The sequence below is a fragment of the Nyctereutes procyonoides genome, unplaced genomic scaffold (assembly GCF_905146905.1).
Source record: "Nyctereutes procyonoides isolate TBG_1078 unplaced genomic scaffold, NYPRO_anot_genome, whole genome shotgun sequence".
In the NCBI taxonomy this organism is placed as follows: domain Eukaryota; kingdom Metazoa; phylum Chordata; class Mammalia; order Carnivora; family Canidae; genus Nyctereutes; species Nyctereutes procyonoides.
The window spans coordinates 620,339-692,427 of record NW_026575124.1 but is presented as its reverse complement, the minus strand read 5'-3'; the positions used below and the strand labels follow the sequence as shown (position 1 = coordinate 692,427).

The following is a 72,089-nucleotide window of genomic DNA, read 5'->3' as shown; positions in this document are numbered from 1 at the left end:
CTGGATATGAGTCTGGATCTCAAAGGAGAGAGATCTGGGTAGAGATAGACATCTAAATGCCATCCTCAGTCATGACGTTGTGTGAGATGTGACCAGAGTGACTACAGAAACACAAGAGAAGAGGACCAAGTATCGAGCTCTGGGAAAAGACAAAGAACCAGTAAAGGACGCCAAAAAGGAGCAGCCAGTGAGTTAGGAGGAAACCCAAGAGTGTGAGGTCCTGGAAACAAGGAAAAAGAGATGATTAGCAGAGTCAAATGCCACTGATAAGAAAGCAAAGAACTCCAAAATGACTATTAGATTTAGTCACATGGAGGTCATTCATAACCCTAATGAGAATAGTTCACTATGGCAATTTAAAAACAATAGGCAGGGCAGCCTGGGTGGCTCAGCGGTTTGGTGCCACCTTTATTTTTTTTTTTAATTTTTTTATGATAGTCACAGAGAGAGAGAGAGAGAGAGAGAGGCAGAGACACAGGCAGAGGGAGAAGCAGGCTCCATACACTGGAAGCCCGATGTGGGATTCGATCCCGGGTCTCCAGGATCGCGCCCTGGGCCAAAGGCAGGCGCCAAACCGCTGCGCCACCCAGGGATCCCTGGTGCCACCTTTAGTCCAAGGCCTGATCCTGGAGCCCTGGCATCAAGTCCTGGGTCCGGCTCCCTGCATGGAGCCTGCTTCTCCCTCTGCCTGTGTCTCTGCCTCTCTCTCTCTTTCTGTCTCTCATGAATAAATAAATAAAATCTGAAAAATAAAATAAAAACAATAGGCATTTTATTTTTAGATTGTTTCTCATATGATTCATTAACAAAATACCTTCATTTTTCTTCTCACTCTCGACTACCTCATATTTAAGCAGATAGCCTCTGAGGAACTTCACTATGTTTAAAGGCTTTGCAGTCCTGATTACCTTGATTTGGATTCTGGTTTTTTTTTTGTTTTCTAGCTGTGGGTCCTCAAGCAAATTTCATAATCTAAATTTCCTCCCATATAAAATGGCAATAATGCATAACTTAAAGGTAGATACACTGTTGGGAGGACTAAATGAGATAAATAATACATAGCATATATGCATAGTAAAGCAATAAATCTGTAGCTGTTATTGTTGGAGGTGATGGTGGTATGGAGGACAAAATTAGAGATGAAGATGCATCCTCTTGCATTTTAAAATCATTTTCAGCATTGGGATCCATATTTAAGTTTGTTGCCCCCTGCTGGATTGTTTTGGAGGGAAAAAAAAAATCTCTTCCCTGAGTGGACAGTTAAAATTTTAACCTTTATGTAAACAGGTCTTTATGGGTCTAAAAATTACTGAATGAGAAGAGGCAGAAGCAAGTCTTACTTTCTAGTTGAAATTTTCTAGAATTCACCATAAACATGTTGAATTATTAACAGAGAGCCAGGGGATGCCTGGGTGGTTCAGCAATTGAGTGTCTGCCTTCAGCTCAGGGTGTGATCGAGTCCCGGAATTGAGTTCTGCATCGGGCTCCCTGCATGGAGCCTGCTTCTCCCTCTGCCTGTGTCTCTGTGTCTCTTATGAATAGATAAATAAATTCTTAAAAAAACAAAACAAACAACAAAACAAAACAAAACAAAAAAACAAAACAGAGAGCTAATGCTCTGCTACTCTAGGCAATATAACTTTGGACGGGGATTTCTCCTCTGTTGGGCCCCAGAATCCCATGTAGGATATGAGGAGATTGGACAGGTTCATCTCTAAGGCCTCTTCCAGCCCTGACATTCCGTGATACTGTGACCTAAGCTTCTGCTGTACATATGAACTGTTCCAAAATGAGCCAAGTTGAAAAAAAAAGTTTCATTCAAGTCAGGTCCTTCTAACAATCACCAGTACATTAGATCAATACTTACAGATGGGGCTTTTGCTGGAGTTTTACACTGCATTAGAGAAATAGTGGCATACCTCCTCTGGCTCACCGTCCTACAACATGTCCACAAGATATTAGTAAAGCAGAAAGAATTCAGAGAAAACTGAACCTTATCTTTTTTCAGTCTAACTCCCACTTTCCAAGCTAGGATACCACTAACGCTAAATAATTTATTTGTGTTCAGTTACAAATGACATATTACAATAATAATGGTATGTGAATATTTTGTGCCCTATAGCAATTTATAATAAAGTATTTTCCACTCCAATAGTGCCTTGGAGTTTTCAAAGATAAGTTTTAACAAAAGGTATTTATTATAGAACTGTGGGAAATAAGGTCCTGAGATTGAAATAATTTACCTTAAACCACAAGAACTTGGAATAGGGATCCCTGGGTGGCGCAGCGGTTTGGCGCTTGCCTTTGGCCCAGGGCGCGATCCTGGGGACCCGGGATCGAATCCCACGTCGGGCTCCCGGTGCGTGGGGCCTGCTTCTCCCTCTGCCTGTGTCTCTGCCTCTCTCTCTCTCACTGTGTGACTATCATAAATAAATAAAAATTAAAAAAAAAAGAACTTGGAATAAATGCTTCAAATGACAGTTGCCTCTTTTATTTCTAGGCCTCTGTCAGCCTGTTACTGGCACTAGTTCATAAGGAAAGGAAGTCCTAGAAAAGTCACTTATTGAATTTATTGTCTTAAGACAACGCTACTACTAAAATAGCAAGAAAAAGGAGAATTTGTCCTACTTTTAGGATCTCCAAAGGACAGGGGTGCCTGGGTGGCTCAGTTGGTTAAGCGTCTGCCCTGCATGAGCCCCACATTGGGGCTCAGCAGGGAATCTACTCTCCACCCTCCCACCCCGGGTTATGCTCATGCACCCACTCTCTCAAATAAATAACATCTTAAAAAAAAAGAAAAAAGAAAAAGAAAAGGCCTTCAGAGGCATCTGGGTGGCTCAGCAGCTGAATGTCTGTCTTGGGGGGATCCCTGGGTGGCTCAGTGGTTTAGCGCCTGCCTTCAGCCCAGGGCGTGATCCTGGAGTCCCGGGATTGAGTCCCATGTGGGGCTCCTTGCACGGAGCCTACTTCTCCCTCTGCTTGTGTCTCTGCCTCTCTCTCTCTGTGTCTCTCATGAATAAATAAATAAAATCTTTAAAAAAAGAAAAAAAAAAAAAGAATGTCTTGGGCTCAGGTCATGATCCCAGGGTTCTGGGATGGAGTCCTGCATTGGGCCCCAGCAGGGAGCCTGCTTCTCCCTCTGCCTATGTCTCTGCCTCTCTCTTTCTATGTCTTTCATGAATAAAAAAAAAAAAAAAAAAAAAAAAGAAAGACCTCCAAAGGAGAGCTAGGACTCCATGCAGTTAGGTTCAACTACCTTCTTTACAAGCATGTTTTATCTTAAAAAAACAAAAAACAAAAAGAAAAAAAACTGTATTTTGAGATTTTTTTTTTGCACCCTCTTGTAAATACAGAAGAGCAGATTATCTTCTAGGGAATACGTTTTTTTTTTTTTTAAGATTTTATTTATTTATTCATGAGAGACACAGAGAGAGAGAGGCAGAGAGACACAGGCACAGAGAGAAGCAGGCCCCATGCAGGGAGCCCGACGTGGGTCTCGATCCCAGGACTCCAGGATCACTACCTGGGCCAAAATCAGATGCTTAACTGCTGAGCCACCCAGGCATCCCTCTAGGCAATAGGTTATTTTCTTTCATGGGGAAAGTAATTCCTAGATTTTTAGGCTGCACTTCCTATTCTTTATTCTGAAAATATTTGCAACCTTTATAATTTTCTTACACATGCTTTCAAAGCTTTCCTGCCCTGTGGTCACAGCAGTGTTTTGCACCTCTCCCCCTTTATCAGGACTCTATGCTCATTCCATTCCGGAGATTACCAGGGAAGACTGGCTTTCATTTCTGAAATTTCACATCTTATTTCCACAGACATGTCATTGGGCTTATTCTAATCTGCTTTACATTCCCTAAAAATACAGTACTTCACACTTGTCTCCTCACTGTGACTAACTGAAACAACCCAGTAGGTTGTACCTCCCCAATATTTCCACTCTGTGGACAACAGCCAAGCCTTCTTACCTCAAGCTCTGGAATCTTTCCTGTAATTAGTAACCATTCCTCTGTTCCCTGCCCTGCCCCCATCCCTTTAGGACAGACAGGCTAAATTCTCCTGCAGAAGATTAAAAGGAGCTACCATACTCAAATTCAATTATTGACATTATTATTCTAAGTGGACCATATGCTGGAGTCTGGAAATCTTCCCTATTTATAGCAATGTTTATTTAATAACTGTATTTATTCATGTACCTAAAAAGCACCCAGGCAGCCCAAAGTGGAAGGCCCCTGAGAGTTTTCTTTCCTTGTGAATGTAACTTCTTGCCAGCAGTTGAGGAAGTAGGGGATTTACTTAGAGACGGTGACTCTCGGGATAATCTTTCCCCTTTCACTTCTCCAAGTATCTCTCCACCTGCCCCCTCCCCCTACCGCACCACCCCAGGACACAAAGCCAACCATTGTTAGGTACGCTAATTATTTGGTTTTTTCTCCCCCGCATAATTGGTATAGTAGTACCTCAATACTAGGGAATATCAGTGCATCAAGTATACATAGTTGGAAAATTTAAAGCTGAATCAGTCTCATGTTATCCCATGTTATTCAGGTAATTTAACTTGGCTGAAAGCATTTGGCCTCTTAAAGTCAGCGAGCTCCTCCCTAATCTGAACCCCTTATGCTTTTGGGCTAGTCCCCCTACTCACTGGTCTGCTAGAGACCATCATTGGTCTGCTAGAGCCAATCATTAAGCCAATCATCAGGACTTTTGTGAACCAGTTGGACATCATGTGGGAAGCCTGAAATCAGCAATGGTGGCTATATTTACATCACAGAAATAAACCAGTGAATACTACAAATTAGGCTCTCACCCCACTCTCAGCCAATTGTTAAACATGTACCAGCACACCACTTGTACCACTGCCCCTCCCAAGGCCACTTCTCTTAGTTCATTTACTCCTGGCAAAAAAAAAAAAAAAGAAAAAAAGAAAAAAAAGCCTTTTTGTGTTTTGTTTGTTTGTTTGTTTTGGTTTGGTTTTGGTCTCCTAGCTGGGTTCATTCTCTGGCCTTAGGCTGAACCCTCTCCCCACAGCCAACCAAAGCCCAAAAGCCCAGCCTGGCTTCTCTTCCCAATTTAGCCTTTCAGGGCTATGAAAGGGTTATCTCCTAGCCCTCCAATCCCAATCAATTCATTCTTTCACAATCCTTTTATTTCTTGGCTTATAAAAGTCCCCAGCTCCTTTACCATCCCCCTCTCCCAGCATCTCCACCACTGGTACTAGTGTCATTATTCTGTGCTTTCATCTCCAGAGGGAGAAGTTTACAGCTTTACTTTGTTCTTCACAACACTCCTGTGAGGTAGGAGTGCTTGGTACCTCCATTTTACAGAAGAAGACATTGAGATTCATGGGGTTAAATAACTTATCTAAAATCACACCTTGGGGGATCCCTGGGTGACTCAGCGGTTTGGTGCCTGCCTTCGGCTCAGGGCGTGATCCTGGAGTCCAGGGATTGGGTCCCACGTCTGGCTCCTGCATGGAGCCTGCTTCTCCCTCTGCCTGTGTCTCTGCCTCTCTCTCTCTCTCTCTCTCTCTCTCTCTCTCTCTCTCTCTCTCTCTGTGTCTCTCATGCATAAATAAAATCTTTAAAAAATAAAATAAAATCACACATTGGCCCATGCTGCCTCTAGTCCGGCCTTCCTCTCTGGGATCCTCACTCCTTTCCTCAGGTTTTAAGACCCTCATTTCTGATCCACTGTTTTCTCCCCAAAAAACAATAAAGAACCACTTTTATATCTACAACCTTAATTACATGTTGAAATCCCCAAACCTTTCAATTATAAGACACCAAGGAAGGCTGGTGCAGAGTTCTAACATATGCGGGCCTGTACTCACAGGCACTTTGCTATTTTGACCCTCTAGTCCATGTACTTTTTTCCTTACCCTCCAGCATATTTTGTTCCAATAGAGTCAGGAATATAAGCTATTTTAGAAACCCCAAAAGGTTTTTTTGCTTTTTTCTTACAGATCAAGAGCTCCTCATTTTAGATTACATACTTCTTTGTTTTGGTAAGTTGTGGTCTCTGCTGACCTTGTAAATGGATTATGTGGAACAGCCTGTACTACAAAAATCAACTTGCTTACCCTGTTCCTTCAGCAGCTTGGTTTATTTGTACCAAACCCAAGGGACAGAGCCCAGTTCCTGTATTGTGGGAAAAGAAAAAGAGAAGGAAGGAATCCTTTGTGCTCAAAACAAAGACATTTTACATTCAGAATGCCCTTCCGCTTTACTATGCCTGAAATGACTGATAGTAAAACAAAGTTGCTCCAAAGGAAAAAAAAAAAACTAACCTGGAATGTAGGTCACCTAACAAGCTATGAAACCTGTTTCCTTGATGCTAGTTCAGTCATTGGATTGGGGGTTCAGTGGGTGGTCAAGGCCTTTTGAAGACCCAGACTGCCTGCAGTGGATTTAATGCGTGCCCGCAAATTCATATACTGAAATTCCAACCTCCACTATGATAGAAATAGGAGGTGGGGCTTCTAAAGGTAATTAGGTCATGAGGTGGAGTCCTCGTGAATGGGATTAGTGCCCTTATTAAAGGACCCTTGAGAGCTCTCTTATGTGAGGATATAATAAAATGATAGTCTGCACCCTAGAAAAGGGTCCTCACTGGAACTCAGCCATGCTGACATGGAGAACTCAGACTTTCGGTCTCAGGAGCTGTGAAATAAATTTCTGTTGTTAGCCATTCAGTTTATGGTATTTTGCTATAGCAGCCTGAGCAAAGATGCAGCCTAGCCCCAAGCGCATTGTTAAGGAAGCCAAAGAAGACGAAGTCCAGATGTCAGGAAAAGTAGTGGTTGGTTATTTACTTAGTAAGCAAAAAGAGTCGGAGACGAGGACAGAATAAAACACACAAGGAAAGACGTGGTTGGGGGTGGGGAGTGGTAAGGGAAAGTAAAGATTAGGAATAACAAATATTGAAGTTAAGACTTTATTGACTCCTCAATGACAAGAGTGTAAACTCTCAGAGCCATTATAACTACTAGGAACTGGGAATTCTGGTTTCTAGTGTGATTAAGCAGCACAACCTTTGGCAAGGTCCCTAGCTGTATTGTGTCTGACTTTCCCCATCAGCAGTGTGAGGACAATACCTGCTTTAAAACAGCCCTCTAAATAGATCACTGGATTGGGATTTGGGAGATCTGGATACTAGTTATAGCACAACTGACCGAGTGGATGGCCTCTAAAGATTCCTTATTGTAATGCATTAATTTTATATAGTGCTCTGAAAACATAAAGATCATCTACCTCCTTCTTCTTCTTCTTCTTCTTCTTCTTCTTCTTCTTCTTCTTCTTCTTCTTCTTCTTCTTCTTCTTCTTCCTTTTTTTTAAAGATCTTGGGACACCTGGGTGGCTCCCAGGGTGGTTGAGCATCTGCCTTTGTTTTGGCTCAGGGTGTGATCCTGGGGTCCTGCATCCGGCTCCCAACAGGGAGCCTGCTTCTCCCTCTGCCTATGTCTTTGCCTCTCCCTCTGTGTCTCTTGTGAATAAATAAATAAAATCTTTTTTAAAAAAAATAAAAAATAAAACAAGGCTCTGAGTATTAATGTGGGACCACAGGTTGTGCTCCTGCATAAACTGGAACTGGAGCCCAGGAGCCCAGCAGAGCCTAGTCATCCAGGAGCATGTGTGAATTTGACCTGGGAGAGAACTGGTTCCCTCTCTGCTGGGAGTGGGAAGTGACCACTCTGCCTCACTCTCCCACGTCTCAGTTTGGAATCTGTAAATCTCCTAAGATTTTGGACAGTTGCAAGCAAACCTAATAGGAGGAGGAGCAAGCTTCGAGGGTTGTCCACAGTGTAGAATTGGTGTCTAATTGGATCGGGGAATGAGGGACATGAAAAGGCTTTGAATTTTCTATCTCTGGAGTCTAAGCTGGTAATCATGATAGGAAATAGCAGAGGAGATGGGGGGGGGGTTACTCTGTTTATTTTTTTGAGGTAAGGTTGAAGTAAGATTGTTTTTGGCTTTCCCGTAGAGAGTTCTGGATACCTTCAGAACACACAAATAGCAAGGGCTAGTTGAGTAAGGAGTAAGTAGTAAGTATGGGGTTCCGGAGCTCAAGAGGAACTTACAGGCACCACTGTTGTAGTGCTTGCCGTGGCAAACACTAGTAAAATTTCAACCTTGTAATCCATGTAAATTATATACATTAACCCATATAAGTAGCTTACTGTGTTTTCCACATTTACAGAGACATAGGAAATTAAGATAATCTCTCAACTTCCTCAAGGACTTCAACTTCTCACATCCTTCTCTGCCCCACATGCTGTATGATTTCTTTGACTCATCTCTTTTACTCATTTCCCAAGGCATGGCATACCAGCTGCTCCCAATCTCTTCTATATCATTTAAACCCCTGATCTACTCTTACCTGTTCACTCATAGCAGATAACCTAGATTCCTAATTTAGAGATAGGATTAAGGGATCTAACCTGAGCTCCAACAGCTTTGATCCCATCCTTCAAAAAATGTCTCTATTTCTTTCTTGTTCCTGATATTATCCTCCCTCTTATCTCATTAGGGCCCCCTCCAATTTTATTAATACTAATCCCATGCACTTGTGCCCTAGTTTTTATTCTTGCTCACAGTCCCCTAGATCTTGGTTTACAAATTACCCCCTTTTCTTGACCCTTCACTGTTTATTTACACAAATTAGCACTAAACCACCGTATTGTCATTTCCTGCTTGAGTTACTACCATAAATCTCCTTTATTCACACTCGTACTTTTCTTTGCATCCTCCCATTCACTTCTTAGTTCTAATAAGGATCCCCACCCCATACACTGCCCACCCGCGGCATCACAATTTCAATTTTAAGCATCCCAGTATCCAACCACCATCTCCACTTTTCCAGCAAGAGAAAGCCAATTCCACCAATGCTTCTTTAGCAGGATTGACAAGCCATTGACCCTTCCACCTTTTTACTGTCCTTTACCCCCTTGTGTCTTCCTGTCTTTCTTTTCATAGTCCATCACTATAATTGTACTCTTGCTTACACCTGCAACTCCCTTGCTCCAGTTTCTTTGTTGTGCTCACTTAGCAAAACCTCAAACCTGATTAAATCTAACCTGCCTACCCCATGCCTGCAGGCATGGCTGTGGCATGCTGACAGCCATTTAAAATTCATGACTATGAACCAGTGGGCCTTACATTGCTCAGCAGTCATAGTGTAATTTCCTTAGTCTCTACACCTTCCCACTCTCCTAAAAGTCTTTTTTTTTCCTAAAAGTCTTTTGATATCTTCTTCACAACCCTCAACCCCCCCAAATTTTCTCTCCATTTCCACTCCCAGTTCATATCTTTGCATCCTGCGAAAATAGATGCAATCAGAAGAGATTGTCCACAAGCCCCCACCAATTGTTAAAATCTAATTTTCAAAAAGTTAAAATTAGACTCATACAAATATAGAATAAGCATATAGTTATGGTTTATTAACTAAGGAAAAAGACAAAGTGGTACAAAGAACACTTGAGGAACAGGAGCGATATTTCATCAAGATATGTATATATAAATATTAGAATAAGACTGCTAGGTTAGATTAAAAAATGCCCTACGAGGCGAAAAACAAACTCCCATACCCTGTGAGGTTCTTTTTTTCTACAGGATAGGAGTAATTTGCATTTCTGTCACACAAGAACGGTTTGCATTGCTGTAAGTTTTCTATAGAAATAGAATTGCAAAATATCCTCAAAAATAGTAAATAGAAAGTGAAGCAAAGATACCTGCCCCAGCAAAATCAGGTAATCCCCAGATGGCCTGCTGGCCAGAGCACAGTTCCTCACTAAAAAGAGACCTCTTGATCCTGTTCACCTTTTTCCAAATTTGGGATGACTTTTCTTAACAATCTACCTATTTGTGACTTAACCCATGTCTTCTTGCCTGTCTTCTAGCTGCTCACCTGTCCATGCTCTTATTCAAGGCCAGCCTTTCCACTTGGATTATATCCCACCTTTGCTTACTCAAGGATATTAGTTTAGTGATTCTCTTTTCTGTTTCCTACATCAATTTTCCCCCTCTATTCAATGTTTTTTCTTTTAAAAAAATATTTTATTTATTTATTCATGAGAGACACACACAGAGAGAGGCAGAGACACAGGCAGAGGGAGAAGCAGGCTCCCTGTGGGGAGCCTGATGCAGGATTCGATCCCAGGACCCCAGGATGACAACCTGAGCCGAAGGCTGACACTCAACTACTGAGCCACCCAGGTGCCCCTCAATGTTTTCTTTTAGTATAAAGACATATTCCTCCATCTCCAAAACAGCCTCCCTTGATTTCACTTCTGCCCGTGGCTACTATCTCATTTTTCTCATCTTGAAAGCAAAGAAATGTCTACAATCCCTGCCATCCCTGCCTCTAGATTCTCTCCCCCATTCCTCGAACCCACTGGAAACAGCCTGTAGCCCCCACCCCTTCTGCAACACTGCTCTTGGCAGGGTTGTCCATGATCTCCACATCATCAAATCCAATGGTCAAGTCTCAATTCTCAGGTTTGAGAATAGGTTTATCAGCATCATTTGACACTACTGACCACTGTGAAGCACTTCAGTTGAAGCACTTTCTTCACTAGGTTTCCAGGATTCTTCTGGTTGTCTTCCTGGTGGCCCTTTCTCAGTCTCCATTGTTGTTTCGTCTCGGTTCTCCTAAATTTTTAACGTCAAGGGCTGAAGGCCTCATTCCTACCCACCCTCCTTTGTTGATCTCATCCAGACTCTTAGCTTTTATATACTCCATAAACTGATACATACATATGTCTTCAACTTGGAATGCTTTCTAGAATTTCAGACCTGTATATCCAATTCCCTGTGGGACTTCTCTGCTTCCATATCTAATAGATTCCTAAACCTAAGCTCTTAATCTTTCTGCCTAAACATACTCCTCCCCTTTCCCATCTCAGTTAATGGCAACTCCATTCTTCCAGCAACCTGGGAGTTGTCATTGGCTCTTGTTTTTTTCTATCATTCCCATCGGTCTATCAGCAAATCCTAACTGCTCTACCTTTATTTTTTTTTTTTAAAGATTTTATTTATTTATTCACGAGAGATAGAGAGAGAGAGGCAGAGACTCAGGCAGAGGGAGAAGCAGGCTCCATGCACCGGGAGCCCGACGTGGGATTCGATCCCGGGTCTCCAGGATCGCGCCCTGGGCCAAAGGCAGGCGCCAAACCGCGGCGCCACCCAGGGATCCCTACCTTTAAAATATATCTATGGAATGACCACTTTTCACTACCTCCATTATAGCCACTCTGGGCCAATGCCACTGTCCCTGCCTCTTCTATTCCTCCTGCCTATTTGCTGTCTTTTCCTGGCACAGCAGCCAGAATGAACCTGTTAAAAAGTCAGATCATAACGTTTCTCTACTTAAAGCCTTCTAATGGCTTCCCATCTGTGGTTGGTAGCTGTCTCCAGGATGGCTGCCGTCATTTCCTTCATCAACAGCCAGAGCATCATGCACATACAGCCTAGTCAAGCTTGCTCTCTACCCAATGTAACCACTGATCTGTTTTCCATCTCAATAAATTTGACTTTTCTGGATATTTCATATCAAAAGAATCATTATTTATATATATAAATAATAATTATAATAGTTATAATTATCATATAATTATTATAATTATATTATTATAATGATATATAAATTATATATATATATATATATCATCTGGCTTCTTTCCCTTAGCATGTATTTGAGGTTAATTCATGTTGCAGATGTATCAGAATTATATTCTTTCTTATGCTGAACAATATTCCACTATATGAATATAGCATATTTTGTTTAGCCATGCATCAGCTGATGGACACAGGATATTAACTGTGGGTTTTTGGTAGATGTCCTTTATCAAGTTGAGGAGGCTCCCTTCTATTCCTCATTTGTTGAGTTTTTGTCATGAATGAGTTGGATTTTGTCAAATATTTTTTCTTCATTTATTTATTTATTTTTCTTCATTTATTAAGATGATCATGTGGGTTTTGTCCTTTATCCTATTAATATGATGTATTACTTTAATTGATTTTAGGATTTTATTTTATTTTTAAAAGATTTTATTCATTTATTCATGAGTGACACAGAGAGAGAGAGGCAGACACAGGCAGAGGAAGAAGCAGGCCCCATGCAGGGAGCCCAACGTGGGACTTGATCCCCAGACTCCAGGATCACGCCCTGGGCCGAAGGCAGGCGCCAAACTGCTGAGCCACCCCGGGCTGCCCTCTAATTTAATTCTATTGTAGTCAGAGAACATAGTTTGCATGATTTGAATTCCTTTTTTAATTTGAATTATTTTAAATTTATTTTAAATTTATTGAACACATATTTTATGTCCTAACATATGAGCTACTCTGGAGAATGTTCCATATGTGCTTGAAAAGGATATCTATTCTGCAGTAGTCGATCAGAGTTCTATAGATAACAATCAGGCCAAGTTCGTTGATAATTCTGTTCAATTCTCCTAGACCTTCAGTGATTTTCTATGTAGCTGTTCCATCCATTATTGAGTGTGTGGTATTGAAGTCCCCTGTTTTTCTTTCATGTATTTTGTAGATCTGTTATTGTGTACATATGTGTAATTATTATATCTTCCTGATGAGTTGATGTCTTAATCATTACTAAATGTCCCTTTTTGTCTTTAGTACCAGTTTTTTTTGGGGGGGGGGTCTCAAGTCTATTTTGTCTGATTTTAATATAGTCACCCTGGCTTTCCTATGGTTATTATATCCATAGTAATATTTTTTCAACCTTTTACTTTTAATTTATTGATATCATGGAATCTAGGGTGTCTCTTGTAGACATCTTACAGTTGGATTTTACTTTTTTATTCAGTCAGCCAATTTCTACTTTTGATTAGGATGTTTACACCTTTCACAATTAATGTAATTATTGATCTGACTTGATTTATATTTACTGTTTTAGTATTCATTTTCTAGATGTTTCTTTTTGGTTCCTCTCTTCCTCCTTGACTGCCACTTTTTGTGTTAAATAAGTATTTTTAATGTGCCACTTAATTCTTATGTAGACTTTTTAACATTTTTTTAATTTTTTTAAAAATTTTTTTATTTATTTATGACAGAGAGAGAGAGAGAGGCAGAGACACAGGCAGAGGGAGAAGCAGGCTCCATGCACCGGGAGCCCGATGTGGGATTCGATCCCGGGTCTCCAGGATCGCGCCCTGGGCCAAAGGCAGGCGCCAAACCGCTGTGCCACCCAGGGATCCCGACTTTTTAACATATTTTTAAGCTATTTTCTTAATGGTTAATATAGCGATTATACTATTCCTCTTAATATTATCTACTACAGATTAATACAAACTTAATTTCAGTAAAATATACACTGTCCCAATATAACTCTCTCTCTCCCCTCCTTTGTGCTATTATATATCTCACATATGTCTTTTAATAACTAATATCATTATATTTGTTATATAAAATGTTCATTATTATCATATATATCACATGCATATGTTATAACCCATCAATATAGTGTTCTAATTATTGCTTTATACAATTTCATATGTTTAAAAGAAGTGTTGTGAATAAGAAAATATATATTTATAGAGTCCTATTCTAACCCAGAAATTTACCATTTCCAGTGCTTTTCATTTCCTCCTGTGGATTTGAGTTACTATCTGGTGTCCTTTCCTATCACCCTGAAGGACCCCTTTAGCATTTCTTGTAGGGCAGCTCTACTAGGGACAAACTCCCTCAGATTTGTTTATCTGGGAACGTTTTAATTTCTCCTTCATTTTTAAAGAATAATTTTGTGAGATACTGAATTCTTGGGTGATAGCTTTTTCTTCACACTTTGATTATGCAATTCCACTGCCTTCCAGCCTCCATTGTTTCAAATGAGAAATTATATCTCTCTATCTATCTATCTATCTATCATCTATCATCCATTGTACATGATGGTGGTTTTTCTCTTGATGCTTTTTAAGATTTTCATTTTGTTTTGGCTTTCAACAGTTTGTATATTGTATTTAGGTGTGGATCTCTTTGTAGTTATCCTGGTTGGGTGTGTTGAGCTACTTGGATATGTAGATAAATGTTAATCTGTCCTTGACAGATTAATTTGTCCTTGACAAATTTGAGGACATGATTTCTTCAAAATTTTTTCTGACCTCTTCTCTCTTCTCCCATTACACATGTTGTTTTCTTTTTAATGATTTATTTATTTATGAGAGAGAGAAAGAGAGAGAAAGAGAGACAGTTTGCATGTGTGAGGGGAAGGGGCAAAAAGAAAAGGAGAGTCTTAAGCAAACTCCCCATTGAGGGCAGAGCCCAAGGTGGGCTCAGTTTCACAACCCTGAGATCACAACCTGAGCCAAAATCAAGAGGTAGACACTTAACTGAGTGTGCCCCCTAGATGTTCCTCAATATACATGTTAGTATGCAAGATGTCCCACAAGTCTCTGAGGCTCTGTTCATTTTTCTTCAGTTTTTATTTTCTCTATTCTTCAATGGATAATTTCTGTTGATCTCCCTCCCAGTTTACTGATTTTCTTCTGCCATCTTGAATTTGCTTTTGAGCCCCTCTAGTGAATTTTTCACTTCAGTTATTGCTTATTTTCTCTTCTAGAAATTACATTTTAAAAATTCTTAATACTTTCCTTTTTTAAAAATATTTTATTTATTCATGAGAGACACCGAGAGATACAGAGAGAGAGGCAGAGACACAGGCAGAGGGAGAAGCAGGCTCCATGCAGGGAGCCTGACATGGGACTCGATCCTGGGTCTCCAGGATCAGGCCCTGGGCTGAAGGTGGCACTAAACCACTGAGCCACCTGGGCTGCCCAATACTTTCTTTTCTAAGCATCTTTATTGATTCATTATTGTCCTATTTCTTTTGAGTCTTTAAATATGACATTTTAGTTCTTTGAACATATTTATAATAACTGCTTTGATGTCTTTGCCTGCTAATTGCAACTTTTGGGGACACTCAGAGATGGTTTCTATTGACTTTTGCTTTTCCTGAGAATGAGTCATACTTCCCTATCTCTATGCATATTTTATTGATAACTGGATTTTTATTTATTTTTTAAAATATTTTATTTGAGATAGAGAGAGCAAGTAGAAGTTGGGGGCAGTGGCAGAGGGAGAAGCAGGCTCTGTGCTGCGCAGGGAGCCCAATGTGGAGCTCCAACCCAGGACCCTGGATCATGATCTGAGCCGAAGGCAGACCCTTAACCAACTGAACAACCCAGGAGCCCTGAAAACTTGATTTTTAAAATAATATATTGTAGCAACTCTGGATTCTGATTTTCTCTCTTGAGGCTGTCTTTTGTGTCATACGTTTAGAAATTTGCCTAAGTTCAGCCTATGCAATATGTCTCTCTGAAGTGTGTGGCTGCTCCTATCTCTGCTTTTTCATTTTTATTTTTGTCTGGCTTTATAGGGTCACCCCTGTCCCTGTACCTAATTAGCCCCATGGTCAGCCAATCATGGGATGGAAATTATGCTCACACACCTCAAGCCAATAAAGCTTCTGTCCTCTGAATTTGTTTGGGGGCACAGGAGCACATTCAAAGTTTAGGCTTTTACTTTTTCTTTCCATTGGGCCTTTTCATAGCTTCTCTATGCACGAATCCTCTAGGTCAGCTAGGAGTCCGTAGTGATCTTAGGCCCTCTGTTCTCAGCTGTAAATGTGTGCAGTCTCATACAAGAGTACATTCACCCCACCACAACAGTAACCTCAGGTTAGTAGAATCACTGGCCTGCTCCTGCTCCAAATCAAGTGAGCCCTCTTTGGCTGTGGCAGCAAAGATGCTGGTCCTATGGCATCTCCCCATCTTGGTAAAAGTTCCAGATGAGTGGGCTGGAGGGAAGAGGGCTGGAAAATGGGAGCATCCCCAGGCAAGAGGGCCACAGATTCCTGCTGTTAGTACAGAATTTTAGCAGTTGTTCAAGCATAAACAGTCCTCATATTGTTATATACCTTTAAACTATCTCCAAAGTGCTAAAAATGGTTGTTTTCATCAATTTTTTCCAGCTCTGTAATGGCTTTTTAAGGGAGAGGATTTGCTCACCTGTTCACTCTGCCATAACTGGAAGTCCCACCCTTCTCAACAAAAATTTCATGAATAATAAGTGACTAAACGCTGTGTAATCCACTTTCTAACTCTACCCCTCTACTGAAACTGTGTCATCTAAAATGATCAGTTGCCTTCCAGGCACTAAAACAGGTTCTGAGTAAGACAGACCTGGGTTGAATTCCAGTTCTGCCACATAGTAATTGTGTACTTGGCAAGTTGTACTTACGTTCTCAAAGGTTTGTTTTTTCTTTTGCTCAATGGCTAAAACAATGCCTATGGTGTTATTGGGAGGAGAGTGGGGTCTGAGTAAGCATCTAGGTGAACACTTCAGGATTCTTTCCAAAAGTGTTTGTCAGGAGCCCTGAGCTCCTGTGAAGAGGTGAGTCTGGGATGCTTCTTGACCTTTTCATAGCCCTTACACTCTATGGGAATGCAAGGATAAGATCATGAAAATCCTTGGACACTGGATCTATTAGACACAATTATAAGGTATTATTATGTCTTATTATGATGTTCTTCGGGAACTTTTTAAAATCCCTCTCTCTGGGAAATTCTGGGTATAGGAAAATTTCTAAAAAAAAAATAGGGAAGCTACTGAAATTACTTCTCTGACTTCTTTTATCCTGACATTTTCACCATTATATTGTTGATATTTTCTGAAAGATCAGGACTACAGATGTAATCCTTCTTAATAAGAAACTCTCACATTTTTAGGTGTTTATTCTTCTAAGAACTGAAGGACATGGCCCCCCAAATCAAAATAAAACATCAATTTAGTGGTTAAAGATGAAGAAGGAGGAACATGACCAAATAGAATGCTTGGAATTTGAAATAAAAATAGTGTAGTGAGTCCATCACCATTTAGGGCTTTGCTGAAAGTTCAGTTCTTTCTGCAGGAAATGCATGTTTAAAAACAGAATAAAAAACAATTTCTCTTTTCATATTCTTTAAAATTTCATCCTTATTTGCCTCCCTTTAATTAGCGATGCACTATTTATTATTCACTATTGTTATTTGTTTTTTCACGTGTCAGTCAGGCTGCCAGTTCTTCAACAAAGGCAGGGATGGTCCTTTTGTGTATCTTCCTCCATGCTTGGTATTGTCTCTTACTGTCACCTACAACCAATGCTTATGCTCATTTCTACTCCTTTACTCAGAAACCTTCAGTGATTTTCCACTTTACCTAAAAGTGGTTCTCAGATTTTTTTTGATTGCATGTGCTTATCAGTAAACTAATGGTTAGGTATCCTCTGACAGACACATATGTAATTTACTTTATTTTTTTTTAATTTTTTATTTATTTATGATAGTCACAGAGAGAGAGAGAGAGAGAGAGAGAGAGAGAGAGACAGAGACATAAGCAGAGGGAGAAGCAGGCTCCATGCACCGGGAGCCCGATGTGGGATTCGATCCCGGGTCTCCAGGATCGCGCCCTGGGCCAAAGGCAGGCGCTAAACCGCTGTGCCACTCAGGGATCCCTGTAATTTACTTTAAAACTGCACGTCTATCGTATATAAATTTTTTTTTAGTTTTTATTTATTCATGATAGTCACACACAGAGAGAGAGAGAGAGGCAGAGACACAGGCTGAGGGAGAAGCAGGTTCCATGCACCGGGAGCCGATGTGGGACTCGATCCCGGGTCTCCAGGATCGCGCCCTGGGCCAAAGGCAGGCACCAAACCGCTGTGCCATCCAGGGATCCCATATCGTATATAAATTATAAACATCTACTAATATAAGAAGTTTAAGAGGAGGACATTTTTAAAAAGTATAAATAGGGGCACCCGGGTGGCTCAGTTGGTTAAGCATCTGCCTTCGGCTCAGGTCATGGTCCTTAGGGTTCTGGGATCGAGCCTCATGTTGGGTTTCCTACTCAGTAGGGAGTCAGCTTCTCCCTCTCCCTCTGTAGCTCCTCTTGCTCGTGTTCTGTCTCTGTCAAATAAATTTTAAAAACCTTTAAAAGATTATAAATAAATTTTAAATAAATATTTATTTATTTATTTATTTATTTATTTATTTATTTATTTATTCATGAGAGACACAGAGAGAGACAGAGACATAGGCAGAGGGAGAAGCAGGCTCCATGCAAGGAGCCTGATGCAGGACTCGATCCTGGAACCCCAGGGCGGAAGGCACATGCTCAACCGCTGAGCCACCCAAGCGCCCCTATAAATAAAATTTATATGCAGGGAGCCTGACATGGGACTCGATCCCAGGTCTCCCAGGATCCCACCCTGGGCTGAAGGTGGCGTTAAACCGCTGGGCCGCCAGAGCTGCCCTAAATATAGGTTCTTGAAAACCACACCTTTCAAACTGGGGTTTGTTGATCCTTGAATAACACGGGTTTAAATTGCACAGATCAACTTATACGGTAATTTTGTCTCAGTACAGTACTGTAAATGCATTTGTTCTCCCTTCTTTATGGTTTTCTTAATAACTTTTCTCTATTCATCGTAAGAATAATCCATATAACATGTAAAATATATGTCAATCAATGCTTTACATTATTAGTGAGGCTTCTGGTCAACAGTAGGCTATAAGTAAAGTTTGGGGGAAGCTAAAAATCATACATGGATTTTCAATGGCATGGGGTTGTTGGTGCTCATATCCCTGCCTTGTTCAAGGGCCAGCTGTTTATACTGTACATAGCATAGTATTAGGGGGCTCAATTTCGATTCTTAACTACAAAATGTACCCTTCTCCTGAAAGCGACTTGCCTGGGAATGGCTGGCATTGAGCTCATTTCTTTTCTCTACCTACCCTTTGCCAATTGCTCTGGCTCTTTACAACAGAAAACCATCCCTGAGCCATCTGAACTGTGCTTTGTCCCCAAACGAAGGGATAATCTGAGAATGCACTATACTTGACGAGGAATTTCTTGAGAGCCAAGTAAGACACAGTGACAGGGCAGCGCTTTATCTCATTCCCTGGAAAATACTGGCAAGCCTCTGTGCTGTGGACAACGGCTTTCTTAGAAGTAACATATGAGGTGGTGGATGACCTTGTAGGAATATAGTGATTTTTTTAAAAAAATTTTTTTGGTAAGATTTATTTATGTATGGGGTGGGGGGAAGAAGGGGAGGGAGAGAGAATCCCAAGCCAACTCCGTGCTGAGTGCAGACCCTGATACGAGACTCGAGACTCGATCCCACAAACCCGAATCACAATCTGAGCTGAAACCAAGAGTCGGCTGCTGAACCAACTATACCACCCAGGCGCCCTGGGATATAGTGTTTTTAATTAGAAAATGAAGCTAAACTTTTTCTGACAGAAAGTAAGTCTGTTTAACTGACTGGTTTAGCCATGTAGGTTGGTTTTGCCAATTAAGTGATATTCCACAAGTGGAATGGGCGAGATCTATGGCTCCATGTTTTTGATGAAAATATATGCAAACACTTATCCAATACAGAATACATCAGAAATTACAACATGTGTAACTCTTTCAACTTTGGTGACCACTGCCTTGAACTAACATTCACAATTTCCACAACCACCCAGATGCTTTCCTGTCTTCTCTCCTGTTAGTCCCCCTAAGCTTTAGCCAAACCACATCATGCTCCCATATAGGCACTCTTCTGGACCTATACCTGTGTATGTGTCCATATCGGTTCCTCCCTTGGGAAGACCCTTCCCTCCCATCTCCATGTGTTGCATTCCTACCTAACAGCTGCTTGGTCTGAGGCACTGATTAGGTATTGAGGATGGAAAATTAACATAATGATAATGATGGCCCTGTTTTCACAGGAAGTAAGAGATTAGTATGGGAGACAGAGAGAAGCAGTGACAAGTTTTATAGAGCCATGATGGGGAACTGTGAGGTTCTGGGAACTCAGCAGGGGCACCCTCTCTTCACCTGGGGAGTCAAGGAAGTCTCAGAGGAAGTGACTAGAAAGCCAAGGCCCACTGGTTGAGCAGGAGTTAGCCTGACATTTTGCAGGAATGGGAGAGAAGAGAACTGATCTATGTTGAGAGAACGAAAGAGAGCTTAATTGACAGTGTCAGGCAACTCCTCTGTGAAGTTAGGATTTTGACCAGGAGAGACACACTTACCTAACTGTAGGGTCTAGACAGAAATTTCTACCAAGCTCAATCTGTTTCTATTCAATTCTAGAGCGATTAGTCACATTCTCTCAAAAGCCCAATTTAGAATAGGCTGGAAGTCAAGGGAGAGGTCATCTCTATAAAAATTTTCCCTTGCTTTTTTCCAAAAAAGCAAAATATTTGAACCCGGGCTCAATTGCTAGGGGAATGGGCAGCCTTTTTATATTAGGTCCACCAGAAATAGTGCTAAATGAATACTCTTGGGAAGTCTGGCTCTGTTCTAAGGGTGGAGGCACCCTCTAAACAAATTCATTAAATAAATAAGGAGAAGCACAGAAAATAAAACATTCAGTTTTCAGGGATTGCCTTGTGCCACAACAGAGGAAAGACTGTGAAGGCTTAAGATATCTGGCTCTTCACTGTTCCACCTCTGATCCTCTCCTTCACGGTCCTGGGACAGAGGCCATGAGATGATCTTCACTGAGGAATGTTCAAGTCTCCGTTTCATGCCACTATTCACAGTGTTGGTTTGTTATCAAGCAATTTATGTCTATGAAAGACTCTCCTCTACAAATACATTAGTAGAAGAGAGGTATGATAGATGTAGCCATCAACCATCAAATCTTTCCTATACTGGTCACAATTTGGTACCTTTTGTTCATTCAAAACAGAAAATATATTTTTTAAAAAGAAAAAAAACCCAGAAAATATACTCGGCCTTCTAGTTCTCTGATACAGACCGCCCACACATCATTGCAATGGATTTTTACTTTATTTCTCATCTGTTTTCTTAGTTGCGTACCTTCCTCAAGCGACCATGTGGAGGGTTAACATTTTCTCTATGAAACTATTCACTGTGGCCGTAGAATCAGGTAAGCCTCAACCAGGAGGATGTAGTTATTGAAGCACCAAAGGACATCATTATAAAACACTGACTGTATGTGGAAGTCACATGACGTGGAACCCCAAGGACTACACAACCAGTTACGTTCCTATAGATTGTATTGTTGGTAAAGCTACTTCATCTTTTAGCTATAAACTAAACTGTAACTGTAAACTGTAAACTCATCCCAGAACACAAAAATTCATTTTTTGCTAGAAAGCTATTATCAAGCTCTGGAGGGTCAAAACTACGTTTGCTAACATTTTTCCATTAGAAGCGTTTCCTATCAGTGATACCATATTTTTCCAGATGGGTGGGCCCACTGTAATCCTGCTCTAAAACTCTGCTTTCTATCAGTCCCCAAAGCATTTTCTGATTATGGCTTTTAATAAAGTCTGCAACGATGGTGAATGCAGGTTTGTGCTGCGGTACGTATACAGATGCATTTGCAAATGGATTTAGACCTCTGTGTGAAAAGAGCCTGAAGTCTCCCAAATAGAAAAATCTTCAAGTAAATCAGAACTGACTCAAGAGTTTGGAAAAAGGCACCGGGCTTAGTGACCTTACATCAAACCACAGCCAAGGCCGCATTTTAACACGTCCCCACTCCCAGATTAATTTTATTTCTGTCACCCCTTTAAACCTTTGAAATTCCTTCCATCCAGCAAAATTCAGGAGAACAAATACATTCTGACTTCTGCCCCTGATACGTCCCCGTGTGCCTTGATGAAAAACCCAGTTTCAGTTTTCAGCCCTGCCCCTGAGAGAGGCGCAGGTGTAATGAAATGAATCATGCCTCCTCTTTTCCCTCGAAGCCCCAGGTTTTCTGAGAACACCTGCAGAGCGCTTGCCAGTACATTTAGGCCTGAGGGCTCCTCCAAACCAGCCCATTTTCTTGCAGAGGATCAATTTACTCTCTCTTTAGATAAGTAGAGCTGCATGGGAACGCGAGCTGGGCGCCAGAGCCTCCCCCTGCAGCCCACACCTGTCCCTGCCGGGCGGGGCCTGCAGCGGCGCGGCGCGGCCAGCAGATGGCGCCGCAGCTGAATGTTCGCGAGCCGCTCTCTACCCTGTAGAAGAGTCTGGAATAAACAGGAAGGGGAATTTTTTTGTTTGTTTGTTTGTTTAAGCATTCTATTTTTTTTAAACATATATCGCCTTCTTGTCGGGTCAGAGGCTCTTTTTATTTAAGTCGACATGCATTTGAAGTTTAAAAAAAAATCAGCACGCAGTCCCAAATACACGGTGGTGGTTGTTGTTTTTTAGTATTTCCATTCTTTCAAGGGACCCAAGAAGTAACTTTTTTAAAGTAGGAGAAACCGCCACAAGGGCATCGTGGTTCAGGGACGTTAGCGGGCACCGCTGGATAAAGACCAAAACACAAAACACAACCCCCAGCAGAGAGCAAGGACGCCAGCAGCGCGGCCTCCCCAGGCCGCGGCGGAAGTGACCTCAGCGAGGGGCGGGGCGGGGCGGGGCGGGGCGTGGGCCGCGGGCGCCGCGAGAGACAGCGCCGCCTGCTGGCGGGAAGGGGGAAAGCGCGGATCTCGCCCGAGGCTGCGGCGTCGCCTCCCGGGACCGCTGGGGCTGAGCCCACGTTCCAAAGTCGCCTGCGCTCGGGATGCTGCACGATATGCGCCACGACCCCGCGGGCCCGAAAGCGAGGGGTACAACCCGAGCAGCCCTTCTGTCCAGAAGGGAGACCTTATGGTTTGGAGACCCAATGCTGAAAAGGGCTTGACTGTTTTTAAAGCTTCCTAAAGCTAAAAAAAGGATCATTGTTATTTGAGACGATCCTAAAGCAGAGGGAAGATAGAACCCGATAGGAAGTCTCTTTCATTTATCTTATCCTGCTGTAAGTTATTTACAAAATATCATAAGTGCTTATCATAATGGGGGGGGGGAACAACGGGCAAGGGACTGAGTTTCGCGGTGACCGCGCTTATCATTTCCCATAACGGCCCCTCATTTTTATTCCAGGATTGTTGCGGTGGGGTTTCTGGAGTCCCTCCTCCTCTCCCCACTTCCTCTTTCTCTTCACTCATTTGACAGGAGCCTCCGCAATCATCTGCCTAGAACACGTCATCATCATCCACTGGGAGAGAGTTGTGGCACCACCTTTCTCCCCCTATGGCTGAGGCCCACAGAAAGAAGACGAGGGGTTTGCGCTTCTGCTCCTGAGCCGGCGTGGTTGCCGGGAATTGTAACCTGCAAGATGATGCCAGACGGCAGCTTCCACGTTAAAAAAGGAAGGAAGGAACTTTATGTTGCCCTTCATTAGCTGATGCTTTCTCCGGTAGAGCCCTGTCCTTCAAGTGCCCAAATGATGCTCTATGTCCCTCCCGCTTGCAGAGCTTCAGTGCATTTAAGTGTAAAAATCGCACATCTCTGTTTTTCTTCTAGTAAGGGAGTAAAGGCCTATAGGTGGACGTTTTCGTTTGGATTAGTCATGCTGTTGATCAGCTCCCTGTTCTCTGAAATGAAAATCCCCATCTCCCATCAGGGTATAGCTGTAGGCATAAATTACAGGCTCTGGTTCAGAACAGGGGCCTCTCTTTTGTCTAGTAGCACCAGAAACACACTAATTAGGGATCTAACTGGAACACAAGGCTTCTTGAGGGTCCTGGAGGAGGAAAGGTTGGGCCTCCCAAGTTCTGTACTGATTATTTATTTATTTCTTTTTAAAAATATTTTATTTATTTATTCGTGAGAGACAGAGACAGAGAGAGAGGCAGAGACACAGGCAGAGGGAGAAGCAGGCTCCATGCAGGAAGCCTGATGTGGGACTTGATCCCAGGTCTCCAGGATCACACCCTGGGCCGAAGGCAGGTGCTAAACCGCTGAGCCACCCGGGCTGCCCTGTACTGATTATTTGGGCTGTAGCCTCACAATCTGGATCCACCCAGATGAGTACTGAGAGCTCAGTGTTTGGAACACGAAGAAGAGCAATAAATATATAGTAACTTAGAGAATCAGGAACATGATCCAAAAGGAAGCTTGGCATTTGCTTTATCAGCAGAGAAATGGAGGTAAAGGAGGGAGTGTCTCCCTAAGGGTTACTGTGTTATAAGAGTGTCCTCCAGGGAGAGGATACATGAACAGGGCAGTTGATAACATTAATACAGTGCAGGTAGGCTCATGTTTCCCTGCATCCCAGGACTGCTGGACCTAGTGTTACTAAATTAATGGACAAGGACACACCTCTGAGCCTTTCCTGCAGTGATCCTCAGAGGGAGTCGGCTCAGACAAAGCAAAGCAGCTTCTCTCTCCATTCTCTTTGTTCTTCCTTGGAAAATGGCCTCTCTGTAAAGTCTCATACACTGGCTGCTTTCACCTCTTGTACGAGGGCAAAATAATCACCAATAATGATTTGGAGGCATATTTTTGGAGCCCTGAACTCTGCAAAATGTGGGATCAAATTATTTTTAGAATTCTAATACACTGTAAATTTTTATTCTGGGTGTCTAGGCAAAAAATTTCAGGGAGGTGCCCCGCTTTAGCAAATAAAAATAAGAATATCATCTCCAGAAAGGGGTAATGGAGACAGAGTGTTTTGAATCCCACTTAACCTAATAATGACATGTCCTGTACCTTATGCTTTCTCACAGGGGTTATGATTTAATGACCACATTCTTTGTCTGCTGAGAAATCCCTTCAGCAGTAAAACGGTTCTCTGAGAAATCACACTTTTTTTATACTATACGTGACTTTTTTTCTAATAAGAATGATCTAACACAGCTCCTTTAAAAGTAAAGACATTCAGAATTTTCTATCCCAGATTTTAAGTGTGGAATTAAGACAAAGGGTGCTTGTTCTTGTATCAGGAAGAGGCATGCCACTCTCCGAGCACTCAGAGCATCTGCTGCCTGGACTGATTCTTAAACCAAAAGCCACACATGGCTTCTGTGCTTGACAGCTGAGGTGGCTTTTTATGGCCAGTATGAGCCAGCTGGAATGGGTTCACATGCACAACAGAAGATGGGCTCTGTGGGTCAAGAGAAAGCTTACTAGGCTGAGACGGACGAGGGTGACAGTTGAGAAATACTCTAGGTTTACTCCTTGGGAATGCTCCCTCCCCCAAAGTAAGGACTTTCAGTTCCTTTATGGGGCATCCTCAGGCTCTTTATGACAGTTCTTCCTTTGGGGGGATTTTATCTGCTTACTAAATATTGGCTATTTTGTCCAGAATAATGGAACATCTGCATGTTTTTATTCAATCAAGACTTAGGCTGAACAGAGAGCAGCTCCTTTGCACCAGCTTCTGGTGACTTCATTCTTTCTAGCACTCTCTGGAGAGGGAATGAGAGCAGCCCCCAGCCAGAAAACCAGCCCCGGTTAGCAGCTAATTTAATGTCTCAAGTTCCACAACTGAGGCCCAGATGAGCTTCTAAAATAATTCTGAGGCTAGATATAAGGAACGCATAAGCAGATGTTAAGGGAGTATATATATACATATATCTTTGTAATTAACAGAAAATTTTTTGATAAAGTAGCCACTGGACATGTATATTCATACTACCGTGCTGTGTTTATGTTACTATGTTACCCCGATGGCATAGTACAGAATGCCTTTCATCCACAGGTTCTTTCCTGTGTTAATGTGGTATATCAAGGCACTTCAATTTAATAGCCATAGCACTTGGAGGGCAAGAGCCCTGTCGTGCACTTTCTTTATGTTTCACACAGTAGCCAGCAGAGTATTAGATGTGTAGTATATATATATGGACTAAAGGAACAAGGAGTGACTGTGCTTTAATCCTGAGATTCGGCCTGCCTTTATTGTCATGCCTGAGGAAACTGGACAGTGATGCTTCATAGCAGAAAACCGGAGTGGAGACATCGCAGCTTCTCTGGCTGACAGCAGCTGGCTTGCCTATATGCCAGAAACCGTATAAGTACTTTACATACATTATCTCAGGTATACTTCACCCCAGACTAAGTTAACCATTATTTTACGTATGACAAAACATTCCCTAAGCCACACAACTAATAAATAGCCTATTCGGGACTGGAGTCCAGAGCTAAGTCAGTCTCTTTCTAAAATGCATGCCTGTAGGCACATTCATGCTCCAGGATATCTAATAACAATGTCTGTAGCTCCATTTGCTAACTACCCTTCTCTGCAGAACTGCCTCACGACCTAATATCTGGGGTGGGAGGGAAAGAGAGGAAAGAGGACAATAAGCAAACACAATTCATAACTTACTAGGCTTGGGTCTTCACGGTTGTGATGTTCTTTCATGTGTGTTATTTCATCCTCACAGCACTCTGTCAGGTATGTTACTGTGATCTCTTAAAAATAAGGAATGTATCTCTGGAGAACAGGTGCATTTAAAACAACAACAACAATGTGCTAAAATTCAGAGGCTGGGAGGTAACAAATCTGCTGACAGGTGACACCACACCTGCCTCAGCCTCTCATCTCAACCCAGAGGGCTGGGGTCGGTGCTTCCCACACTCCCTTCCCTTCTTATTAATGCTCCATGAGCCATAAAGCTTATGCCTGTCTCTACCCGCACCATAAATTCAAATATATTAGTGTTGACTTGATGTGCCCCTAAGTCATTTCAAAAGCAGAGGAGAGGTAGAGAGGAAGCAGTAAAAGTGACAACGCATGGAATGCTCTGTAATGATTAAAAAGAATGAATTCCATTTAAACGTACTGCCATGAAGTGATGTTCATGGGCATGGCAAGCTGACTAAAACAGTAAGAACAAATTGCAGAATAAAAAATAGCATGTTACCATGTGTGTTTTTTAAAGACACAAAACTGTGTGATACACACAGCTGTGCAAACACACACAGAAAACAGTTGGGTTATACCCCAAATTGATAACTGATTTCCCTGGGGAGAGGACGAGGTCTGGGGTGAGGTAGGTAGCATTAGCCTACTTTATCTTTTTACAAGATTGTTTTTTCAAATAACGTGCATGTAAAAGAAAAAAAGGAAGGAAAGAGCAGAAAAGAAACAAGTGGTGCTGCTGGAAAAGAAAAGATGAGTAACACGCAGCACAGTACCATAAGCAGTACGACATATGCCAGATGAAAATCCAATGCCTCATTCATGTCCATAAGGGACCAGTGAATTAGCAGAGAGTTCTCATGTTGGCATTGTTATTATGAATTGGGCGATTTTTTTTTGAATTGGGCGATTTTTAAACTATAATGTCTCCTAACTCTAGCAGAATACAGTGCTGAGAAGTACATTGGACCTGAAACCAGACAGCCTAAGTTCAAGGCCTTACTTTGCAGTTCTCTAATCTTGCACGAAATTCTCAGGGCCTTAGTTTCCTTATCTGCAGAGTGAAGATAATAGTAACATACTTCATAGGGTGCTTCAAGGATTAAGTGAGCTAACACACAGGAAAGAATAGCAAAATCATGCAGACTGAGACTTGGAACTTATAAAGACTGTTTACTGTCTTCCCACTCTTCCTCTCCCACTTTAAAGAATTACGTTTTCTCACACCTTCAAGATGTCTCACATCTTCAAGTATGTCCCCCACACCGAGGCAGAGCTAAATGAACAAACCATCAGTCTTCAGTATAACATTTGCTGATCACAGGCCTCCATTATTTGAGGCTTTAGAGTATGAACATGCATAGCTTTTAAGCTTCAATCACCTGCATTCATGTATTTTAAGGAATGTATTCATTTGATTCATTTATAAATACACTCTTTTCCTATGAAAACTACTTTTGATGCAAGAACTAAAATATCCAAATCAGAGAGGCCATTTAAAGTACAAGCCAAAAATATAATTTAAAAAGATTTTTTTTTGCATCTTAAATGTGCCTTATTTGTGGTCCTACTAAAATTTCAAGCTGTTTCTGAAATTTCCAGAATTGCAAGCCTTATAATAAAAAGGATTTCAAAAATAATAAAAGAAACACTAATACCAGCAATATAACCAGACACAAAGGAGAAACATGAGAAGATTAATAAATATCAGTTGCATGCACACAGCACCATGCCGACACCGCATGATGTAACTATGGTCAGTTACAGCCTCACCTCTGAAACACAGCCAGGTTCTCTACTTTTGCTGGTTGTGCCTGTGTTAAAAAGCGCAGGGACCTGAAGGTTTCTGGTGAAGTAAAGAAGAATCCAGTTTAAGTGGTTTTGCAGTTTGGGTTCGGAAAGGATCCATTTGAAGGAACCAATTCCAAGCGCGCAAAGCACACATCTCTCCCAAGCTCCTCCACCCCATTAAACTGGGCTGTCAATTTAGAGCTGGGCGCCCATTGTTCACTTTGTTCTACTCTAATTAGACTTGACAGATTGCTCTTTCTAGCTACACTGGCTATCGCCAAGAACAGAGACAAGAGGCGAGGCTGACCTTGTCGCTCTGCCCTTGGAATCTCCCCTACCCACCCCATCCTAGTCCACCAACACCGAAATGTATCCCCAGCAGCTCAGATCCGTTCCCCATCTCCCACAGCCCCCCTGGCAGTCTCTGTGCCACGGGCTAGTCTTTCAGTTCCGTGAGATTTCAACCCTCATTGTCTGTGGGAGCAGAATAAGTGTGCTCTAATATTTTTCGTATTAATACTCTGGCCCTTGTTTTTTTTTTTTTTTTTTTTTTTCCTTCAAGCCTGGTGGGAAAAAACAGACCAGCTTTTTTGAAGGGAAAGATACTGCAGTTCCGCCCAGGAGCCAGGAAATATTGATTGCTTAATGAAACAGAGCTCCGGAAGGATTCAGGCCCTGACCTGCATGCATCTGAAGCAAATCCCTGGCCCCACTGCCCTCAGAGTCCCTATCTGTAAAATGATATCAAACTTCTTGAACGTTCATCATGCCAAAAACATGTTACACAAAAATTAGATCATAAAATGGTAGAGCTGGAAATGATCTTAGAGATCATCTAGTCCAATATCTTCATTTGGAAGATTAAAACACAGAGGCCAACAGAGGGAGGTGACATGCACAGGGTCATGAAATTAGTTCTTAAACTTTAAACACCTGGCACTGAACAACAGCTTGCTAATTAGCTTTGTCACTAATCTGTCATTTCCCAGTTTATCCTATGCTTGATAATAAATCATATTGGCCAGGAAAGCAACTTTCTTTCTCTGAGGAAGGAATTCTCCTCACCCAAGGACTATGTTTTCAGAAATGCATCTCTTTGCTGAGAATCCGATGGTCTTGTAATAAATAGATCCTGACTCACCCAATGCCACATGCCTCTTACAGGGGCACAGGATGGAACTCAATGGACTTCAGGCCTGGGACCCTGCTCTCAAATAGGAGTGACCCTCTCCTTGACCTAAGTCTGGCTCTGCCCATTGCCTCAAGAGCTGTGAGCAGGAGAAACTGTTAGAAATTTCTCCTTGGGGACTCCAGAGTGGCTCAGTGGTTGAGCCTCTGCCTTTGGCTCAGGGTGTGATCCCGGGGTCCTAGGATCGAGTCTCATATCGGACTCCCTGTGAGAGCCTGCTTCTCCCTCTGCCTATGTCTCTGCCTCTCTCTGTGTCTTTCATGAATAAATAAATAAACCCTTAAAAAAAAAAAAAGCCTGTCCTTTAGTACAGTCTAACTTACCTGAGACTTCAATAGGCCCTTTCAGAAGAAATAAGTTCTATGTGCTATCTATATGGCTAAGCCTCAACTGTAAAGAGAAAATGTGGAAGACAAATAGAGTCTTAGATAATATTCAGGTATTCTTGTGCATTTTGTTACGTGTGATACTGTTACTCTGGCATAATAAAGCAGTGTACCGAAGAGTTTAATGGGTGAGATGTCATGATGTCTAGATTTGCTCTAAAACACTGTAGAAATAATAGATGAAGTAACTCTGACCGAAAGTTAATAATTATTGAATCCAGATGATATATCAGGGTTCATTATACTCTATGTATATTTGAAAATTATCAAAATGAAAAGCTAATATGTTAGGCAAAGGAAAATGAAATTTCAAATTAGAGAAATTAGAGTGAAAATGGAGAGAAGAGAGGTATAAGAGATAACAAAAAGAATTAACAATGCTCAGTGACTGGTTAAAAAGTGGTTATTGAAATTGAAGGGTTGACATGATTTTCAGGCTTTTGCTTGGGTGCCAGGAAAGAACCTACTCTTTCAGGCATGTGGAATTGGAGTTTCAGGGAAACACTGAGTTAGTGATGTCCAACTGCCTGTTGGACACACACACAGATTTAAAGGTCAGGAGAGAGCCTGGTGGTGTGGATCTGTGAGTTGTCAGGTCACTGACACATGGGTGGTAGTGATTCAAATCATTGGGAGAGCAAGGCAGACGAGAAGGTAAGATGGCTGAGGAAGAAGCCCGAGGCATATTCATATTTAAGAAATGGGGAGAGGAAGAACTTTCAAGAAAGAATGGCCAGACAGGTATGAGAAGACACAGAAAAAAATAATTTCTGGAGAATCTGTCAAGAAACAAGGGGTCAACAGAATCCCCCAAGTTAAAATAGGAAACCTTTTGGATTTAGCATCTAAGTGACAATTGCCAAAGAACTTTCAGTAGTAATGTGTTGCAAAGTGAATCAGGGGAGAGTAAGGACGTTAAAAAGATGGGGGAGAGCTGGATAGTATGGTCCTCAGAGGGGGGATTCCTAGAAATGATTTGCAAATTGGTGAGCTCTGGGTCCAATCAATAACTTCTGCTCAAGGGAGCTCAGTAGAAGTGGATTCCTGGGAGAAAAAAACAAAAAGAACAAGTTTCAGTTAAAGCAAGGAGGAGGAGGATGCATTCTATAAAGAGATTAAGAATATAGGGGACAGTTCAATGAAACAAAGACCCCAGAGGGCACTGTGAAGAAAGTTTACGAGGTCAGCAGTGTATGAGAGTCAGGAGGGCAGAAGCAGATTCTTTTGACCTCTGGTTGGCGTGTCTTAGCAACCTCTTCAATGATTCCCCAAATACAATTCTCTCCACTCAACATCATCTTGCAGGTATTAAATTTGGAAAATGTTTATAAAGCATGACCTTGATCATGTAAAATCCTTGCCCCCAAACTTTTATTAGCTCCAATATCTACTGCATTAGGCATTAGGTATAATACAGCCCTTCCATAATCTGATTCCAACCTGTTTTTTTCGGCTTGATCTTTTTGGGTTTGCTTATTTTTATTTGCTTTGTTTTGTGTTCCTTTTCATGAACGTTTCTTCCAGAATGCCAAGCTATTATTCACTATTCTCTGAACATATTAATTACATAAAATATTATACAAAAAAGGCTGAGAAGTGTCTAGCATATAATAGCATCCAGCAGACATTAGTTTTGGTATACTAAACTATTTATAACTCCCCTTTAACTATTTCATGCAGTTCTCTTTTCCCTAAAGTGTCTTTCTACCTCCCCTTATGTTACAGAGCAAGATTCAGCTCAGGTGTCATCTCTTCTAGGAAACCTTTCCTGGGTCTGCAGCATACCACTTCTTTACCTCTCTGACACTCAGCCTATTAGATCTGCGTATATATCTATTTCCCTCATTAAAATGTTTCCAGAAGGCCAAAGCCAGTGCATGGCACTAAACATACTAAAAAAAAGTGGGGGGATCCCGTGGCTCAAGTTTAGCGCCTGCCTTCGGCCCAGGGCGTGATCCTGGAGTCCTGGGATTGAGTCCCACGTCAGGCTCCCTGCATGGAGCCTGCTTCTCCCTCTGCCTGTGTCTCTGCCTCTCTCTCACTCTGTGTCTGTCATGAATAAATAAATAAAATCTTTTAAACATTTTTGGAAAAAACTTTGCTCCCTTTCCTCTTTTTTTTTCTTTCCTCTTTTTTTAAACTGCATTTTTACATGCTATATGGCATGCTTTGTTATATGATACCCTCACGAGACAGAACATAAAGACTCCTAACTCTGGGAAACGAACTAGGGGTGATGGAAGGGGAGGAGGGCGGGGGGTGGGGATGAATGGGTGACGGGCACTGAGGGGGGATTCCTAGAAATGGAATTGACGGGATGAGCACTGGGTGTTATTCTGTATGTTGGTAAATTGAACACCAATAAAAAATAAATTTATTATTAAAAAAAATTTAAAAAATATGATACCCTCACTCTATTTCGGAATGGCCGTGGACATTGTTTTTGCCACCCCAGTGTCCTTTCCAGTTCTTTTGGCAACAAGGTTGATTTTCTTTGTGACTTCTCTGCTTTTGGTCTTTGTGATTCAAATGGGGTTCCTCTAACCCCTGGGATCAGGGTGGAGGATGTGTCAAAGATCTAAATTAGCCAGTTACTGTCCCATTCCTATAGCCTTCCTGATTGGTTTGAGTGAGCATATGCTCTAAATCTTCCAGTCAAAGTAGATCTCAGGACTTTAATCTTCAGAGTTACTAGAAGAGGAGTTCTTTTGCTCTCTCTGTTGGACATGGAGTCAATAGGGTGCTTGGCTGTTGTAGTCATTTTGATACCACAAAGGACAAGCCTGCTTGAAAATGAAGATATGGAAAGAACATAAGCAAGAGAAAGACAGAGAGAAAGTGAGTCCTGGTGACAGGAGCAGAACTGATTTCAGCCATGCTTGGAAAGAAAACTATTGCTTGTCAGTTGGTGTTGGGTTTTGTTATTTGCAACAAAACCATATTTTTAAAAAATATTTTATTTACTTGATAGAGAGCAAGTGAGCATGGCAGGAAGAGGGGGAGAGGAGGAGGGAGAAGCAGACTTCCCGCTGAGCAGGGAGCCTTATGTGGCACTGGATCCCAGGACCTTGGGATCATGACCAAAGTGGAAGGCAGATGCTTAGCTGACTGAGCCACCCAGGCGCCCTGCAACAAAACCATCTTAACTGATATAATATTTATGAGTATCTAGTACATTGCCTGACACACGAGACTATTCAATAAATGAGTGTTTAACAGATAAATAAGTTGTTGTGAGGTACTGTAGTTACTTATTTCTATAGGGCAACTTGGTAATATGTATTTACAACCTTAGAAAAGATCACCCTTTTGAAGATGGATGGTATTGATAGATGCACAACAATGTGAATATACTTAATGCCACTGAACTGTACACTTAAAGATGGTTAAAATGGCAAACTTTATGTTATATATTTTACCACAACAAAAAATAAATAAAAGACAAAAAAAATCATTAAACTAGAAATAAAGGCTTATAGACCTGTGAAAACAGGGACAGGAAAGCTTGTTGTATTGTACTAGTAAAACTAGTAATTATTCTATACTTTTAGAAAATGTATCATAGGGATCCCTGGGTGGCACAGTGGTTTGGCGCCTGCCTTTGGCCCAGGGCGCGATCCTGAAGACCCGGGATCGAATCCCACGTCGGGCTCCCGGTGCATGGAGCCTGCTTCTCCCTCTGCCTGTGTCTCTGCCTCTCTCTCTCTCTCTCTCTCTCTCTCTCTGACTATCATAAATAAATAAATAAAAATTAAAAAAAAAGAAAATATATCATAGGGAAATAGATAAGTATATAAAGTTGGTTTATGTGAGCATTACTGATAACACCAATAGGGACTGGGTAATAAAATCATGATATATTCAAATAATGGAATATTACACAGTCATTAAATTGATAAAGGAGATTCATTTGCTCCTTAGGAACATATATATATCAGAATGCTAGAAATAATGGAATTATATATATATATATATATATATATATTTTTTAAATTTTTATTTATTTATGATAGTCACAGAGAGAGAGAGAGAGAGAGAGAGAGAGAGAGAGAGAGAGAGAGGCAGAGACATAGGCAGAGGGAGAAGCAGGCTCCATGCACCAGGAGCCCGACGTGGGATTCGATCCCGGGTCTTCAGGATCGCGCTCTGGGCCAAAGGCAGGCGCCAAACCCCTGCGCCACCCAGGGATCCCTGGAATTATATTAATATCAAGTAGTTTCTCAAAAATAAGGCAAGACTTTTTTTTTAAAATAGATTTTATTTATTTATTCATGAGAGACACACAGAGAGAGAGGCAGAGACAGAAGAAGGCTCCATCAGGGAGCCTGACATGGGACTGGAACCCTGGACTCCAGGATGGGGCCCTGGGCTGAAGGTGGCGCTAAACGGCTGAGCCCACCGGGGCTGCCCAAGGCAAGACTTCTTATAAGATTTATGAATTGGAGCCAAAGGATTGATGGAAGAACATCATTCAGTATGTTGTGGGAAGTAAACTGCTCACTCAGAAAGAACTTACTGTACTTCACTGAATTTCAGATACCATTAGTCGTAACATTCCTGACTTCAGAGATGTTAAAATGTGAAAAAGTATGGATCTAGAATTGACCAAACATAATATGCTTAGGGGCAGAAAATCGTACCTGTTGATGACTGGGATGAGGGGAAATGGGACATGAAAATCATTAGATAAAGTGAACTAAAAAGGGGAAGTGTTTTCAAGTTTATAGAATAAAATTATTCTACACCGAGTGAAAAGTGAGTGAAAGGCTTTGCAGAGACATATAAGATGGCTACAAAAGCATGCACTGAAGATTAATGTTGTAACTAAACTAAAGGAAGCAAGCAAGTAGCCCTGCTAATTTAAATACTGTACAATAATAGGTAACAATGAGTGTTAACTCATTTATATTTGTGAGGTTTCTTTCTCTACTTTGCCTTAGGTAGAGGCCAGACTTGAACTTTTTTTTTTTTTCAGATTTTATTTTGGGGGCGCCTGGGTGGCTCAGTTGGTTAAATGTCTCTTAGTTTGGCTTCAGGTCCTGATCTCATGGGATTGAGCTCCTCGCGGGGATTCTGTCTAAAGATTTTCTCTCTCTTCCCCTCCCCCAACTCACTTCTGCACATGTGCACTCTCTCTCTCTCTCTCTCTCAAATAAATAAATCTTTTTTAAAAAAATATTTTATTTTTAAGTAATCCCTACACCCAACATGGGACTTAAACTCAAGAGTCACATGTTCGACCTACTGAGCCAGCCAGGTGCCCCCGCCAGGCCTGTAATTTTAGCTTCCCCTTCCCCTGTTTAAGAAGGGGTTTGGCAGCTGAAGAGAGAGAAAAAGGCATGGAAATAAAGAAATGCTAGCACTTGAGGAGAAGGATCAAAAGTCTACATTTTTTTATATAAACAGAATATAGGGAAATCAAGACTTCCCATAAAGAGTGTTCTAGATCTCTTCCCATGTTGTTAAAAACTTTTGGTAAGCATTATTCTGTCATTATACTCAACTACTTCTATCCAAGCAGCCTCACAAGTTAGGAATTTGACCAGCTGTCCATGGGGAAGTGGATTTAAAAAAATGTCAAGCATCTTCTCTCTCTCTCTCTCTGTCTCTCTCACACACACACACATGCACGCACGCACGCACACACACACACACACACACACACACTCCACACACATTTACAGTAGCAATACACCACATATATACCATTTACTCACATAGCTTGTTCCTTATTTTCAGTTATTGCTGTCCTCTGTAAAGTGGGAAGCACTGGGGACGGCAAATTATTAGTTTTACTATGAGTCACATTGAGTTCAAGTGGCACCCAGGATCACTGCCACGAGCAACTGCTGCATCCTTAGCCTCATCACAGAGTTGCCCAATTTGATGTAATTATTTACTTACTTGTAATCATAATACTTTCTAAAGGTGAGTTGTATGGTATCTGAATTGTTTCTCAACAAAGCTATTTAAAATCTAGCTCTGGGATCCCTGGGTGGCGCAGCGGTTTGGTGCCTGCCTTTGGCCCAGGGCGCGATCCTGGAGACCCAGGATCGAATCCCACATCGGGCCCCCGGTGCATGGAGCCTGCTTCTCCCTCTGCCTGTGTCTCTGCCTCTCTCTCTGTGTGTGTGTGACTATCATAAATAAATAAATAAAAAATTAAAAAAAAATAAAATCTAGCTCTAACTTCTCACTGAATTCTGAAAACTTAAAATTTTTTACTTATTTCATTCATCAACATTTCTCTAAAATTACAAGCAGTCTCCAGATGGGTTTTTTTCCCCTTAAATTTGAGTTATCTCAACTTAGGCCCATTTCCCAGCGTGCGGTACCTCCAACAACGGATTAATCTTCTTAGAGCTTGTATGGTATTCAAGATCCTTGTCCTTCAAACTATCAGACTCTGTGCCTTTGCCAAGATCATTCCCTCCACTGAGAAGGTCAATTTGTGTGTTCAAGGCCTACCTCACTAATATGCCACCTCCTCAAGGGTCTTCCACCTCCCCACCCCACCCCCGGAGGTGGTCGGCCTTTAAGGGTATAAAATTCTGACTAAATGTTCTGAGATCTTGTAACAAAGCTCAGCCTTTCAGCCTAGACTCTGGACCCTCACCACCTGCTGGTGGTCCTTCACTAAGTCAATGCCACATTTCGTTTTCCTTACTGGAGCACCCCAGGTTTAGCGCCAAATTATGTGTCAGTTGTCCTGTTGCTTTCTTTTTAATTTAAATTCAATTTGCTAACATATATTATAACATTCAGTGCTCATCATATCACATACCCTCTCTCTCTTTTTTTTTAATATTTTATTTATTTATACATGAGAGACACACAGAGAGAGGGAGAGGCAGAGACATAAGCAGAAGATATAGGAGAAGCAGGCTTCACGCAGGGAGTATGATGTGGGACTCTATCCTGGGACTCAATCCAGGGACTCAATCTGGGGACTCCAGGATCATGCCCTGGGCTGAAGGGAGGCTCTAAACTGCTGAGCCACCCAGGCATCCCCATCGCATACTCTCCTTAATGCTGGTCATGCAGTTACCCCATCCTCCCACCAACCTCCCCTTCTACAACCCTTTGTTTGCTTCCCAGAGTTGAGAGTCTCTTATGGTTTGTTTTCCTCTCTCATTTTTCCCCACTCAGTTTCCCCCCTTTCCCTTATGGTCCCTAGCACTATTTCTTGTATTCCACGTTTGTTGCTTTCTTCTACCCATTATGCTATCTTTCCCCTGATCTTTTTCCTACCTCCTCATTCCCACCTCCTTTCTACCTCTGTTCTCATTCCTAGCTAACTCTCGTCAAATATTCAGGACTCTGGAAACATGTCTTCTCTTCCAGAAAGGCCTCTGACACCTCCCCTCCCCCTTAGGATGGTGGCCAAACTAATGGCAAGGAAATGTAGGAAAATGGACAAATTTGAAAAGTATTAAGGAGGTAGAACTTGCTAATGTAAAAGAAATGCAAAAATAAATGAGAAAGATCAAACAGAAGGAACACCTGGGTGGCTCAGCAGTTGAGCATCTGCCTTTGGCCCTGGGCGTGATCCTGGGGTTCTGGGATCGAGTCCCACACCGGGCTCCCTGCATGGAGCCTGCTTCTCCCTCTGCCTATGTCTCTGCCTCTTTCTGTGTGTCTCTCATGAATAAATAAATAAAATCTTAAAAAAAATAAAGATCAAACCAGAATCAAAGATTCTGAATTGGAGAATAGAGACTGGTAACAATTTAGAGTAATTTCATATATGTTTTTCCAAGCTATATGCCATCTGCAGTTTTAATGAGACAGCTTCTCTCTGCCCTGCCAACCATATCTTCCTTTTAAACATCTCTTTTCTAATATTGGTTTATTGATCCAGAGCCTTTAATGACTCTCTCCTCGCTAATGCACCAAGCCTAAACTCTGCTTGCTTTAAAGGTTTCATGGCCTATCCAGCCCTCCTCATCAGCTCCACCCAGCTGTGGTCAGGCTGGCTGTCTCATCCTCCCGCACAGGTCTTGCTTACTCCTGCTTTTAGCACTTCAGCCACCTTCTTGCCTGAGGCGGTTCTTTCCCTACGCACATCTCAGCTTCATGAAATCCTGCCTGCCTGGTCCATGCCTCCCTGTGCCCTCTGATCTCCTGAAGCAGTCATAGTTAATAGCATCAAATTTAGCATTTAATTATATATGCGCAGCTAACATAATTTACTATTGTTTTAATGTGTGTTAGTCATGTTTCCCCCCAACTAGATTATAAACCTATTGGGGGTAGGAGCCATGATTCATACTACTTTAAAATCATAAGTTCCGGAAGTAAACTATGCTCAAATCTGGCTCTCCTGCTTGCCAGCTATGGGATATCAGACATATGGCTTAACTTCTCTCTGCCTTAGCTATTAATACTTAAAATGGAGCTAATAAAAATACCTATTTCACAGGAGTGGCTATACTGCTAAGATGCAACAATTCATATACAGTGCTCAGTGGATACCCGGCATGTTATAAGAACTCAATAAACATTAGCTAATACTATTATCCCCATGTTGCTTAGCATATCATTGAACGCTGGGTAGATGCCTCCAAATTAATTTTTGCTGATTTAGTAAGTTGCATATGAATCTCTTTTAGATGCTTATGAGATTCAGAATCTCTTGTCTTGAGACAAAAAGTGTGTATCTGTACAGACAATAATCTTTTTTAAACATTTATCAAGATAATTTTATCTCCCCAATTTAAGGCAGCATCTCACCATTGCCCTGCATGTATTATTCCCTCGCCTGGGTCCTGGTGTCCAGGTGAGGAAATCAGGAGCATAATCTCCCTCGTCTCCTAAAGAAAAAGGGGATGAATATTAGATAGCAAAACAGAACTCAGATACCTAGAGTATTCTGGGTACCAAGTACCAGCCACCTGCTAAAAATCCATACTAGAGTCTCTATTTGTATAGTTTTCTGGGTTTGGTTGTGTACACCTCAAGGAAACAAACAGAAATTTCTGTATTGGCCTGTTGGCAGTTGAGGCGTCAGCATGTCTAGTGGAGTGCAAGACAGTGATAAAGGTGAGAAGAAGGTAATTAAAGACCCAAGGCTGAGCTCTAGACACATACTGTTATTATATTTTATATTATACCAATTACCATGCATGCCCTCCCCCCAAATACTCTACAAACTAAATAGCTTCAACCAGCTTATTTGGAAGAGCCAAAGGCCCATGGGCTTCACCCTGGTGAAATCCTTGGGACTCACAGTACTATGGAGATAACAAAGTATTGCTGTAGGGGAGGAATGGGAGATTACGGCAGCTGATAATACCTGGATGGTCGTGGGACATGTGTAGGATTCATATCATAAAAGATAATAGGCTGTAAATGGCATTGTAAAGCAATTCTTTGGGGTTATTTTTCCTCTTTTACATGTAAGTGTCATATTTTCCAAATGAAAGATTTGAGACTCTTTAAATGAAAGATCTTCCGAGTGAAAAATGAGTTGACTGAAAAAATGAATTGATTTCTTTATTTTAAGATGTGAAGATACAAGACACAGGCTAGAAGGCAGTTGCACTGAATTCCAACCCCAACAGCTGACTACTCCCTTTGTCCAAAGCTCTTAAAGTGATGAATGAGGGGTCACAGCTATCAGGCAAAGTGGGAATCAGATGCGGATGTGGTGGGAGGCCAGGGGTGTCATGAGAACAATGAGTACACCTTGTTTCCAGCCTGGTTCTGTCACCACCTGGCTCTGCCTCCTTGGACAGGTCACTTTTCTGGTCCAAGATTCCTCATCAGTAAGATAACCAGTGAGGGACAGGGAAATCATCTCTAAAGCTCCTTCCAGCCCTGACATTTTATGGTTCTGTTGAGTCTAAGAAAAATCTATGAATTATTCTGCATTTTGGATTACTATTTCCCTAAAAGATTCATCTTTCCTCTCCCCTGCTCCTTCCCTCTTCCTTCCTTTCAAACCATCCCAGCATGCACATCCTGTCCCTTTCTCTCTCTGACTTTCACTTCGGAATCTGAAAAATATTCCCAAGCTTAAAGCTATTGGTTACAATGATGTGTTCCTTAGATTTTTTTCCCCCTCTGGAGGTATCTAGGAGGTATTTGCTGAAAGCTTGAATTTAAATGTGTAGTTTCAAAGGAAGAGAAAGGAGGATGATACTGAACGCCTGGCCATGCAGAGCTGTCTCAAGGCAGTTTTTCTATAGGAGCCGAAATGTAGTTCCACATAAAGCTAATGAATATATGGCTTCTCTATTTCCCTTCAAATGGTTCCTTAGACTTAAGATTGCTCTAAAGTCTCCATAATCCAAATCACACTGGGTCTTTCAATACCGTTTTCTGATATAATTTCTGAGCAAGCAGTCAGCATAAAAAAAGACTAGGTCAGCTGTGTGTCAGTGCTTGGCAGCACAACTCCTATGGGATGTGTCTCCTGGCATCCACCCAGCCTAGCCATCAACAATAAAAGCTTCTCTTTGTGCTTCCAGTAAGTCATAAATAAATCTCCTCAATCCCACCTGTTTTCTGAGAAGAGCTTCAACCGTGTCCTTTACCTTAGGTTAAAAAAAAAAAAAGACTCAGTTGCTGCTTTGTGCAGAGTTTTTAAATGTCCACTTAAGCAGTTGTCCATTTTCATGGTTCCATACTCCCAAACATTTAGATGTGTAATTTGAGTCCCAGTCCCTTCAGTTGTCAGGTTTTGGGACTAGACTGCTTTCCCACCTGATGCTATCTGCTTTTCCTGAGGTAGCTCAGCCCTAAGCAATCCTCCTGTGTAGGGCAAGTGTTCGCTGCAGAAGGGCTCATTACCTGAGCGGCAGGGAAGGTGTGCCCTCCAGTAGGGCAGCACCACTCAAAGGAGCAGGGTAATGGTTTACCTGGCTGTGGCTTCAGAAACCCTAAAACTTTCCCTGAAAGGTGAGAGGGCCAGGTCTGCTGGCCTCTGAAGTATATCAAGCACCAGGCCCATACAAAAGGAAGACTAAAATAGAATTTCTGTTTAGCTAAACAAGAAAACAGCCAATCTTGCTTACAACCCAAACAGGTTAGATTCCTTTTTTTTTTTTAAGATTTTTATTTATTTATTCATGAGAGATACAGAGAGAGAGAGAGAGAGAGAGAGAGAGAAGCAGAGACACAGGCAGAGGTAGAAGCAGGCTTCATGAAGGGAGCCTGATGTGGGACTTGATCCCGGGACTCCAGGATCACTCCCCGGGCCAAAGGCAGGTGCTAAACCGCTGAGCCACCCAGGGATCCCCAGGCTAGATTCCTTAAACACCTCTCATCCAAAACCTCCACTGAAACATTAAGCCTCATACTACTGTTCTGCGGTAAACATTACTCCTATTTTCCAGCAAGATGTAGAATGAGTTCAAGCACATTATTTCCTACTGCAGTCAATGTTGGAATTAAGGAAATCTGCTGACTCCATTCTCAAAACTACATAAATTAGTCACTTCAGCTGATTCATTGTTGAATTCAAATGAACACGTTTCTGGGGCATGAAAAATGGAAGTAGAGGGGTTTTTTTGTTTGTTTTTTGTTTTTTTTCCTTCTGTCACATTCCACTGACCATGAAAGAGGTCCAGAAGGACCAGAAGTGAATATTACCAAAGAAGTCTCATATCCACTTTGAAGAGAAACAGATTCTGTGTTTGTCCCTACTTCCTTTTCTTATAATGCCAAACTCTGCAAGAGAACTTTGCACATGTTCCCATAATTGAGATTGGTTTTTTATGACTTTTTTTAAAGTTATGAAATGTTTTATATAAACATAAGGATTTATTTTAGAGCATAATAATAAAATGAGTATTCATGAGGTGTGCCTGGCTGGCTCAGTCTGTGAAACATGTGACTCTTGATTTGGGGGTTGTGAGTTCAAGCCCCACACTGGGTATGGAGCCTACTAAAAAAAAAAAATACAAAAACCAACCAACCAGTATTCATGTAACCACTAGCATCTCAAGAAGCAGAAGATCACAAACCAATGAAGCTCCCTGTTTCCCCCACATGGCATCCCTGACTCCTCCACAGAAGACTGTGTTTCTTATTCTCTTGCTTTCTTGGATAGTTTTCCTACATATATACACATTTCTAGGCAAAAGCATTTAGTTCTGCTTGCTGTCTATATTCTTTGCTAGGACTGTCATAACAAAGTAGCAGAAATTGGGTGCCTTAAACAATAGTAATTTATCTCACAGTTCTGGAAGCTAGAAGACTGAGATCAAGGTGTTAGCAGAGTTGGTTTCTTCTGAGGGCTGGGAGGGAAGGAGCTCTTTCAGGCTCTCTCCTTGGCTCTAGATAGCCATCTTCTCTGTGAATCTATTTGCATCATCTTCCTTCTATGTGTTTCTATATCTGTGTCCACATTTTCCCTTTTTATAAGGATACCAGTCTTTTTTTTTTTTTAAAGATTTTATTTTATTTAATCATGAGAGATACAGAGCAGGAGAGAGAGGCAGAGACACAGGCAGAGGGAGAAGCAGGCTCCATGCAGGGAGCCCGATGTGGGACTCGATCCTGGATCTCCAGGATCATGCCCTGGGCTGCAGGCCGCGCTAAACCGCTGCGCCACCCGGGCTGCCCTAAGGATACCAGTCTTAGGGACACCTAGGTGGCATCTGCCTTTGGCTCAAGTCATGATCCTGGAGTCCTGGAATCGAGTCCTGCATCAGGCTTCCTGTGGGGAGCTTGCTTCTCCCTCTGCCTGTGTCTCTCATGAATTAAAAAAAGGGGGGGTGGTCAGGGAACCTGGTTGGTTCAGTTGGTGAAGGGTGTGACTCTTGATCTCAGGGTTGTGAGTTCAAGTCCCATGTTGGGTGTAGTGATTACTCAAAAATAAAATCTTAAAAAAAAAAAGAAAAAGAAACACAAGATTAGGGGGTGCCTGGCTTGCTCAGTCAGTAGAGCATGTGACTTTCGATCTCAGAGTCATAAGTTCAAGTCCCACATTGGAGGTAGAGTTTACTTAAAAAAAAGAAACACAAGATAGGCATGCTGTTGCTGTTGAGGTGTCATTGCTTCTACACATTTTCACCTGGCAGAGAAAACAAATATATGTATGTTTACTAGCTTGTGTATATACACTTCTATTTATTCATATTTTATATGTAACTATTATATGTATATTAAGCTAAAGATGGGTTCTTACTGAGGCTTCCAACTTTAATCCATTATCACATTACAACTTCTCTTGCTTGTCTGTAACCTGCAACTCCAACAGTAAGAAAGAAACTTGGCTCCCATCATCCACCATCCACATATTAATTGCTTAGTTCCAGTATAGATATATAATGGTTTCAGAATTGTTAACTCATACCCTTAGGGGAAACAACTTTATTGCCTAGAGTATAGGACTTATCTACAGTTCCTTTTGCCTCTAGATTTATGTATTCCATTCATTTCCAAAGTTACTTGGATCACACTTTGTCTCCCTATCCTCTTTAGTGAGGTTGTTTCATACATTTGTAATGCAGTTAGATTCTTTTATCACATCCTATTCTGAGATCCCCTAACCTCCTAAATGACTTGGGAATGGTTTTGATAACTCATTATCTTGGTGCTAAGGGAGCTCTTTGCTACCAGGGTATCATTATTTCTATTCAGTGAACAGACCAGGCAATAATTCTTTTCATGGCCATAATCTTTTTTTAAGAAGCTTTATTTAAATATAATTAATGTACCATATGATTCACCTAGTTAAAATGTCCAAGTTAATGGTTATTAAGTATATTCATAGAGTTGTGCAACCATCATCATAATCAATTTTAGATGACTTTCATCACTTTCCTAAGAAATCCTGTAAACATTAACAGTCACTCCCTATTTTCTGCTTCTTTCCACATACTATCTCCCCACAAGCCCTAGGCAACCACTAATTTACTTTATGTCTCTATGAATTTGCCTATTCTGGACATTTTACATAAATGAAATCATACCATATGTGGCCTTTTATGTCCAGCTTCTTTCACTTAACCACATATTTTCAAAGTTCATCTCTAGAGACAAACCAAGAAACAGACTCTTTGAAACTATATAGAGAACAAACTGATGGTTACCAGAGGGGCGGTGGATAAGGGGATGGGTGAAACAGACGATAAGGATTAAGAGTATACTTATGATGAACACCCAATAATTCATAGAATTGTTGAATCACTATGTTATATACCTGAAACCAATATAACACTGTATGTTAACTATACTAGAATTAAAATAAAAAACAACAAAAGCCCACTATATTCTAATGGAGTCACAAACTAAATGTAGGTAGAGATAGATAGATAGATTGATAAGCTTCAGATAGCTACAAACACTATACAAGAATATGAACGAGGGGTGCCTGGGTGGCTCAGGGGTACCTGGGTGGTTGAGTTGGTTAAGTGTCTGCCTTTGGTTCAGGTTATGATCCCGGGGTCCTGGGATTGAGCCCCAGGTTGGGCTCTCCGATCAGCAGGGAGCCTGCTTCTCCCTCTGCCTCTGCCTGCCACTCCCCCTGCTTGTGCTTTCTCTCTATATATAGAAAATAAATAAATAAAATCTTTTTACAAAGGGGGGGTTGTGCCTGCGTGGCTCAGTCAATCACGTCTCTGACTCTTGGTTTTGGCTCATGTCATGATCTCAGGGTCGTGAGATTAAGCCCCTCGTCCAGCTGTGTGCTCAGCACAGTCTCCTTAAGATTTTCTCCCTCTGCCCCTCCTCCAACTCACTATCTCTCTCAAATAAATAAATAATTTTTTAAAAAAAGAATATGAATAAGGGCTGAGAGGGGAGGGTAATGTGTGGAAATGGTTCAAGACACTTGTTGAGTAAATAAATCAGTGTTGACAAGGACATCTGGGTGGCTCAGTGGTTGAGCATCTGCCTTCAACTCAGGGCGTGATCCCGGAGTCCCAGGATCGAGTCCCACTTTGGGCTCCCTGAATGGAGCCTGCAGAGGAAGAACCTCTGCCTGTGTCTCTGCCTCTCTCTCTCTCTCTCATGAATAAATAAATAAAATCTTAGAAAAAAAAATCAGTGTTGACAGACTTAAAAAAAGGTTCATTTCTCTTGTAGTATGTATATCATTGCTTTTTATTGTTGAGTAATATTCCTTTGTAAGAATATACCATAATTTATTTGTCCATTCATCAGTTGCTGAGCACTTGGGTTGTTTCCACTTTCTGACTGTTACGGATAATGCTGTTATGAACATTTGTCTACCACCTTTTATGTGGGCATATGTTTTTTCTTTTTTTGGCAATATAACTAGGAGTGGAATTGCCGAGTCATATGCTAACTCTGTATTTAACATTTTGAGGAATGGCCAAACTCTTTTCCAAAGTGGCTGCACCATTTTACAGTCCCATCAGCAGTGTATGGGGGTTCCAATTTCTCCACATCCTCAGCAACACTTGTTATTAAATATGTTTTTATTATAGCCATCCTTGTGGGTGTAATAGGGTTTCAGACATTTGTTTTTAATCGTTAATTCTTCTTATTTTTATGCTTTTTTCCCAGAACACCTTCTACAGAAGGAAAGTTTATCAAGTAAATTTCATTTCACAGTGACAGTTTATTTTTGATAAAGAGTTCTTAAATGGTGGAAAGAGAATGAAACCTAAATGTAGATATGCTTGATGGGGGGCTGCCCAGCTGGCTCAGTCACAAGAGCATGTAACTCTTGTTCTTGGGGTTATGAGTTCAAGCCCCATGTTGGGTATAGAGATTTTATTTATTTATTTATTTATTTATTTATTTATTTATTTTTAAATTTTTATTTATTTATGATAGTCAGAGAGAGAGAGAGAGAGGCAAAGACATAGGCAGAGGGAGAAGCAGGCTCCATGCACTGGGAGCCCGATGTGGGATTCGATCCCGGGTCTCCAGGATCGTGCCCTGGGCCAAAGGCAGGCACTAAACCGCTGCGCCACCCAGGGATCCCTAGAGATTACTTTTAAAAAGTAATTAAACTTTTAAAAAAGGAGTGCGGTGGGTGCCTGGCTGGCTTAGTCAGAAGAGCATGTGGCTCTTGATCTTGGGTTTGTGAGTTTGAGCCTAACATTGCATACAGAGATTACTTCAATACATAAAACTTTTAAAATATATATATAAATCTAGGCATACTTAAGCTCAAGACCTCAGTTTTTCTCTTATTATGAGTACAAAATGAGTACAAGTTTTTCTCTTATTATGAGTACAAAATGAAAACAGTATCTGTCCCACATGGTTGATGAATGGATTAAATGAGATAACAGATGTGAAAGCTCTCTGTAAATGATAAGGCACTATACAAATATCATCATTGCTAGCTGTGCAGGGGGGTGAAAAAAATAAAAGTTTTTCTTTAATGATGCTCCTTCATATGATGCTGCATTAGATTTTCAGCTTCTAAAGGAATGAAGCCATATAACCTCTGCGTTTCCAGTAGCATCCCACATGCTTGTACCTACCACCATCTCCTTTACTTAACTTAAACTCTCAGGGAATACTCAGACCCATAGACAGGAATCATTTGCTTGATTTTTCCTCAAGATTCACCTTACTACTGCCTTCTCAGATCATTAGAACTTCTGTAGGCAGGAACTCTCTTGGGCCTCTAACTTGCTTGCTTCATGCCTAATCTTCCTTTCTTGTTTCAACCATTTGAATTTAGCAATTCAGCTTTAGAATGTGATAACCTGAGCACCACTAGCCTGGAAACTTGATATGCCATTACATCTGGCTGTTGTCCTATGGCTCCATACTCATCTCACCTCTGCCCAGCCTGGACACTTAGGGCATTCCTAATTGTATCATCTGGGGAGGGACACTAATCATCATACCCTGTCAAATACTGAAAAGTCTTTATCTAAAACTGTCACGTTATAGTCTTCCTTTCCATTTTCACTGCCACCAGCCTGGCTCAGACTTCCATCGTCTCTTGTATCTTTTTAAATCATATGTCCATCTTCAAGTGAATTTGCCACTAGACCACAGGTAATTGGAAAGGAAATAGAATACTGTAAATTCTGCTCTAAAATAGGATACCAGAGGGCACCTGGGTGGTGCAGTTGGATAAGCATCTGACTGTTGGTTTCAGTTCAGGTCATGATCTCAGCATTGTGAGATCAAGTCCTGCAGGAGGCTCCTCACTCAGCACAGGGTCTGCTTGGGATTCTCTCTCCTTCTTCCTATGCTCCTCCCCACCCCATAAATAAATAAATAAATAAATAAATAAATAAATAAATAAATCTTTTTAAAAATTTTAAGTAAAATAGGATACCAGTAGTAGATAACCAAACCATGGCACGGGGCCACATATAAAAATCTACTACATTGGAAGGGAAGGTGGGCGGGGGGTGGGGGTGACTGGTGACGGGCACTGAGGTGGGCACTTAACGGATGAGCACTAGGTGTTATTCTATATGTTGGCAAATTGAACATCAATAAAAAATAAATTTATAAAAATAAAAAAATCTACTAAAGTGAATTTTTTTTTAGATTTTATTTATTTGTTCATGAGAGACACACAGAGAGAGGCAGAAATATAGGCAGAGGGAGAGGCAGGTTCTCTGTGGGGAGCCTGACGTGGGACTCAATCCCAGGACCCCGGGATCATGACCTGAGCCAAAGGCAGATGCTCAACCACTGAGCCACACAGGCATTCCTACTACAGTAAATTTCAAACATTAGTTTACCATTCAGTAGTATGTCAAGAAATCAACTTAGTGAATTGTGACCAGCATTTAAAAAGTGAAATAGAATCAGATAGAAAAGATCAGAAAATATTATGCATAGTAAGAGCATTATTTTATTTGGGGTATATAATATGAATACAAAGTGTATTTTTTACAATGCGTTAATGATGCTGGAAAAAAACTGATTGGTATTGTATATGTTCTGTTAAAAAATCATTAGAAATATCCTAAATGTTTAGCTTGATTTATATTTAGTATGAAAAGGTATACTGGAAAACCCTACAAAGGATTAGAATTCAGACTTCTTGGGTTTGAACTGACTCTGTTACTTACTTGGTGACCTTCAGCAACTTGCTTAAACATTTTGTGCCTTGATTTTATCATCTGTATAGTACCTATCTCTGTGAGTTATAATGAGGAAATAAAGCAAATGCCTAGTACAAGTAAAATGCCTAGAACAGATCCTGGTACATAGCAGTAAATTAAGAAATGTTAGCTATTATTATAAATATTCTCAAATCATTTGGCAATAGAAATTATATCTTTAGATTCCATTTTTCTAACAATTACCATTCCAAGTCAGGTCATAAGGTTCCTTACACATAAAAAGTAGGCCTATCATCTATAGCTTTCAATAAAGACTATTTGGGTGATCACCTCAGAATCCAAAAGCCCCCTTTAGGTACTATTATGAGAAAACTATTCTGTCCCTGCAACTTGCTCTGTACCTCTACCTAGATATAGGCTACATATAGATTAGATACAGCCAATGTTCTGAGAAGTTGTAGATCATACAAGAGCTTGTCCTGTGTCAAATGGTGAATACAATTTCTACCAAGTCTTGTATTTGAGAGCTTTCATTTAATAAAACTTGTATTAGTAGATATCACTGAGAAAATGACTTCCTTCATTTGTATGAGAATCCATCAACATGATGCCTGGTGACATAAGGATGGGCTATGTTTTACTGAAGTTACGCTGCTGGTACATTGCTCTTTGAGAACTCCTCTCCTAGTGGTTTAACAACTGGCTCTGAGAGACAGAGGTAAAAAAAAAAAAAAAAAGCCCTGATTTGTAGCACTGGCCAATTTTTTATGGTATAAATGCTCCCATTGTGACAATTTCACACTACCAATGCGATGTCACTGAATACAGAGTTGGAAAGAAGTGCCTACAATCGGTTTGCATGAGGCCTAACAAGAAGGCCCAGCACATCATCTACTTGTAACTATTTCATGTTTTCTGCCCAGTGCCTTTGTAAGAATAAAGGGTTTTTAACTGTCAAATGTTATCTTTGTTCTGGAAATACCGATTCAGTGGACTTTTTGGTTATGCAAAGGAAAAGGAAAGATTTTACTATAAAATAAAGTGTTTGAGACAATGTGACTCCAAGGCAGTGTTCAAAGCTCTGGATAATGTAAAATGTGACAGCTTTCCAAACTGTTCTTCTGAAAAGACATTCTTTTCTAAATTAGAATTCAGATCTCACAGTCCCTAAAAATGATCTCTTGTTCTTATTAGATAAGGAAATGAGAAGAGCAGATCAGATAAATGCAGAAAGGCTTTACAGGCAAGTCTTTGCCTCACATTGAAAAAGGACTACCAAGTTGGCTGAGCTGGTATTGCAGAGCCCAATCTGAACCATTTATCTAAAGACCCCATGGAGTGTTATTACATACTGAATAACACAGATTTGGGGAAATGCAAAGATTTGGGGCATCGCAGGGTTCTGGCAGATTGTCTTAGTAGGGTCTTTATGGAAAAGCCAACCCACGAGGAAGCAGACATTCTGAGTCTCAACTACCCCATAAGTAGACAGAGAGACCCCAGAACACATATTCTTCACCTTGATACAGGTGTGATGTACTACACAATTTGTTCCCATATAAAAAGCATTTTCTATTAACTGTATACATAGAGTGGTTGTTCAAAGTCAAACGCTGGAGACAGACTGGTCCTGGTTTGAATTTTCATATCACTCAGTTATGAGAGACCTTGGGCCCATTATTTAACTTCTCTGCACCTCAATTTCTTCAACAGAGGAATAGAGCAAATATAATTGCACCTACCCTCAAGAATTATTTTGAAGATTAGATAACATACTAGTTAGCCTTGATAAGTTGCTCAAAAATTAGTTATAATCACAACAATAAATATCTCTTCAGACTCACTTTTTTTTAAAGGATTTTATTTATTTTTTCATGAGAGACACAGAGAGGCAGAGACATAAGCAGAGGGAGAAGCAGGCTCCCTGCGGGGAGCTCGATGCAGAATTCCATCCCAGGACCCCAGGATCATGACATGAGCCCAAGGCTGACACTCAACCACTGAACCACCCAGGTGCCCCTCTTCAGACCCACTTTTGGAGGCTAGATGCTTGATAGAAGGAGATATTTATGTCATCTCAGCATCAAGCTTTTCTAAATCTCAGCCTGGATTTGCAATTGTTTCTAGATAAGTTCAGAGCTCTGTCTACATCTGGGTAGAATATACACCAGAGCCAAATTTGAAGTCCATATTTGCACAGGATGGCTTGAGTAAATGGGTTGTACTGGTCTGTGAAGCTCACCTAAGGGCCAATGTGTAATTTCAAGAGACAATGTAGGTTATTTCTAGGGATGATACTGACATGGATCTTTATCAGAATCTGTGGACTCCTATTTGAAATGGTACCACCATTTGTACCATGGCTTATGTAGTCACTACGGTCATCTCAAGTTGTCAAACAAATGTTGATGGGACCTCAGAACTGCAAGTGATCTAAATCTGAGGAAATCTTTCTGGTCTGTGTTTCTCTCTGACTGTTATGCTTTTTAGTTAAAGCCAGTGACACCAGAATAGAAATTTTATTTTAATCAAACCATTCTCCAATGTTGTCTTGGTGCCCTGTGCTCAAAGAACAGGCATTCACAGGGAGGATATTGAGGATGAACTCTTGGTATGAAGTTTCCATTTTACAATGATTTTCACTGAACACAAGATGGACTGTTTACAGCAGGACCACTGGGGATAATAGGTGCTGGATTTTGTGCCATGATTTTTATCTCTGGTGTTTCTGGCAGTGATTAAGGTTTCAGGCCAACAGAGGCCCTGAGGACCTAGCAACAATTGCTAGGGAGCTTCCTGGTTGCCAGCAACAGTAAATGCCACAGGGACACAAAGACTCAACCTTTCACATACACACAATGAAACCCAGAGCCTAGTCTCTTATTTCAGATAAAACAGAGTCTTCCAGGTAGAGCACAACAGCTTCTTCTTTCTTCCTTTTATATCAGACTTTTAAAATTTTGTAGAGAACCGCCCAGGAGGTTTTATGACAATTTTGCTTCTAAATTTGTTCAAGAACACTTATATTCAAACATCTCTCAGTGCTGTCCGTTTTTACTATTTGGGGGAGAAATAGAGTGAAGTAGTATTGCAGATTTGATTTGGAATTTTAAATAAGGTGTGAGTTGTTTAATCTGTTTCTAATTGACAATCTTCTACAAAGTTACAATTGATTTCTATCCTTCTGACAAGATTTAGTAACACCATCTGAAAGATGGTCTCTCCGTCTCTAATTTGTTTTTAGAAAAGGTAGAAGCATACAGAATATGAAATAGAGCTGTGGCAATTTAAGGTTTTTCCATGACTCATTCAAGGAAATTGCGTAATAGCCTTCCTCTGCCAACCTCACACACTCTTCTCAAATACCTTGTTCTTTTCCTAATTTCATTTCCCAACCGCTGTCACTTGTTCTATCCTTTCTATATGCCATTAACTTTTTTCTTTTGTCTCTAAGGCTGTAAAACTCTCTAGGGTACAGTCATGTGTTATGCAAGGTGATAAGGGAACTGAAGTGCCCCCACGCTTGCTAGTCTGTTTCCTAGCAACTGTATGACATGTTGCTTAGTAACATGAGGGGTGAGAGTGAAGTCTCTCTCACATATCTAAAAATACTGAAATCATTAAAAAAAAATAGTGGGCTTATTAAATATACTAAATCCAGAGACAACCTTACCACAGAGGGAACTTATTTCAAGCCATGCTATCTTCAGTAAACCTCTATATCTCTTATAATCTGTATACTAAAATAACAGATAACTTTTCTTACAAGCAGGTACAGGAAAAAAAAACACAGCCTTTTCTAATCCTTTCTCTTTCACACATGCAACATCAGTGTTTAAGCAGAATGAAGAAATGTTTCCTAAATGATGTTAGACTGCACAGATGAAGAAAAACACAGCCTTTCCTCTTTTCTGGACGTGCATAATAGATTTTTTTAAATGATTTATTTACTGGGGATCCCTGGGTGGCGCAGCGGTTTGGCGCCTGCCTTTGGCCCAGGGCGCGATCCTGGAGACCCGGGATCGAGTCCCACATCGGGCTTCCGGTGCATGGAGTCTGCTTCTCCCTCTGCCTGTGTCTCTGCCTCTCTCTCTCTCTGTGACTATCATAAATAAATAAAAATTTTAAAAAAATGATTTATTTACTTATTTAGGGGGAAGGGGCAGAGTGAGAGGGCAAGAGAATCCTCAAGCAGACCCCTGCTGAGTGCAGAGCCTGACACCAGGCTCAGTCCCAGGACACTGAGATCATGACCTGAACTGAAATCAAGAGTCAGCTGCTTAACCAACTGAGCGACCCAGGCGGCCCTATTATTGATTTTTAAATCTAAATGAAGACTGAGAAATGTTTCCCAAAACACCTATGTAGGCTGGGTGTCATTTGGGAGCTGTGCCTTTCAAGATTAAAACCATCTGGAGAGTAATTCTCTGTCAACTTATCCAGTGGTTATCAGAATTCAGAAATAACTGAATCTTACCACCCAAAACCATTAAACTCTTTAGCTACAAAATGGTAAATACAAATTCTAAGAGAATACTATTCACTGAATTAGACCTACTAAATCAGACTCTGGTACAGGAACTGAAAATCAGTAATTTTTTTTTTTTAAGATTTATTTATTTATTCATAAGAGATACAGAGAGAGGCAGAGACACAGGCAGAGGGAGAAGCAGGCTTCCTGTGGGGAGCCCGATGGGGGACTCAATCTCAGGACCCTGGAGTCATGATGTGAGCTGAAGGCAGATGCTTGACCACTGAGCCACCCAGGTATCTCAGAGAATCAGTAGTTTTTTTTAAAGATTTTATTTATTTATTCATGAGAGACACACAGAAAGAGAGAGAGGCAGAGACACAGGCAGAGGGAGAAGCAGGCTCCATGCAGGGAGCCTGATGTGCGACTCCATCTGGGGTCTCCAGGATCACGCCCTGGGCTGAAGGTGACGCCAAACTGCCGAGCCACCCAGGGTGACCCCCCCTCCTTTTTTAAAGATTTTGTTTATTTATTCATGAGAGACACACAGAAAAAGAGAGAGAAAATCAGTATTTTTAGCTAGCATCCTAGTTACTTTGGCACACTTAGGAAACACTAGTATAGAGGATGATTCTAGTATGTTACAAAAGGGTTATCTTCTACTATTTTGGCTCTTAAATTTATATATGCAATACTTAAAGAAGAAGCTTCAAAGACCAAGTCCTAAATAATCCACCCACTTCCCCTTGAACTAGCCCCTTTTGGACTAATAAAATTGGTCAAGCTTTAGAAAATTAGTCCCAGGACCCCGGGATTACAATCTGAGCCAAAGGCAGATGCTCAACCACTGAGCCACCCAGGCTTCCCTGTATAAGACATTTTAAAAATGAATTCTAACTTTTTGTGTGGCTAGTGCTACATAAAAATGGACCAGTTATAATTCCTGAGTATTTTACTTCTTACAACATCAATGCATCTATTCTGTTGTCCACTAGTACATCAATCTCACCCTGATTTACCTATAATATGAATTATAGACAAGAATTTGAAAGAAAAAAGAGAAACGCACATTTGGATGGTTGGGGGAGGGGACTCAGGAGCTTCCTTTGACTAATATCAAATCCCTGTAGCCAGTGCACCATGGCAACCTTCCCAGTCTGCCACCTAATTTCCATCTGCTTTAAGGGGAAGGAGGGGAAAGACGGAAGCAAAACAGTTCAATGTGCATTCTTGTGAGTGTGTGTAATTTGAGTTAATGAAGTGCAATCATATTATAAATTGCATTTTATGGAAAACAGAGATTATCTACTGTCTTCTCCAATTCTTTCTCTTTCTTTTCTTCCCAGGATGCCTTTGAGCCTCTTCAGATTTTGTACCCTTTTTCCAAAAGTCAGATTTCATCAATACGCTTAGGAGAACCACCTTCCCAACATGTCAGAGCAAAATTACAAATTAAAATATGCATCTCAGGACATAAATATGTTGTTCAAAAGAGTGTTTCAGTAAGTGACTGAACATCAATGACTAACCTCAAAGCCTTGTATCACAATGCCAGAGATAGGTTTCTAATGTTACAGAGTACAGGTGTTTGTGTTATATCGTAAGTCTTACTTCTGAAATAGAAATTTATTAATATTTCTCTCTGCTATACACACAAAAGTCCTTCCCAAAATAGATGAAACTCAGTTACCAGAATCACTGATAATTCTTACCATTGTTATCCAGAAAAAAAAAACATTATTTAATAATACTCCAGTGTGTTGACCAGAGTTTGAGAAAGATGACGTTAAGCTTTCAATAAAATTCTGAATTCAGAGGTGGGTCATATTCTTACCTAAACTGTTAACAGTAGAATTTGGCCAAAGTGAATACAGCAGATAGTCTGTAAAGGCCATACATAGTGAGAACCAAATCACTCATTACATTGATCAGTACTGAGCCCTAAAGTAAAGACAACTTGGGGATCCCTGGGTGGCTCAGCGGTTTGGCGCCTGCCTTTGGCCCAGGGCGCGATCCTGGAGTCCTGGGATCGAGTCCCGTGACGGGAACTGGGCATAGAGCCTGCTTCTCCCTCCTCCTGTGTCTCTGCCTCTCTCTCTCTCTACGTCTATCATAAAATAAATAAATAAATCTTAAAAAAAATAAAGACAACTGCAAATTCACCACGTCATCATAATCTTGTCCATCTCCTTGTTTAAATTTAGAGTTTGAGATGTGTTTTTGTTAGAGAATTTAAGAGAAACCTACCTGCTTGAATTTATCCTTTTACACTCAAACGTGCATGAGGAAGGGCAGTGTGAGACAGATAGGCATGATCATTTCACAAAGGATATAGAGGCAATGGTGTGGCGTGAGACAGTGAACACTAAACTGGGAAGAAGTTGGGAAATGTAACACATTTCTTTGTGTTGGCAGCTCCTGCACTGTCTTCTCTCTCATAGCACTTGACATAATGTATTGTAGTAACAGTTTCAATCATTGGATTGGACCTTGAACTCCTCTGGGCCCAGAAACATGTTTTATGTATTTTGTGCCAAGTCTTACTTATTATATACTTATTTCCTTGTTGCTAAATCCAATGAACATTCCTCTGTCCTTACTAACAACTCATCTGCAGTATTTGATATTACTCAGCACTCTACTTGATACTGCCCTTCCTTTCTGTAACATCAATATCTTCTGCTTTTCTCTCTCTTTTGGCCAGTCCTTCTTTATCTTTTTTTCTTCTTTTTTTAAGATTTTATTTATTCATTCATGAGACACACACGCGCACACACAGAGGTAGAGACATAGGCAGAGGGAGAAGCAGGCTCCCTGTGGGAGCCTGATCCAGGACTCAATCCTCGGACCCCAGGATCACAACCTGAGCCAAAGGCAGATGCTCAACCACTGAGCCACCCAGGTGCCCCTCCTTCTTTTCTTTTTCTGACACTTCTTCTTCTTTTTTTTTAATCCTTTTCTGTTTTGTTTTAAGATTTCATTTTTAAGTAATTTCTACACCCAACATGGGGCTCAAACCCACAACCCTGAAATCAAAAGTCACATACTTGGGGCACCTGGGTGGCTCTTGGTTAGGCAACTTAATCTTGGTTTCAGCTCTGGTCATGATCACAGGGTCCAGGGATCAAGCGTCACATGGGGCTCCCCACTTAAATGTTAGGTCTACTGGAGATTCTTTCCCCCTCCCTCTCCCTTCTGCTCCTCCTCCATCCCTTGTGTGCAGGCATGTGTGTGTGTGTGTCTCTCTCAAACAAACAAACGAATAAATAAACAAATACATTTTTTAAAGTTGCATGCTTTACCTACTGAGCCAGCCAGGCACCCCCCCCCTTTGCTCTTTTTAAGTCTGCTCTCAATCTGGTAAGTCTACCTTCCAAATATTCCTCAATCCATTTCTCTCCTTTCAATCCATCTCTTTCCTTCTGTCCCTATAGCTTTAGTCTTAGTCAAGCCCTTATCATAAAGCCTAAATGATTGTAATAGCCTCCTACTTAGTCTCCTTGCTTTCAGTCTCAAACTCTTCCAACACATTCTTTAAAGCCAGAAGGTCTTTCCAACCTTGCTAAATTGTGACAGAAAGGAGAATTGAAGCCAGTTCTGCCTAACTCTGGAGCCAGCTGAGCCATCCTTCACTGCTCATTGCTCCTGATTCCTAGACATCACCAGCTCTAGACTCAATCTTCCACATATTTCCCAAATATGTCTACTTCTTTCTATTTCCTTGAGTCTATCTTACCATCTACTAATCAGCAATTTTCTAACCAGTCTTCCTGCATTATAACCCCTGATCCTCAACACTGTTCTATCTTTTCTTTCTGCACATAGCTGCAGTCAGAAGTATCTTTTTGAAATGCAAAGTTCATTATTCCTATTTCCTTTAATGGCTCTCATTGAGTTTGAAACAAAGTCCCTCACAATCAGTTCTTCATCTAATCTTCCAGCCTCCCCAATCCCCTTTCCTTACACTTTATGTAACAAACCATAACAAACCACTTCCACTTTAGTTTCTGAAACTAATCCAGTTGTCTTGTATTTGCACGTGCACTCTTTTCTCCATTTGTACCTGCTACTTCTATTTATTTTTCAAGACAACCTCAAGAATTGCCTCTTCCAGGAAGACTTCCTGCATTCTCCATACCACACCATCCTCCAAAGATCTAGAGGTTATAGGTAATAGGTATCTCCTTGCACAGGATCATGCCTTGCTTCTTTCTTGGGACTTATCAGAATGCATTTTATCTAATTAAATCTTAGCCAAATAAACATCTAATTACACTGCACTATGCCTGGTCCAATACATGCAACTTAGTAGACAACCAATATGTGTTTCCAAAAAGAAGAAACAAATGAATAAATGTTTGAAACATATAGGGCTGATCATCCATATGAGTTAATTACTTGGGTTAAAAAAGATTATAATAATTTAGAAAATAATAAAGTTGAAATATATGAGCTAGTGAGAGGAAGCTTCCCATAAATACATATGGTGCCTTAAATCATGAAGAAAATGTCACTGCAGTCCTGTGGGGGCGGAAATAGTCTTATAAATAAAGAGTGCTGGATCAGTTGGATATCCATATGGGGGAAAAATAGATCTGATCTCTACATCACATCAAACACACACACAAATATCAGTTCCCATATGTATTGTGAAACTAAAGTAAAAGCTTAAGCAATAAATCCTTTAGAAGAATATATTCGTGACCTGTCGATAGGCAAAGATTTCTTAAATGCAACCAAAAAAATGATAACAATAGAGCTGACTGGCTGGCTTAGTTGGTAGAGCTTGCTACTCTTTATCTCAGAGTTGTATGTTCAAGCCTCACGTTGAATGCAGAGATCACTGAAAAATAAAATCTTTTAAAAAATGTTAACAATAAAGAAAAAATGGATAAAAACTACTTAAAATCAAGAACTTCCATTCATCAAATGACAACATTAAGAGAATGAAAAGGCAAGTTGCAGAATGGGAAAAAAAAATGTTATATTGTAATCTTCAAATCCAACAAAGGATTCTTATTCATAATATATATTGCACTCCAACCAAATACTAAGAAAATGACAGCCAATCCATGAAAAAATATGAAAAAGCCTTGAACAGACATTTCACCAAAGAGGATATTCAAATGGACAATAAACACATGAAAAGGTGTCAACCTCAATAGTCACGATGTGATGGATATCATACTATGAACTCTCCTGAATGGCTACAATGAAGGAGGATGAGAAACAGAACTCTCCTGCACTGCTAGTGGGAGTGTACAACTTTGGGAAAATTCAGTTTTTCTATTAAAGCTGAACATATACATGCCCTATTACCCCACAGTTCTACTATTCCGAGGTATATAGCAGCAGAAATATATATAGCAGAAGTCTGTAAGTATATTCATCCAAACACAGGTATAAGAACACTTATAGCAATGTCATTGGTATTAGCCAAAAACTAGAAATAATGCAAATATCCTCTAACACTAGGAAATGGATAAATAAATTATGGCGTATTCATACTATAAAAGACTATACAGCAATGAAAACAATTTACAATTACATTCAATGGTATGATTAAATTTCATAAACATAATATTTGTGTGTCATCCTTGCGAAGGAGCCATGCTAATATTCTCTGTATTGTTCCAATTTTAGTATATGCGCTGCTGAAGTAAGCACCACAAACATAATAGTAAGTGAAATAAGCCATATATAAAAGAATCCATTACATTTTTATAAAGTTCAAAAACAGACAAAACAAATCTATTGTGCTATAAATCACTGTGTATCACCTTTTTAAAAAAGATTTATTTATTTATTTGAGAGACAGTGGGTCGTGAGTGGGGGGAGGGGCAGGGAGAGAGGGATAGAAAATCTCAAGCAGACTTCTCACAGCAGTGGAGCCAAACATAGGGCTCTATCCCAGGACCCTGATATCATGACCTGAGTGGAAATCAAGACTCAGCTACTTTACCAAATGAGCCACCCAGGCATCCCATTGGGTATTACCTTCTACAGCAGATTGTGAGTGGGTAGAGGTACCAGGAGGAGGCTTCTCAGATAGTGATAATGTTCTGTTTCTTGATCTGCATGCTAGTTACACTAGTAATAATGTTAAGTTTGCAAAAATTCATCAAATTGTACATTTATGATTGGTAAACATTTATGTGTGTATGATATCCTTCAACAAAAAGTTCTCAAAATAAAGAAGAAAAAAGATAGAAAGGCTTTTCATGTGCTGAACATAACTCCATGCACATCAATGGTGTTTCCCATTCAGCAGCATAACTTAAAATTCTGGGTCATACTTGGAGAATCTGACAAAGGTAAGGAATAGAGAGATGGAGATGCATAAGCAGATGCTTAACCAACTGAGCTACCCAGGCACCCCCACCAAGTTCAAAACTTTAAGGGTTAATTTCTACTCTCTCCTTTTTGCTTCATGTTCAGCCAGTCACCACCGAGATTCTTCCTTTGGACAGTCCCTTCTGTTATCCCTTTCTAACCATCTCCACAAATTATGAAGTCTGAGAACTTCTGTTTAGATTATTGCAATCACTTCCTTATTGGTGCCATTATCTCCAGTCTCTTTTCCTACTCCACTTAGCTGTCAGATTAATTTTATAAATTGATTTTATAGGGGAGGCCTGGGTGGCTCGGCCGGTTAAGCATCTGCCTTTGGCTCGGGTCATGACCCCAGGGTCCTGGGATGGAGCCCCACATTGGGCTCCCTGCTCGGCAAGGAGCCTGCTTCTCCCTCTCTCTCTGCCTGTTGCTCCCCTCTTCTTGTGCTCTCTCTCTGTGTCAAATAAATAAATATTTTATAAAAATTAGTGTTAATTTTATTAAAATGTTATCTACTCTTTTTTATAATACAAAAGCTTCACACTGCCTATAGACTCAAGCCCAAACTCGTTCTTCAGATCAGAGTTCAAAATGCTGCATTAACTATCTCCCCATCCCACATATAACACACCACCCACAATTCATTTGCATGCCCAAATTGAGACAACATATTTGCTCTCCCTTGTACAGGCATCATCATACTATGTCTTTGCTAATATTATGCTCCCTGTTCAAAGTACTCTACTCCTGTCCCATTTGGTTATAAGCTGCCTTTCGGAGTGAAGGCTTCCATGATAAGCCATAAGTCTTAATAAAAGGACCTTTTCCTTCTCTTGAAATTTCCTTCTCTTGAAATGCACTTACTCAAGGTAGCAGGATAAAATTTGTCTTCAGCAACCACGATTTCCTCCTTTTAGTACTTATTTTATTAAGAAATTTTTAATTTATTAAGAAATTTTCAAACATACACAAAAATAGAGAAGAGTATAATGAACTCCATATACATATCATTAAAATTTAACAATTATCAAGAGTCTTGTCACAATCTTTATCTATTGTTTTTCCCTTTTTTCTTTCCTGAAGGGAAAGAGAAAATCTTAGGCAGTCTCCACTCCCAGCATGGAGCCTTACTCAAGGGCTCGATCTCATGATGCTGAAGTCATAACCTGAGTCAAAATCAAGAGTCTGACTCTTAACTGACTGAGCCATTTAACTGACTGAGCCATTCAGGCATCCCTCAAATCTTTATTTGATTGCCAATGTGTAGAGTATGGAGTTGGTGCCATAGTTATTTCCAGTGGTACAATGGTATCAGATCATTATTTTTTTTTAAGATTTTATTTATTTATTCATGAGAGACATAGAGAGACAGAGACACAGGCAGAGGGAGAAGCAGGCTCCATGCGGGAGCCCAACGTGGGACTTGATCCTGGGTCTCCAGGATCACGCCCTGGGCTGAAGGCGGCGCTAAACTGCTGAGCCACCCGGGGTGCCCAGATTATTATTTTAATTCATTTTTTTCTATTTTTATTTTTCCTTTGTGGGGTATCTTTATGAACTCATGGGTTTATATTGTTAAATTTTTTATTATAAGAATTGAATAAATACAAAAATGAATAAAACATAATTTTATAGCATAACAAGTAATTATAAAGTGACTATCTAGCTTTTATAACCCCTTTGCTTCCCTCCTCCCTATCAAAATCAACTCTCAGGAAATGACCTGAATTTTAACACAATTTTAAATCAATATATCTTTTTACAGATTTTTAAGTATACGACTTACTTCCATTATGGAATTAAAGCAGCCATATTAAGGATTTGAGATCTTCATCTTAAAACTAACAGGCAGCCATTGATCTGCTTTAAGCAGTGGAGTGACATGATCTGTGAGATGTATTTTTTTTTTAAGATTTTATTTATTCATGAGAGACACAAAGGGAGAGGCAGAGACATAAGCAGAGGGAGAAGCAGGGTCCCCAAGGGGAGCCTGATGCAGGACTTGGCCCAGGACCCTGGGATCAGGACCCTGAGCCGAAGGCAGATGCTTAACCACTGAGCCACCTAAGTGCCCCTCTGAGATGTATCATAAGATCACTTTGGCTGTGTGAAGACTGAAATGAATAAGGGTAAGAAAGAGTAAATGTATAGAAAATCTAGGAGAGCACTGACGTTCAGGTAAAAGATGATGTACTTACTAGAATGGAGGCAGTTGAGATAGAAAAGAACAAGATTTGAGATTCAGGAAGTAGACCTGACAGGACTTAGAGACTGATTTTATGGTGGTTAGAAAAGGAGAGGAAGATATCAAAAGTAATTTTCATTTCTGATTTGAGAAACCAAATGTATGCTACTCCATTTGCTGAGCAAGAGAACCTTGTAAGAGGTGATTTATGAGAAGATAACTAAAGTTCAATTTGGGATACCTGTGGGAAACTCTACCAGAGACCGGAAGTTTACTACACAATCTGGAACTAAAAGGGGTTGTTAATAATTGATGGGCATATAAAAAGGATTTGAAGCCTTGGGAACGAATGCACTTACCATCTACTAGGAGTGACTAAGATCATATGGAATAAAATGAGGAAAGAATCTAGGACTGAACCTTGAGAAATGCCAACATTTAAAAATTGGGAGAGGAGGAAGAACCAGCAGTGACAGAGAAGAAACAAAAAAATGTAAGGGGGAAACCCAGAAAATATAGAGTCTCTGAGGACAAGGGAAGAAAGTGTCCCAAGAAAGAGATATCAACTGTGACAAAGCTAATCACAGGTCAACAAGAACTGAAAAGTATCCAGTGGATTTACAACAACAATGGAGGGCATTTGGTTCGAAGGGGTGGTAAGAGCAGAATCCAGATTGAATGGATTTAGGGATAAATAGGAGATGAAGAATTAAGAAGAAAAAAAGTGTTATACAACTTTTTTGTTTCCTACGTAAGTTATAATACATGCAATGGATTCTACAAAGCTCCTCTCCCTATACACACAAACACATGCTATTCTCCTATATACATGTGCTTGTTTTACTTCTTCAATTAGATTGAAAGACTCTAGAGAAAAGAGACCACGCTACTACCTCTTAATTACTCACATTATCTAGGATGGTCAAGAGCTCGCTGTAGACACTCAGTAAATGCTTTTTGAATAAAAAAGGCAAAATACTGGGGATCCCTGGGTGGCTCAGTGGTTTAGCAGCCTGCCTTTGGCCCTGGGCATGATCCTGGGGTCCTGGGATTCAGTCCCACATCAGGCTCCCTGCATGGAGCCTGCTTCTCCCTCTGCCTGTGTCTGCCTCTCTCTGTGTCTCTCATGAATAAATAAATAAAATATTTTTTTTTAAAAAAAAGCAAAATACTGGTTAAATACCTTTAAATTACTAGGCGTTAGAGTAGTTAGTGAAAATATGCACAAAGAGAAACCGTTCATTTAAATCAACAAACATATATATAATGTCTAGTGTATGCTTGGCACTTTGCCAGGGACTAGGATTCACACTTTAATGGAGAAGGGGTGTAGACACACAAATAATTTAAATTCTACAAATATTATAAGAGAAAGGATGTTTTATGCTAATCTTACAGTGGACACGAATGAATTATTAGTAGAATATTTAGAGATATATATTTATGTAAGCTAAAGAGATTGGTAGGAAAAAATAAGAGGTGAACTAGTAAAAAAATTTTTAATAGTCCACATGCTAGTAAGTCAGATAATGAGGGAAAAAAGAATAGATTAGTTATTTCCCCCGTGCTCTACCATTTATACTTTTAAGATTATCAGTGCTCAAATAATCTATTTCTGACCTAGATCTTATTGTTACTTATGCTCAAGAGGAGAAGAAAAATCCTCATTTGCATAAGGAACAGAATAGCTCTGAGATAGAATTACAAAGAATCAATTGCATGAACACGCCTCTCTTTTATTTAATCCTCTGTAACTGCATAAAGAACTGAGACTATTGGGGAAATGACATATTTCTTTTATATTGCAAAGAAAATAAAATTCAAGACTGCCTCTCATTCCATAAGGAAAGATTTGTACACTTTGCCATGGTCCAGTAGTGTTTCATTTATTTGACTTATTACAATTTTATAAGAAGTATTTTCAATGAGCTACTTATAAATCCTTATACTCCCCAATGCCATTTAATTCTTATTTTTATTAAATGTACTTCTAGGTGAGGAAATATTTGAGTTGTCCTTAATTCTCCTGTCTTTTTACTGAAATATACTTTTATTTGCTAAAAGGATGGAGATAAGATGATGTTGAAGATTATCTTTCCTATAAAATATGCAAGAAGTAGATAAATATGATATGTGTGCCGGGTTTTATTTTTTCTAGGGAGACTACTGCAGCAAATTTGAACAAGTAAAGCAGAGCTATGGATAGCAGACTAGAAAAATCCACGGCAGCCATTGTCACACCACAACCTGCAGCAGCTGTTTCAAGTCCCTCCCTCCCACGCCTGCTCTGCCTGCCAGCCCAGCAGGAATGAATGGGCTCTGCAGAGCACTGTAAATGGTGCTGCAGACCCTGAAAATCTGTTGCTGAAAACTGAACATAAAAATCACCTGCCAAAATATAATTTTCAGCTTCGGTAGTCATAACGAACTTCTTTACCTCCGAAATTTCATTAGCAACGTCAGGTGATAATCAGTCCAGAGTCTTATTCTGCAGAGCCCATCTTTGTTGATAATAGAGCCTTTCTAAATAGCAAAAGAATGTTACTGCAATCCATTTCCTAGGGCTGAAAGCAAAGCCTTTTTGTCCCAAGAGGCAATTGAGCAACCACCAGAGTCTCTAGTTGAATAGCAACGGTGTGAGGCTGTCTACAATTCCCACAGTTAGAAGTCCAATCTCTGAGAAGATTTACTGAATTCACACAAGAACTACATAAAAAAGAAATGCAGTTATCGAGCTGACAAACTTGTCTGTGGATGGAGACAAAATTATAAAATGTCTTCTTTCTTACATTATACAGCTCTCCTTTTAAATTTGATGATAGTTATTCTCTTCCTTTCCAGAAAAAGGGGGGGGGGGAGAACAATGCCGAGAATAACTGCATGCACAGGTACTAGAACTAGTTTCTGAACTCCTTGTATTTTCTCAATTCTGTTATCAGGAAAGATGATTCATCATAAGGAATAATACACTACATAAAATATAGTAATCACACAGACTTCTGGTTAAAAGAGTATTTCTAGTAGACTATTTAACTACGGTAGGTTTCTTAGATCTTAATTATCACCGTGTTAGAACTACTTGTGTGCTTCCATATTTAGTATGGTTTTCTTCCATCCTCCCTTTTGTTTAGCTATTTGGGGGAGGGGTGCAACAGAAGGTCTGAAGATAAATTACTTGAACCTGAAAAGCCATTTTGGATGGCTCTATTACTGAACCTTCTTTTTATATTAAAAAAAAAAATCACATGCACCCAAGCCATTTTAAGCATCATTCCCATCTTTTCTCCTACTTTATCTATAAAGCAATTAGAGACGTTGAAGCCTAACCGAATGTGGTAGAACTTAGTATACTTTGTTTTGAGAGAGGAGCTGGGAGTAATTTTTCATCAAATATTTCACGTGAACACAAATTCTGCGATCTAAGTGTTGGAGAAAGAAAAAAACCTACACTGGTGATTTTAACTGTAAGTGTGAGGTTTAAGCAATAGCAAAATCATCCAATTCAAGTTTTCTTTCTTCTTTTCTCCACCCGCCCCCCAACCCCACCCCATCATGGATGCTCGGCTGACTGTTTTTGCACAGTCTCTTTGTCTGGAGGATGCAAACAGTCTATGGATGCTAGGGAAAAAGGGGTGGGGGAGAGATTACCTCATCCCATGTTGCTTGCACCAATCACCACTCTCCTGTCGTGACTTCTCCGGGCAGATTGAGGGGGTCTGGACCAACAGGAAAAGGCCCCAGCCCATCCCCATGGTGACCGAGTTGTATATAGGGAGCCGCATCCGCCCATGTGCCGCAGGTTCTCTTACATCGACCGCCTAAGAGTCGCGCTGTAAGAAGCAACAACCTCTCCTCTTCTCCGCCATCCGCCCGGCAGCCGCCAAGCAGCAACCATGGTAAGAATCTTCCTCTCTGGCTCTTTGTGGCCCTTGGGTGGGGTCAGTCCCCCAAGATCTGCTGGGAAAACCTGAAGCCCTCTTTCCTTTACAGCTTCTTTGGGTAAGGGTCAGCCTTTATGCTTTGTTTGCGAGGTGTAGCTTCGCTGCCCCAAATCCTCGAGCCCGGCCGCCACCCTTCGCTGCGGGGTGCGGGTGCGGGTGCGGGAGCGCAGCCAGGACTGCGCCCGGGGCGCAGCAGAACCGTGGGGAAGAACAAAGGCGGCGCCGAGCGAGTCCTTGTTATCTGAGCCCTTCCGAGCCGCGAGCAGCCCGTCTGTCGGTGACGACAGGATCTGGGGCAGGGAAAGGCGGCCCCGGTGTATGTGTGACTCGGTCAGGCTTTTCTTCCTGGCGCTGGTCCCAGGGGGAGGGCGAGAAGAGGTCCCCAAAGCCCCGGGCGCGGCGGGTGCAGTTGGGCGGGGGGGGGGGGGGAGCGGGACAAAGCGCAGCCCCGGGCTCGAGGAAGAAGATCCCTCCAGGGTCGGTGGCGTTCTAGGGAGACACCCGCGTATGCACGGGGGAAAATGGCTAGTTTCTGCTGGAACCCCGGCAGCCGCGTCGGGGCGGTGCAGGGGCGGAGTTGTTTGTTTCTGGCTTCTCCGGCCTTGGAGCCGCTGGGCGGGGTTCGCTCGTCCTCTCTAAGCCTCCTCTGTCGGAGACTTTTATTAAAAGCCTTTCATCGTCGTGGAACTGTAGGCGTTAAAAGGTTTTTCATTCACTGTTAAAACGTAGATGAAATATTACTTTCTTGAGATGCAAAATCACAGTTCTCTTCACAAGCCCTTTAAAGTCTGGTCTGGGGTGACTCCGCCCCGACTGTGTGTGTGTGTGTGTGTGTGTGTGTGTGTGTATGTGTGTGTGTGTGTGTGTGTGTCTGTGTGCTAGCCGCACGTCCAACAAGAGAAAAAGCTCACTTTGAGAGCCAGGGTACCCTACTGCCCAGGACCCAGGGAAACGCCCTTCCCCACCCCCCGCCCCCAGCCCCCGCCCAAATGTCAGTGAATAGACAATGGCTAGACAATGGAAGCTGTAGCCGTAAGACTATAGGGAAGAAAATCTCTTATTGAACGTGATGAGTAGAACTATTCTGTGGTGAGTAGAGAATCTCAGAATGAAAATACTATTTTGTTATTTTAAATAAATATTTCATTATCCTTGCACTGAGCTTTTATTCTTAGGTAGGTCCTCTGATACTTTTCTAATTTAGGAACTATTGTTTTAAAGATTCTAATAATTTTTTCAGGGTTTTTTTTTTTATTTTGCAGTGGAGAAGATTCTGGAAGGACATCTTTTTAAGTAATGAAAATGCTGCAGACAAAGAACTATGTACTCTCTGTTCAGCTGTCTTTTGTTCTAGTGAATCTACATTAATTCATTTCAATTTAGGCATATGGTCCCAGCCCGGGTCACAGAAGGAAAACTGGCTAATAGCACAATGAGATCATGTAGGCAGTTTCTGGAAATAGAACTTACTCTGTTAAATAATGTAGCAGACAGAACAGGCTAGTACCAGGCACAGCAAATGCAGCAATGCAGCAGTGCAGGAGGCAGACCTTGTTAGCTTCCATCCCCTAGTACTAATGGATTCTGCAGATACACTGCAAAGGGGTGTGGCATCTAGCTTCAGCTGCAGCACAGATGTCCATGTTAAAATACCAAGTCATATGTAGAAGAAACTCTTATTTAAAGGGGCAAGAATAGTAATATTGATTCCAACTAATTAATGATTAAATTTAATTTGCTTCATTTTACAAAATCTGTGCTTTAAATATTTTTAAATAAAAAAAATTTCTATTTAAGCATGACTGGAAACAATGGGCTTGCACATGTGCGAAACAGTGCAACATTATTATTCAGACCACACCCATCTGCAGCATTTGTAGCAGGTGCTTTCCTTAATCATTTCTATTGAATTAGGGATAATCTCAACTAAACCTGAAGAATATCTGTATATTATTAGAAATATTTTCAAAAATTAACTAAAAATTCAAAATGCTACCATAACCTAATTTACAATTTTCCTCTTTTCCTTCCCATAGCGTGAGTGTATCTCGATCCACGTTGGCCAGGCAGGTGTCCAGATCGGCAATGCCTGCTGGGAGCTCTATTGCCTGGAACACGGCATTCAGCCCGATGGCCAGATGCCAAGTGACAAGACCATTGGGGGAGGAGATGACTCCTTCAACACCTTCTTCAGTGAGACGGGCGCTGGCAAGCATGTGCCCAGGGCAGTGTTTGTAGACCTGGAGCCCACAGTCATTGGTGAGTTGGCCTCAGTAACCCAAGTGAGCTACCGGGACTGGACAGGAGGTCTGTCTGAGGCTCCATTGACACACAGCCTGGGGCTGAGCAGGGTCATGCAGGTTGTTAGTGATGGGTGGCCACCTTGTTTTCCTTTTCCAGATGAAGTTCGCACTGGCACCTACCGCCAGCTCTTCCACCCTGAGCAGCTCATCACAGGCAAGGAAGATGCTGCCAATAACTATGCCCGAGGGCACTACACCATTGGCAAGGAGATCATTGACCTTGTCTTGGACCGAATTCGGAAACTGGTATGTTTATTCTCAAGAATAAAGTAAATAAGGATCCGAAGGAAGACATTTGAGTTACGATGTTTTGTTTTGTTTTGTTTTTCATTTCAAATGCAGAATTGAAATGTAATAGAATGAGGTGAACTACTCCTTTAGTTTTTTTTTTTTTAATTAAATTGAAACATGAACTACTTGGGTGCTGTTTTACAAATGTTAATGAAGATATTTTTAATTAAGAAATGCTTAGGAAGGGGATCCCTGGGTGGCACAGCGGTTTGGCGCTTGCCTTTGGCCCAGGGCGCGATCCTGGAGACCCGGGATCGAGTCCCACATCGGGCTCCCGGTGCATGGAGCCTGCTTCTCCCTCTGCCTTTGTCTCTGCCTCTCTCTCTCTCTCTCTCTGTGACTATCATAAATAAATAAAAATTTAAAAAAAATGCTTAGGAAGTCTAGGAAGGCCTACATGTATTTAAAAGCATTTCTTGTCAAAATAAGATCTATATTGTTGGAGTTGTATGAAAAGTGGAAATCTATTTACTTATGATGATATTGCAAAGAGCAGTAATAGGTTTTCTCTATTCCTTTTTTCTAACAGGCTGACCAGTGCACGGGTCTTCAGGGCTTCTTGGTTTTCCACAGCTTTGGAGGGGGAACCGGTTCTGGGTTCACCTCCCTGCTGATGGAACGTCTCTCTGTCGATTATGGCAAGAAGTCCAAGCTAGAGTTCTCCATCTACCCTGCCCCCCAGGTGTCCACAGCTGTAGTAGAGCCCTACAACTCCATCCTCACTACCCACACCACCCTGGAGCACTCTGATTGTGCCTTCATGGTAGACAACGAGGCCATCTATGACATCTGTCGTAGAAACCTCGATATTGAGCGCCCAACCTACACTAATCTAAACAGGTTGATAGGTCAAATTGTGTCCTCCATCACTGCTTCCCTCAGATTTGATGGAGCCCTGAATGTGGATCTGACAGAGTTCCAGACCAACCTGGTGCCCTATCCCCGCATCCACTTCCCTCTGGCCACATATGCCCCTGTCATCTCTGCTGAGAAAGCCTACCATGAACAGCTTTCTGTAGCAGAGATCACCAATGCATGCTTTGAGCCAGCCAACCAGATGGTGAAATGTGACCCTCGCCATGGTAAATACATGGCTTGCTGCCTGTTGTACCGTGGTGATGTGGTTCCCAAAGATGTCAACGCTGCCATTGCCACCATCAAGACCAAGCGTACCATCCAGTTTGTGGACTGGTGCCCCACTGGCTTCAAAGTGGGCATTAACTACCAGCCTCCCACTGTGGTACCCGGTGGAGACCTGGCCAAAGTACAGCGAGCTGTGTGCATGCTGAGCAACACCACAGCCATTGCTGAGGCCTGGGCTCGCCTGGACCACAAGTTTGACCTGATGTATGCCAAGCGTGCCTTTGTTCACTGGTATGTGGGTGAGGGCATGGAGGAAGGAGAGTTTTCTGAGGCCCGTGAGGACATGGCTGCCCTGGAGAAGGATTATGAAGAGGTTGGTGTGGATTCTGTTGAAGGAGAGGGTGAAGAAGAAGGAGAGGAATACTAAAGTTAAAAATGTCACAAAGGTGCTGCTTTTACAGGGAAGCTTATTCTGTTTTGAAAATTGAAAAGTTGTGCTCTGATCAGTTAATTTGTATGTAGCAGTGTATACTCTCATATACAATTACTGACCTATGCTTTAAAACACGACGCTTTGTTACAGACCCAAGCTGTCCATTTCTCTGATGGGTTTGAATAAAGTATTCCCTGTCTTACATGAATTTAGTTTTGTGTTTTCTATTTGGGTGTCTGAAATTCATGTACTTAGTGCTGAGAAAAAAGAATAACTGTTCACTGTATCTTATACATGTACTATGACTTATTTTAAAATTCACTATATCATAAAACTTAATCATAAAATACAAAATAGCTACAAATTACCATTAGATAACATCCATGCTCTTCTTAAATTTTAACTCCATTATATGCTAGTACCTTTCAGAATTGATATTCACTAATACACAAAGATCTGGTTGCTTTGTTAGTCTCATGACTAACGGTGAATACACAGGACACCTGGGTGGCTCAGTGGTTAAGCACATTTGCCTTCAGCTCAGAGCATGGTCTTGGAGTACTGGGATGGAGTCCCACATCGGGTTCCCTGAATGGAGTCTGCTTCTCCCTCTGCCTACATCTCTATGTCTCATGAATAAATAAATGAAATTGTTTTAAAAACGGTGAATATTCCAAATTCATTTATCATGTCTTAAGCCTATTTTCATGCATTCTCATCTTGGCATGTGTCTAGTGCTATAATGTTTCCTCTACCCTGGGTTCTCGAAGTCTGCTCTTCAAGCAATTGATCCCTAGTTCTTTACTTTCCAAATTATTTTCAGTTAAATGTCGTAATAGAAACCCTGATAAATTTACTCATTCAAATGTGTTAGATACCTGAATTTTAACTCTCCAAATATATTATTATTTTAATATGGGCCAATAACTTCAAAGAACAAAACTAATAGTGCAGTTGTTGGGATCAGCACCAGCATAGTGAGAGGAACAGTTCTAGGCCAATGGTTTCTTCAACAATATAGTTCAGCTGCCAGTCCAACTGACCAAAGGTTAAGGACCCAAGGATAGCAAACTTTCTTGTGCTATCACACTATCTTCTAGGATAATATCCAGTTGTGGTGAAGTTTTTTTTTTTTTTTTTTTGGTACTTATAGCCTATTTAATCTATTTTTCCTTTGACACTGCCAAAAAAGGGGTGTGATACTATTATAGTTACTGGAATCTGAGTTTAAGTTAATGGAAACAATGAAAAATAAGAAATAAGCCAAGGTCAACTAGTTTTTGTGTGTGTGTTTTTTTAAAGCCAATCCAATACTGCTCAGCAGTTTTAACTAGAAGCCAATGCAAATAGATTTGCGGGGGCATGGGGGAGTAAAATGCTTCACTTATTCAGATAAAAAACAATGTGGAAACTAGATCAAATATAAGTTTTTAACGTACACTCTCAGCAACTGGCAAAATATAAGGAATATGGTAGATGTATGTATAATGATGATTGGTTGAATGAGTAAAGTGTAGGATAAAAGAGATATAATTTTAATTGTAAATAACATATGCATTTGGGCAGCCCGGGTGGCTCAGCGGTTTAGTGCTGCCTTCAGCTCAGGGTGTGATCCTGGAGTCCCAGGATCGAGTCCCACATCGGGCTCTCTGCATGGAGCCTGCTTCTCCCTCTGCCTGTGTCTCTGTTTCTCTCTCTCTCTGTCTCTCTCATGAAAAAATAAATAAAATCTTTTAAAAAATAAAAATTACATATGCATTTGTTATATATTTTCTATTATGAAAAAAAAATTCTATAATTTTGCCCGCTGAAAAGGCCTAGGACCAATATAGGAATGAGTACCCCTGCTACTCAGATGGTGGTCTTTAAATACTATTTTCTACTAAAAGGAATCAGATGTTTTAGAGATGTTCAAGCCTGGAGCAGAAAATATACAGGTTCAGCCCCAAATATTTTCGCATTCCAGAAAGCAAGGAAGATAATCAAAGAGTAAAGATTATATCAAAAGGATATAGAAGTCAAAAGGAAAAAAAAAGGATGCAGAAGTCAAGTAGAAGTGGCTCTCACTAATGGTACAAGGTGAACATTGAAAATAATAGTGACTGTAGTGGGTTCAACCATATAAAAGATTTTAAAACCCATGAGCTCATAATATTTTTGCGTGTGATTTGAAAAACAATTGAAAACAGTATGGCAGGGCTCCTGGGTGGTTTAGTCAGTTAAGCGTCTGCCTTCAGCTCAGGTCATGATCTCAGGGTCCCTGCTCAGCAGGGGAGCCTGCTTCTCCCTCTTCTCCCCACTCAAGCTTTCTCTCACTGTCTCTGTCACTATCTCTGTCTCTTTTCCAAATAAAATCTTTAAAAAAATACAAAAAATAAATGATGTATCTTAAAAAAAAAAAAAAGAAAACAGTACGGCAGTTCCTCAAAAATATTAAACATAGAATATGTGATCTAAGATTTCCACCTCTGGGTATATACCCAAAATAATTTTTTTTAAGATTTTATTTATTTATTTGAGAGAGTGAGCAAGAGCAAGCGAGAGCATGAGCAAGGGAAGGGGCAGAGGGAGAGGAAAAAGCAGGTTCTCCACAAATGCGGGGCTCCATCCCAGGACTCATGACCTGAGCCAAAGGCAGACACTTAACCAACTGAGCCACCCAGGCACTCCATGCCCTAAAGAATTTAAACCAGTGACAGATATTCGTGTACCTATGTCACCGCAGCTTTATTCACAATCACCAAAAGGTGGAAGCAAACCTAATGTCCATTGACAGATGAATGGATAAACAAAATGTAGTATGTACATACAATACAATATTATTCAGCCTTAAAAAGAAATATAATTCTGACACATACAACAACATGGATAAACTCTGAAAATATTAAGCTAAGTGAAATAAGCCAGATACAAAAGGACAAATATTGTGTGATTCTATTTACACGAGGTACCTACAATAGTCGAATTCAGGGAAAATAGTGGTTACCAGGAGCTAGGGGGAAGGATATAATAGGAAGTAATTGTATAACAGAGACAGAATTTTAGTTTGCAATAATGAAAAAGGTTTTTTGGGTGCCAAACTGGCTCAATCAGAAGAGCATATGACTATTCTTGATCCTGGGATCATAAATTCAAGCCCCATGTTGGGTGCAGAGATTACTAAAAGAGATAAAAGTAAATTTAAAAAAAAATTTTTTTTGGAGATGAATAGTGACAATTGTACAACAATGAGAATGTAATTTAATGACAGTAAATTTTACTTTAAAGAGGCTAAAATAGGGGTGCCTAGCTGGCTCAGTCTTTAGAGCATGCAGCTCCTGATCTTGGGGTAATAAATTCAAGCCCGAGGGACGCCTGGGTGGCTCAGCGGTTAAGTGCCTACGTTGGCCCGGGTTGTGATCCTGAGGTCCCAAGATTGAGTCCCATATCGGCTCCCTGCATGGAGCCTGCTTCTCCCTCTGCCTGTGTCTCTGCCTCTCTCCCTCTCTGTGCCTCTCATGAATAAATAATTAAGATCT

At 40.9% G+C, this 72,089-nt stretch overlaps 1 protein-coding gene, 1 long non-coding RNA gene and 1 other non-coding gene across 3 annotated transcripts; 1 reads left to right on the top strand and 2 right to left on the bottom strand.

The window, feature by feature from the left end:
* Positions 1 to 29,463: 29,463 nt before the first annotated feature.
* LOC129517396 (uncharacterized) lies at positions 29,464 to 64,232 on the bottom strand. Its single transcript, XR_008665997.1, has 3 exons — positions 64,169 to 64,232; positions 38,299 to 38,378; positions 29,464 to 30,609 (listed from the first exon to the last, which is right to left on the bottom strand). It is a non-coding gene; the product is annotated as an uncharacterized LOC129517396 (long non-coding RNA).
* LOC129517442 (U6 spliceosomal RNA) lies at positions 57,565 to 57,669 on the bottom strand. The gene has a single exon (XR_008666010.1). It is a non-coding gene; the product is annotated as a U6 spliceosomal RNA (small nuclear RNA).
* A 44-nt stretch (positions 64,233 to 64,276) lies between the features above and the next one.
* Positions 64,277 to 68,779, top strand: LOC129517394 (tubulin alpha-1A chain). The gene is made up of 4 exons (XM_055337195.1): positions 64,277 to 64,416; positions 66,498 to 66,720; positions 66,862 to 67,010; positions 67,585 to 68,779. The coding sequence occupies exons 1-4, from the start codon at positions 64,414 to 64,416 to the stop codon at positions 68,563 to 68,565; spliced, it is 1,356 nt and encodes a 451-aa protein (XP_055193170.1). The 5' UTR covers positions 64,277 to 64,413; the 3' UTR covers positions 68,566 to 68,779.
* The last annotated feature ends 3,310 nt before the right edge of the window (positions 68,780 to 72,089 follow it).

What these genes read in the sequence shown, in the direction of transcription:
- LOC129517394 (XM_055337195.1), top strand. An exon ending in CCTGGAGCCCACAGTCATTG is followed by an intron (nt 66,721 to 66,861) that starts GTGAGTTGGCCT and finishes TTCCTTTTCCAG; the next exon opens with ATGAAGTTCGCACTGGCACC. An exon ending in TGGACCGAATTCGGAAACTG is followed by an intron (nt 67,011 to 67,584) that starts GTATGTTTATTC and finishes TTTTTCTAACAG; the next exon opens with GCTGACCAGTGCACGGGTCT.